Genomic DNA, 70,744 nt, shown 5'->3' on the forward strand with positions numbered 1-70,744 from the left:
TTCCTGCTGGATCTTGATATTTTGTAAAAAAATAAGTCTTTTTCCTGACTTGAGTAAAAAAGCCAGCTCTTGAGGTTGGCCTGGCACTCAGTGTCCTGCTGCCTCTGGTGGGTGACTTCAGCAGTGACTAAACTCCAAGGGTTGTCCCCTGCTTTCCCACAGGTCCTGCAGGATGTCACAGACAAGGAGATGTACCTGAAGATTCCCAGCACTGCTGCCTCCCTGCTTGAGAGGGATGAGGAGTCCCAGGAGAACCAGAACCCCTTGGGGAAGAAGAGGAAAAAGATGCTGAACAGCAACATCAGCTTCTTCTCAGGCTGCACCCCCATCAGGGAGGGGTTTAACTGAGCTGGAGCTTTCCCATCCCTTTAGGCCACATCCCTGGTGGCTTTTGGGGGAGCTGGATTCTCCTGCTAGAGCAGCAGCTCCTGCCCTCACAAGGGAGTCAAACTCTGCCTCTTGTTGGTAGTGTCTCTGTAAATATTTGTGTGTTGGGGATAGGGGGAGGGTGAGAATCTTTCCTCTAGAATTCTTGGAGTGAATGGGGTTATTTTCCAGGTGGGTGTTCCCAGCTCCCTTCTCCCTGCCGAGCTGTGAATGCTGGGTACGGTTACACCTGTAATCTTGAAAGAACTTTGCCTTTGCACTGGGGTTCTGCTCCTGCCTCTTCCCACGGAGCCTTGAAGGAACTTTTCCAGCTGCCCTGGTAGAGCCATGGAGTGAGAAGGCCCTGGCTGAAGTCTTAAAGCAGCAGCTCTGAACTGGTCTGGCTTTCTGGCCCCTTTAGCCGCTGGACTGGTTTTATTCAGTGAACTTAGAAACTTGATCTATGTGAATATGTAGAATTTTACCTCTAATTTGTAGCTTTAAATAAAGGAATTAATAAACCTAGCTTGGAGTTGGAATTATTCTGCACAACACCCCCCAGCCTCCCCTGGGCTCTCTGCAGTTATACTTGGCCTTAAAATCAGCCCAGGATTTGCTGCCACTGGGACCTGTCTGGACACCCCAAACAAGGTCCTGCTGCTTTTCCTTTCCTTCAGCCCTAAGTTATCAGTCTCAGCAGGAAGAAAAGGTAATAATTTTTTTTTTTGTCAAATTTAATTCTTCCTTTATGCTGATGTGGCAACCCAGCCCTTCCCTAGGTTGTGCACAGGAATGTGGGATTTGGGCTGTCGTTTCCCTGGCCTGAGAATCCTCTTTATCTGATGGATGAGGGCTCTAACTTAAGGAATCCCAGGATGGTTTGGGTTGGAGGGGGCCTTAAGGATCACGTACTTCCACTCTCCCAAGGTGCCCCAAGCCCTGTCCAACCTGGCCTTGGACACTTCCAGGAATGGGCCAGGCACAGGTTCTGTGCAAGAGCCTCCCCACCCTCACAAGAAGAACTTCCCAAAATCCCCCCTCACCCTGGACTTCAGTCCTCTCCCTGCTTCCCAAGTCTATAAAAGCCCTGAGAGCTGTAAAATATTTCCAAGTGGTTTGAATGAGCTTGGACGTTTTGAGGGCTTGTGCCCTAATAGAAGATTGTCCCTTTCCCAATGCCATGCCATCCCACAGCCCATCCTTTAGGATCAATCCTGACAGACACAGCACAAAGTGCTCAGGGATAACGCTGGGGGCTGAAGGGAGGAGGGAGCAGCAGGATGGGGACAGAGGAGGCACCAGGGGCAGGACAGAGGGGACAGCAGGGGCAGCCCCGGGGCCCAGCTCTGCTCCTGGGGCCCTGGAGCAGAGTCATGGAATATCCTGGGTGGGATGGGACCCACCAAGACCATGGATGGAGCTCCTGGCCCTGCACAGCACCTTGTAATAAATTCTACAGTAAATAATATATCATTCTAGACAACTTCAAAACAACATATAATTCTAGACAACATTTTATAATTGTCTTATCTCTGTTGCTTTAAATCCCATTATATTATTATATTAATTTTACATTGCACTTACATATTCCAACCAATATATACACATTTGTACCTGCCAGCAGTAGGCAGTAAGGCAATTGTGTGTGGAAATGTACTTCTATATATTATTATTATTTTTAAAAAGTGGATGAGTGAGAAAGCATCCAACAGTTTTCTTTATATATATTTTAATATGTATCCATGTATTCATAAATATAGATATATATACACACATATTTGGATAGTATATATATAACAAAAGTGTTCTTATGTCTATGCATAATCAACTACTCTATATTCTCTACATGTATATAAAAATGTTTATATAGTTATTATATTTATATTTATCTATTTATATATAATATATTTAACGTCAGATTAAAGGAGAAGCTGCTACTGGAAAACTCTGCACAGTTCCAGGCAGCTCATGTAGAAGTTTAGAAAGTATTATGTTAATATTTTACCAATCTACTTAAATATTTCTATATCATATACATATGTATATATATATATACACTCCAATATGTTTCCAAGTTATCTCATATATTAAAATTTAAATATATTATGTATTAGATAGAATTATATATATAAAATATATTTTATATATAGTTTTTATGTATCAAATATATTTTTATATATAATTTATATATATAATTATTTTAGAGTTATGTATATTTATGTATAATATATATTTCTGTATTATATGTTCAATATTATATAGAAAACATATCTTCGTGAAATTTTTATCTCTGTATTTTAGAGAGACATCCATATACTTTTACAAATATTCTAGATATTATGTGTATCATATTGCTCTATATATAAAATAAATAGAAATCACGAGCATTTTGTAGGCCAATGTTACATGTGTAACAGTGTTACATGTTGCTCTATATAGTGTATGTATTTATAAATAATATAATATAATATAATATAATATAATATAGATAATAGATAATAATATATGTTATATATTATATATAGCTCTATATATAAAATAAACATATATTTGGTAATATTTTTATATATGTAATGTAATATAATATATTGATTATATATATTGGATAATACATTTTATATATAGTATAATATATATATTTAAATATATTAATTTAGCTCTATACATAATATGTATAAACTCAATATTATATATAGGAAATACATATAAGATACATATTAATAATATAAATTATATTTATATAAAATATATGTAGACAAGTATAGCTATTGATATGTGTTTATAAAAGGCAGCTACAATACATGTGGGAATTATTGTGTATTATAATTTGTTTTGTATTTTTATTATAGATTATACAATACCCAGTAGAAAATATCCATTATATAATGTAATATATTGTATCTATTATACAAAATAGATTTATTCATGTATTCTATTCTCTAGAGGCTCTGCACAAGGCAGGGTGTGAGCTTGTGGAGAATAGAATACATGAATATTCTATTTGCAGAATAAGTGCAATAATTTTAAGTGCAGAACCCAGACTGGGACGGTTGGTCCTATGTGGAACATGTAATTAGAAATAATGTCCTGATACAGCTGCACTCCCCACACCCACAGCATTTATAGGATGATGCATGAGGCAATAATCAATAAAATACCAGTAACAGACAGGCGCAGCTCCAAACCCTGCTGTGATTGTTCTACAGGAGGTGCTGTTATAAATGGAAATTAGTTTCTGAGGGGTGCATTCTAGAGGTGACTGTTTATATGCATAAATGTAAAATATTTTAAAGATTTAACATTCAGGGTATCACATAGTTCATAGTTTATGCAGAAATATATAAATATATAACAGCATATTTGTGAGAACAGGGTCTGTGAGAGCCTGGGTATGGTCAATTAAAAAAAACTCCACATTTTTTAGTTTATATGGGCAAATGTGCTGCAACTTAAAAAGGTGTGGGAGAGGGGCTGAGACTGTAAACACAGAAACCTACAGGAATGAGGATATCAAGAACAGGTGGGAGTATAATACAAATGTATAGGAATATTATATATAACAAGTGCTAATATAAAGGTATTGTATATTATATGCAGAAGTTATTGACATACATGTATTATTATAGATATATATATAAAATGATAGATATTTCTATGTATTATAAATGTTTATCTATATTCATGTCTTTGTTGATATATATATTGGGATATAAAACACATGAATTGTCTGCTTTACCTTATATAGTATATTATTATATAACTGTATATGATCTATACATAAATATATATACATATATAATGTATATGAAGTGTTTCTGTGCATGCATAATTAACTGTTGTATATTCTCCATATACTTAATCCATCTTCTATATATTTTATATTTTATCTGTTGCATGATACACACAAAATTAATTTACATTTGTCCTAGGGTGAGTATGATGCCTGTATCCCCAATTGTCTGTTCTCTGTGTGTTCTGTACCTTTAAGATTGGTTCTGAGAGTGAAGCAAAGAAAGAAGAAACTTGAAGTTTGTTTTGAAAAACAGCCTTCACTCCTCCTCTTTTATCTCTTCCTGAAGACGGTGTGTTTGTCAGATGCACAGTGACCAGAGGGAGGTTTTCCTTGCTTTTAGTTAGTTAATCTAGTTGAAGCTAAAAAGTTTCCTGTTGTGGTTGTTTGGGTTGGGTTTTTTTTGTTTGTTTGTTTGGGTTTTTTTTGTTTGTTTGTTTGTTTGTTTGTTTTCCTTCTTTTCTTAAGACTGTTTAACTCTGCTCTGGACTAAAAAACCCAGACAAAAACCAGGACCTTGCCTCACCTTACCTGAACTTCAGCATTTTCCAGCACCAAAAGAACTGGAGCTGACAAAAAACCAAGAGAGCTGGGCTAAGTCCTGGCAAAGACTTCTCTCAGTTTTGCCATCTCTCTTCAGAGCAGCAAGAAGTTTTATTGTTCCATATTATTCTTTCCTTATGCTTTTGGGTATTTTGTTTATCAAATAAATAGTTTTTTCCACTTTTCTCCTAAGACCAGCTTTTTCCCAGACCAGCGAGGAGGAAAGGTCTTTAAGGTTTTCTCTCCAGAAGAACCCCATTCAGAAGTTTCCTCCCAAATTTGCCCTAAACCATGACTACATTATAATAAAAATATATTTATATGCTTTCCATATTACTATATATTACAAAATGTGTAAGACATATACCATAAAAATTTATATTATATATAATAAAGTGCTGCTGTGCAGTAGTGTGTATGCTCCAAATACTTACACTATATTCTACATATTTTATGTTTATATATGATATAGACGATACATGCAAAAGGTATTTATATATTATATATTACCATATAAAATATATTGTTTGCATTATATAGCATATGATTATGTCATTGTATATTTTAGAATGTGTGCATAATACATAAAATGTAATTTATATACAAAGTGTTTCAGTGCATGAATAATTAACTACTGTGTATTCTCTCCACGGGTACACTATATTCTATATATTTTATGTATGTGTGCATGCAAATATATGTCCATATATAAATATTTGTGTATAGACAAATGTATATATATTAAAAAAGAGAAGTGCCTGGGTGAGTTTTGAGTGTACAAGGCTATTACGTGTGTGTATATGACAAATATCTAACACATATATACACACACATATATATATGAAACATACATATATATACTAACAATATATGTATATATAGGTGTGTGTATATATAAATTATATTTAAATTTATGTTAAAATACATTAAAAATATAGAGACTATATAGAAAATATGTAGAAACTCCTCTGCCCCCTCCCAAGTGGGTGCACAAGACACCAAGGCCGGGTTACAAACACTCTCCACTTTATTTCCACACTCTGATGCCCAAACAGGACCTTCCCGCCCATTCCCACCCTCTGGAGTCCATGTAAATCCCACAGGAAGGGCTCCACGAATCCCACAGGAAAAGCTCCCATGGATCCCATGGGAAAGGCTCCACGAATCCCATGGAAAAGGCTCCATGAATCCCACGGAAGGGCTGTGGGCCCTCACAAGGTGTCGTAGTCGTCATCGTCCTCGTGCTTCCTCTTGAGCGGGTTGGGGTCGGCGGCACCGGGCGGGACCATGTTGGTGGTGATCAGGATGTTCTTGGGGCCGATCAGGGAAGGGTTGATCAGGACGTTCTGCACCGTGGGAGTGGTGGGAGTGGCTGTGGGAGTCATGGAAAGGGTTCACTGAGAGCTTGGAGCGACCCCAGCGTTATTCCAGGCTCACAGAGCGCCGTGCTGCCAGAGCATTCCAGGGGCGTTTGTGCCAAGGGGGGAAATGCTGGGGGAGGTGAGGACACAAGGGGAAGAGTGAAACAGGAGGCAGGGTGGGAGAGAGATGCCCAGGATGGTGATGTTCTGGCTGCCACTGCTGAGCTGGGAATGGGAATTAACTCCTAGAATGAGGGAGAGGGGAAGAAATTCCCACACCAGCTTGGCCAGAGCAGCTGTGGCCACCTCATCCCTGAAGTGTTCCAGGCCAGCTTGGAGTACCATGGAAGGTGTCTCCTGTCCACGGCAGGGGGTGGGACTGGATGAGCCTCTCCCTCCCACACCAGGCAGCCCGTGGCTGTGTGGCTATCCCTGTCTCCATGCCCAGGGGCCCCAGAATACCTGACTTCCCGGCGGGCTGCGAGGACGGGATCTGGACAGTGAAGCGCTGCCCCGCCAGCGACACCGGCGCTCCCACCTTGGCTGACACCGACACGGTCTGGGCCGAGGGGGTACCTGCATCCAACACAACCACCCCAAAATAAACCCCAACAAATCCATGGACACCCCTGAAACTCCCTCCCACGTGCAACCTGTTATCAGATACAGTGGGAATGCACAGGAACACAAGGACACCTGATGTAAGGAGCCCGATTTCCAGGCAGAGCTGCACATTTGCTCATCTTCCCGCATTTATCCCAGCCCTAAGGAATTCCAGACTATAAACACACACTACTTTTTAGGGCATGGCTCCAAATTTTAAGCTAACTTTAATATGTATCTTTCCCACTATGTTCCCATGCTATTTAGTTCAGCATCACACTAACATTGAGGAAAACAACCCTAAATTTAAGTGAAGTTCTTGACTAATCTTTAAGGAAAGAATTTATCACAAATACAGAACATCTGTAATGCATTTACATTTAAATGTTATTGTAATAATAAATGTTATTGTAATAATAAAGATTAATTTATGAAATTAACTTTCTGATGCTGTCAAACAATATAAAGTCAGGCAGTCCCTGACATTGAAAAGTGTTTTAAATTATTCTTCTTTATTTTTTTCTTCCTAAAATAAAGGTGGGAATTCCCTGTGGAGCTGTTTCCTACCCAAGGTGGGAGTGCTGGGCCTGCTGCTGACGGCACCCACGCTCAGGCGAGGGACTGTGATCCTGCCTGCTGTGGAGGAGACCTGTGGGGAGAGAACCAGGGAATCAGGGAATGCCCTGGAATAAACAGGAAAGTCCTCCCTCACTGAGGCATTCAGGGCTTCCCAACAAAGGAAATTTTTTCCCTCTAAAGCAGAAACAACTGAGGTGGAAGTAAAAAATACTCTTTAATATCTACACCAAAGCCTGGCTTGTGCCTCTGACAGCCTGACATTAAACCTGACATTTCCTCCTGGACATCAGGAGGAATTTCTTCATGGAGAAGGTGCTCAGGCATTGGAAGGGGCTGCCCAGGGAGGTGTTGGAGTCTCCATCCCTGGAGGTGTCCAGGGAATGACTGGACACAGCACTCAGTGCTCTGGTGGGGGTCAGGCACAGGTTGGATTTGATGATCCTGGAGGACTTTTCCAGCCTCAATGATTCTGGAATTCTGCAGTATTTCTTTAACACTACAATATTCCCATACTTGAAATCACACCATATTTTAAGATTTCTGATATTTAACAATCCCCATTGTCCTGGGTTGACAGTGCTCTCTATCCCATAATCCCATATCGTGGACACCCTTGTTATGTCTAAGAGAGGTGTTCCGTCCCCTTTAGGGGGGGGCGGGCACTGGCCTGCTGGCTGGCTCCACTTTGGCTTTTGGCTTCCCTGCTTCTAGTCGCTTCTAGTCGCTCGCTGTATCGCAAATTTTTCTGCTAGTTTCTTGCCCTTTCGTTCTTTTGTTTTTTCTTCCTTTCTTTCTGCCGCCTCTGTGCTCTGTTTGTTTTTTTTCCTTTTCCTCTTCTCCTCCCCCCCCCCCCCCCCCCCCCTTTAAGATTTAGGACCGGCACCCGGAGCTGATCTGGCTGGAGGAGTCCGAGGAAGATCGCCGGGGCTTGTAAAAGACGCTGCGCGCCCCTCCCCTCACAGTAACCTGAGCTTTTTCTGTTCTTTTTTTTTCCCTTGTGTCGGGGGGTGTTTATTCATTTGTTAATAAACCGGTTTTTTCCACTTTGTGTTCAAGAGATTCCTTCCCAAACCCAGGGTTGGGGGGAGGGGTGGTAGAGGTTTTGTTATTAGGGGATTCCTTGGAGGGTTTCCCCTAATTCAACCCAAACCAGAACACCCATTTAAAAACCAGCCAAGAACGATCCTGCAAATCCATCTTGGAAACCTCGGAGCTGACAGCGCACAGGCCAATACCCACCCACACCTTCCAGAGGCGTGGAAAACTGCCATTCAACACCACTCCCCAAGCCCCTCAGGGGTGAATTCCCAACCTCTGAGCAATCCTTACCTTCTTCTGCAGGGATTTGAGGCGGTAGTTGGGGGCAGTCAGGCAGTACCTGTCGGGCGGCAGCCGCGGGCCCGAGTAGGGTTTGATCAGCGGCAGCGGCGTCTGGTTCTTTTGCCGGGCAATGTCCAGCAGGAACTGCAGGGCACGGACACAGCCCTGTGCTCCAGCCTCATCCCTGTGTCCTGGTCAAATCCCCATGTCCTGCCCTCATCCCCCTGTGTCCTGGCCACATCCCCACATCCCAGCCTCATCCCCGTGTCCTGGTCACATCCCCATATCCTGCCCCCACTCCATTGTCCCAGTCACATCCCTGTGTCCTGCCCTCATCCCGCTGTGCCCTGGTCACATCCCCATGTCCCCACGATCTGGCCTCATCCCTGTGTCCCCGTCACATCCCTATATTCTGCCCTCATTCTGCTGTCCCAGTCACATCTCTGTGTCCTGGTCACATCTGCATATCCCAGCCTCATCTCCACGATCTGGCCTCATCCTTACATCCTGGTCACACCCCTATGTCCCAGCCTCATCCCCATGTCCTGGTGACAGCCCTATATCCTGCCCTTACCCCACTATCCTGGTCACATCCCCCTGTATCCTGGGCTCATCTCCGTATCCCAGTGACATGCCCATGTCCTGCCCTCACCCCACTGTCCCTGTCATATCCCTGTGTCCCAGCCTCAGCCCCACGTCCTGGTCACATCCCCGTATCCTGCCCCCACCCCATTGTCCCAGTCACATCCCCATGTCCTGCCCTCATCCACCTGTGTCCCGGCCACATCCCCCAGCCTCATCTCTGGGCCCTGGTCACAGCCCTGTATCAATGGGCCCTCACCCCACTGTCCCTGTCACATCCCTGTGTCCCAGCCTCAGCCCCCTGTCCTGGTCACATCCCCATGTCCAGCCCTCATCCCCATATCCCAGCCACATCCCCACGATCCAGCCCCGTCCCCGTGTCCCGCCCCATCCCCGTGTCCCGGCCCCGTCCCCGTGTCCCACTCCCGTGTCCCGGCCCATGCCCGGGGCTGGCTCACGTCGCGGGGCGGGGGGGAGGTGAAGGACTGGTCGGTGCGGCACTGGATCGCCAGCCGCACGTCGTCCGCGTCCACGCTCGACTTCTTGGCGTGGCTCGAGTAGATCTTGGCGTCCTCCAGGATCGTGGTCACGTATCCTGGGGGAAACGGGCTCCGGGTTAAACGAAATGCTCCCCGTCCCCATCCTGAAAGTTCTGCGGGCTCCGGGCACTGCTCCCACTGCCCGAGGGCAGCGCTGGGCGGGATAACGGGAAGGAATTCCTCCCTGTGAGGTGAGGAGGCCCTGGCACAGGTTGCCCAGAGCAGCTGCGGCTGCCCCTGGATCCCTGGAAGTGTCCAAGGCCAGCTGGGACAGGGCTTGGAGCAACCTGGAATAGTGGGAGGTGTCCCTGCCCAAACCACCCCGTGATTTGTGATTCTGTGATTAAAGTGTTACAGAACTACGGCGGGAAAAGCTCTCCACGGCCGCCGAGTCTGACAGGGGCCCGGTAGGACACACGGATTCCCAGAGCACTTCCCTGCTCCACCCGGGTTTCTCCCCGCGCACTTCCCGCCCGGCCCCGCTTACTGTAGGCGAACTCCAGCATCTGGTTGATGACGCGCGGCTCGTACTCGGTGATGCCCATGTCCTTGAGGATCTGCGCCATCACCTGCGGGGGGCACACGGCACCGCTCAGCGCCCCGAGCCCCCCGGGCCCCTCCGGTCCCCGCCCGGTCCCCCCGGGCCCCGCGGTACCTGCGCGTCTTTAGGAGCGCTCTTGGGGGACGCCATCTTGGCCGCCTCCATCGCTTCCGGTCATGTGGCACGAGGGGCGCGGCTACGGCGGCCGGGAGGGGGCGTTACTATGGAGACGCGGCCTAGCGCGGCTGCCATGGAGACGCGGCCCAGCAGGGCAAAAATTCATTTTAGTATAAATATTCATGAAGGCCAACGGATGCACAGACCAAATCTGCTGGATTCAAGTGACTGTTTTCCTGCTCCCCCTGCTGCAGACAGCACAGTGCCTCCCTTCTGCCCTGTGGTGATACAGGAGGGGTGTTTTGTTTTTGTTTTATTAAAAGCTCTGAAGCCACTATTAAAATTACCAGCATTCTCAGGACTAACTAAAAATGACAGTGCATTCCCACTGTCCTGAAAATAACAGGTTCCACTTCGGAAGCAAATCTGAAAGCTTTTTAAAGCTGGTTTTCATGGCAGCTGGCTGGAGTTGGAAGCCATTTAGAGCCATTTAGTTCCATGTGAGTTTTGCCAAAGTTTCTCACTTTCAGAGGCAAAACGGAAGCAAAAATATTTTTTTTATTTTCTGTTTATTCAGCAGTGCTCCAGCAGCAGTTGCAGTATGCTGTTACAATCCGGGATGTCCCGACTGCAGCCAGGCCTGGAGGATGTGCTGGGAACTCCCATCCAGATCCCCGGGACAGGGAGAACCAGGAGCTGCTCCCCCTGATCCACCCTACGGAACATCCCAGCAGCAGCTCTGGTGCTCCCCATCCTCACCCGGATCAGCCAGCCTGGATGGACACATTCCAGCCCTGCCCTGTGTTTGGGGTGCCAGGATCAGGAGCAGCCCCATGGAGCAGGAACAGGAGAAGCCCCACGGCTCTGGCAGTGCTCGGAGGAGCTGGAAAAACCTTCACTCAGCACAGGATTCCTGTGCCAGGATTCTGGCAGGATTGGCAGCTCTGAGGCCAAGTCACTTGACTTCTATGAGTCAGAACGTGTTACACGAAAACATCCTGGGAGAAGGGAGGGAGAGAGGAGGAATTCCAGACACTGACCTTAGGCAGCAAACAAACCCCACTTTTCTTTCCCCTTGTTTTAGGAAAGAAGGGGAGAGGAGCTCTTCCACAGGCTGGGATCAGGCTGGAACTCAGCACGTGGAGCTGTGGGCTGTCACATCATTTATTCCCAAGGCAGGAAAGAAAATGCTGGTTTGCACTTCCATGGGGCTCGGGATTTATCCCTAAACACAGTGTATGACTCTTCTACCACCTGCCCACAGGTGACCTCCATGTTGGGAAGCACAGCCAGGAGCTACCTGCAGGATTTCTGCAAGGAAAGCAGCAGAAGGGAGGGAGAACCAGTTCCCACAGGGCAGCCACCAGTCCCCAGGGCCACAAATGCCTTCTGGCCATGGATGCTTCTCCTCATGGACAGTCCTGTGGGGCAGAGCCGTGCTGGGAATCACGGGATCAGTGAGCCTGGAAAAGCCCTCCAAGACCATTGAGTCCAAGCTGTGCCTGATGTCCACCTTGTTCTCAGCCCAGAGCCCTGTGCCACATCCACATTCCTTGGACTCCTCCGGGGACAGGGACTCCATCACCTCTCCACATCCCCGGGCAGTTCTGATGTTTAACAACATTTTCCATGAAGGAATTCCTGCTGATGTCCAACCAAACCCTTCCCTAGCACAGCCTGAGGCTGTTCCCTCTCCTCTTGTCCCTGTTCCCTGGAGCAGAGCCCGACCCCCTCGGCTGTCCCCTCCTGTCAGGGAGTTGTGCAGAGCCACAAGGTCCCCCCTGAGCCTCCTTTTCTCCAGGATAAATTCACATTCCATGGGCACCACAGGCTGGCCCGATGGAAGAGCAGCCACCCTTCCCCTCTGCTCAGACACCGGGGCTGTTTTCAGCAGTGGAAAACAGGAAACGGGGTCATGGTGTGTCCTGGCCTGGCGCCGACTCCTCCTGTGTCTGCCAGGGGCCGTTCATCCCGGGCAGCTGGGAATCATCTGTCGGAGAAATCAGGAGCACAGCCTGGGCACGTGGCTTGGCTCAGGGTGCAGGATTTTAACCCTATAAATTTTAAATCCCTGCAAGTGTGCAAGGCCAGGATGGATAAGGCTTGGGGCAACCTGGGATAGGGAAAGGTATCTCTGTCTGGCAGAGAGTGGAACAAGATGAGCTTTCAGGTCCCTCCCAACGCAACCCATTCCACGATTCTATTAAATTTCACTGGGAATTTCCTCCCAGGCAGGACTTGTTGAGGTGTTCAGGGTACAGCCACGCAGAGCCCTGGCACAAGGACAGCTTTTCCTGTTGGGAGGTGTCCAAATCTGCAAGAACAACCCCAGCCAGAGCTTCTGCCTCTTTCTTGGAAAGGGCAGCAGGAATCTCCCTAACGTCAGATCTGGGATTTGCTGGACAATGCAGTGCCTGTGCTCAGCTCTGACCTTTCCAGCACCAATCCCACACTATTTGGCTCCACAACACTCTGGCTTTTGAGCAGTCCTTGGGAGCAGAAGAGCAGCTAAGAGCTGAGCTCAGAGGAGGTTTGTTTTGTAGCTGACACATCCCTCACTTCTACTAGAGCCCCATTCCTGGATTCTGGAGGAATTCTGAGGACTCTGGCATGACACATCCTGCTGGTGGGTGCCCCTGCTCCCTTTGGCCCTGTGATTCCAGCTTCCCAGAGCCTTTCTTTGGGATTCCCTCATGCCGGCCCTCACTTCGCTTGCCTCCTCCAGCCCAGCGTTTTCCAGCTCCTCATCCCTGATCTTTCCTGAATGGAAAGTATATCCAGGCTGAGTGTCCAGCTGTTTCTTTGGGAATGATGGTCAAATAAAGCATTTCCCATCTTATCTTCATCAGATCATTAAGGCACCATCAGGAGAAATTCCACACTCAGCAGCAAATGCTGGGGAAGAGCTCAAGGGGGAAAGGCCTTGAATGAACATAAAATGATGGAAAATAGGCAATCGGCCCCAAATGATTCCACTTCCAGTATCAAATAACTGTTCTATCTCACCTGGAAACTGCAGGTCCTTCCTGCAGTGTGACGAGAAATGGAAGTGATATTCCAAGGGTCCCAAGTCAATTCAGCTCTTAATGACACTGAGCAATGTTTCCCTTCCCTTAAATTACACATCACACAAGTGAGACTAAATCCCACAAAACCACCAGAGCTCAGACTCAGATTTGAATACATTTGTATTATTTATTGGCTGTATTAAATATATTATCTATTTGATAGTTACAATTTAGTAATACAATGCATGGCAGCTTTAAAATACATTTGAGATACCTCAAAATGACAATACAAGAAAACTGAAGATACCTAAAATACATTAATGCCACAAGGGTACATCCTTCTGGAATGAACAACAGCTGATAAAAAATCCATATTGCAGTAAAAATCCCAGATATTTTCTGGAAATACCAGCATTTTGTGGAAATTACAAAAGGATTAGATTTCATTTTTTACCAGTGGTAACTTGTTAGTATTTACTCTGCAATCCTAATTTCAGGACTATTATTGCCAAATAAACCTCTACAAGTTGGTTCTAAGGAGTTAAAAAAGAACCCTTTGGCAACGGAGATTTGCTGCAGGCAGTTTATCTGCTAAAGGGAGACTATGAGGAAAATAAAGACAGATTGTAAACTCTTCTGCAAACTAGAGACTAATATCCGTATAAAACTCTGACACTGGAGGGAGAGATTTCTATGATATAATAAATGATTAACTTAAAGTTCTGCTACAAGTAGAACAATACATTCAAACAATACATTTTTTTTCTTTCCAGGACTTTTAATCAAAATAAATAGAGTACAAAAATGAAGAGTACGTTTTGAAAAGATTAATTTCAGATTGCACCATCAATCTACTGTGAAGAGGATTAAGTGATACTAGGTCATAATTTAGGTTTTCCACATCTGAAATACAACACAATGCCTCAAACTCTAACACAACGTTATTTCTCAACTGCTGTAGGAGAAAGACCCTTAAAAGTGATTAATTAATTACCAGAAACACATTGCCTGTAGCTCTGTCACATCCACCCTCCCACCCACAAGTGCATCGCTCTGATGGCCAAAGTGGACCCACAGACTTTGCAAAATACCCTAAATCTACCGTTCTGTGGCATGTTCCAAATGCTGTTGGCAGGATCCATCCCGAAACACTGGAAATTTGTGAGTTCCAGCTTTCAAAAGGCTTTGATCTAACGGAGCCAGGAGCTGCCAGGCTCCTCCTCAGGGATCCACAAGCAGATGGAACACAACAGTCAAATGTAGTGCACAGTGTCCACAAAAATATCCCCCAGCCGACCAGGACGACTTTCAGACAAGTTCATAGCAGGCTGAACATTCCCAACAGGAAAACCATGGAATGTGAAGCTGCTACCACTGGGATAGCAAGTTTAAAACATTGTATAAACGTTATCTAAAAAGACTCTCACGTACAATTTGCTCATTGGGGTTAAGTTAGAAGGGCACCCAAAGCAGGCTGAACTTTTTATTTTTTTTAGGTTAATAATAGTACAAAAACATTTGCTCAGTTTGAGCCAAATAGTGTAACATTTATCATAAATGCACTCTTTCTCCTTAAAGACAACTCCTGTGCTGTTCTGAGCACGCTGCACAGGGAATTACTTCTCTCTCAGGCACTGAGAGTGAAATGTGGATTGGGCCAAAGCTGCTCAGGACAGCAGGAACATTCCGGGCAGAGCCTTTCCTGGGCATCCCGGCCGAGCGCCACGTCCTGCTGGCATTGGTTTGGATTAAAACCCTAAAAAACCCTGGCACCCTCTACTCCAACACTTGAAATGATTATTACTGAATCCCAAATACTAAAATAACTGTAAAGTAGTAATATCACTAAGTCAATATTCTGCTTTCCTTCTACAGTCTAGTAAATGTGGTATGCTCTAGTAGGCTCTGCAGTTCTGCTCTAAGCTCAAGCACTTGTGCTGCTGGATTTCATGGATATCAAACTACAGTGAGACCTGATGGAACAGCCATTGCCTCCTGCTGCTCTGGTGGTGCTGGGAAAGGACTCTTCTAGCAATGCCTTCCCTCTCCAATTGGCTGGGATGGGGAGAGAGGAGGAGTGTGCACACCCCCCGCAGCGTGCACCCTAAGGCAGCTGATGGCTGTTCTCTAACAGCTCACCCTGATTTGCAGAGGCCCCAGGATCACCCATTCTACAGGAAATCTGCGTCCAGCATTTGGGAAGGATCTGCTGAGCCAGGCCTCGCCAGCAGCGGGAGCGGGAACGCACGGAGCGAGGGGGTTCCCAGCTAGGATTCCCATTGAACTACCCACCAACACCCCAGAGAGCTCTGTACAGACAGCTGAGCAGGGCCCAGCTCCACCCTACTTGATGACGAAGTACTGTATGACCACGGCAAAGAGGATGGCCACCAGGGCGAAGCCGCAGAGCAGCGCCACGGCGATGGCGCGCTCCTCGCGCAGCCGCTTCCCGCTCTGCGCCAGCTCGGTGCCGGCTGGAGCTGCGGCAGCAGGGCCCAGCTCCCGGCGCTGGCAGCAGAACACGGTGCTGGGGCTGTAGGGGCCGCAGAGCTCCGGGCAGCCCGGCAGGTCGTGGCAGCGGCGGCCGGCGCAGACGCGCGCGCGGTACTCGCAGTTGGTCTGCGCAGCCGGCAGCCGGAACCACGGCTCAGGGCCCTTGTACACCTGGAGGGAGACAGGAGCTTCAGTCAGGAGCGCCTTGCTCATTGCCAGCTGCTCCAGGGCTGGGTGCAGTGCTGGGAACAGCCTGGAGTCGCCCCCGTCCTCTCCCCAGCTTTGTAAAATCTCTGGACAATTTGTGATTCATTTAAGTTTCTTGCCACGCCCCACGCTGAGGCCTCACCTGGGCTGGGAGGCTCAGAAAGGAGGAAAAAAAAATCATTCTGCATTTTCTTTGTTAAAGCTCCTCCACCCAAGTGGACTCTCTGATTAACAGAGGCAGTGGTACCACCAGACCATCAGGATTAAGAATCAAGAGCCAAAGAATCGTTGGGCAAACAGGATAAACCAGTGCTCACCCACTTTGCACTTTCTAAAATGAAGAGTCTCCTCAAACAGAATTTCAACCTTCAAATAATGGAATCACAGCATGGTTTGGGTCAGAAGGGACCTTAAAGCCCATCTCATTCCCACCCTCTGCCATGGGCAGGGACACCTTCCCAAAAGAAATATGCCCATCTTTTTTTTGTAATAATTTTTCCCAGGAAAAACATCCCTGATGCTGCATAAAAGGTACCTGATCAAACTCTCTGCCAGCAGCAAGCTGAAGGATGTAAACAATGGAATCTCCTTTCATCGGCTGTAGAGGCTCCCATGTGATTTCAAAAGTGTTTTCTTCCAGCTGAACTGCTTTGGGTGCTGGAAAATAAAGTGGGTGCTGATTTGCCAGTGCTTTAGAAAAAGAATAATGGTCTTTACAAATATACAGCTGTCATGCTTACAGGCAACTCATTCCAGTAACTTAAAGCAATTAAGATTTTTTCATTTCTTTCTTTTTCTTCTATTTGATGAGATGAGCTTAAAAAATTATCATTATTACGTGTAGGTTACACTTTGGTCTTTTTGAGCTGCCAGGATGAGCTCATGTCTGTAAAGAAGGGCAGCACATTTAAGTCCTTACAGATTCCAGCATTTCTGTCCATGTGCAGAGCTGAAATTATGTTCTAACCATGGTTCAGTCAATTAATTCTGCTGCAGGCACTCAGCACTCTGACCTTCACAGTGACTTTAATGATGACCTTTAATGTCCATGTTAAAAAGTGATGATCAGAGGAATTAACTGTGCCCTTATCTGCCAACACACTGATGCAACTTTGATGGATAACCGTGCAAAATGCCTTTCCAGCTGAGCAAAGGTAGGAATGCTCAGCTCAGGGGTGGAAGAGCTGCAGTGCAGGAGGTGATCACAACAAAGGAGCCCTTTTCACACCCAGACAAAGCCCCTCAGAGCGACTTTGTGTTTCTGTCCCTGCAAAGACTGGCTGAGGGTCAGGCTGTAGGATCCAATCCTGCCCACCAGTGCCTTGCAGCAGCTGCCAGGGCAGTGCCAGCTCACCTTTGAGGGGTGGAGGTGGAGACTTGGTGGTGGTGAAAGCACAGACCTCCGAGAAGGCTCCTTCCCCGGCATCGTTGTACGCCTGGATGCGGAAATGGTACGTGGTGGACTCGCTGAGCCTCTGCACCTTGTAGGTGTGACAGGGACCATTGTAGACTGTCACAAACCTGGGGGACACAGAGCACACACAGAGTTACCCAGCAATCACCTATGTGTGGGGCAATATCAGACATGAAACACTCGGATTTGAGTTAAGGACAAAGAAGTGATGCTGCGTTCCCGGTGTCCCAGGTTTCCTCCCACTGAAGCTGCAGGGCCCAACTCCTCTGACTGAAGAGAACAACCCTTGAATATCCAAACTGAAATTTCCAGTTAAAGAACAGCTGGCCAACCCATTTCTTATATGCAGACCAGACTTTGTTTTTGAATATCCAAAAATAACCCTGCCAGCATAGGATAGTGGTAAGGTATTTACTCTTTAAATAGTATTTACTGTTCACAAGCAGCAGAAGTACAAGATAGCAGTTCTGTTTGAAAGATGGGATGCAGACTTGCCAAAGGGCAAACTCTGGGATGCCCAAATGACTCAGTGGTGCAAAGAGAAGGGAGAATAACATAAAACACCTTAAAAACTTGACATGAAGTGGTAAAACCACAAGATCCTTAATGGTCACACCTGCCAAACTTGTCCTCCATCTGCAGGTTGAACTGAGTAGGGTTGGGAATTAAAGCTCTGCTGGGCCCTTCTCCCCATTTCAGTTTAAGGCTCTGGTAGCTGAAGACCACACATTCCAGGTGGGGAGGGTCAGGAGGTAGTGGTTTGGTTTTGGCTTTCATGGAATGACTGAAAGGACCGACTCCAAAGCTGTTGATGGCCTGTACCCTGATCCTGGGAATGGGAGAGAACAGCCACGTGGTCAGGAAAAGTGCTGGGTAACAAAGCAACAGTTAAAAGGTGTACAGAATATAACTCCAAACAAGAAGAGAAATTAAGATGCAGTTAGAAATTAAATCTGAACTCAGCTTTAACCAAGACTAATGTCACAGGAACTCCTGCTCTGCTCTTACCTGTCCATCTTCTTCTGGCCACACACCTGAGCAACCCAATGAAAAATTCTAAACCCAGAAACCTTAAAGTCTTGCCTTTGAGACAGAATGTGAACCTTAACACCAATTACAATCTCACTCCTGCCAGCATCATGGTTGGAGTCTGGATATGACAATTTTAGGAATTTTTTTTGAGTTGCAGGGTGAATTAGGTAAACAGTCTGTAAGCTGCATGAAAAATTGCTCAAAAATTTAAAGCACTACCCTCAAAGGACATCTAAATCTTACAAATGTGATTTCAGATTAATTCTTACCTGTACAGGGTGTCAGGCAGCAGATTTTCAAGGACATGGGTTGTGTTTCTTCCCACAGTGACCATCTGCTTCTCCCCATACTCAATGTTGTACCCTGTGATCTCTGCCCCGTGGCTGCAGGGCTCTTCCCACTGGATTGCAAGGCACGTGGAGAAAGGAGGGGAGATTTCCATCTGATCCTCTTCAAGTAAGTGGAGCACGGCCACGGCTGCAGGCACTGATGGGGGTGTGGTCACCACGCCCGTGTCCCCAAACAGCCCCACCCCGGCCACGTTTACAGCCTGAAAGACACCACACAGGAGTTACCAAATCCCTGTTTTCCAGCCAGGCAGTCACAGCTCTCACAGCCTTCCTTCTGTGTGTGATTAAAAGCAACATGGAGGAGAGTGTAAAATCTCCTGAATAATTTGTCAACAGGGCAAAGCATCTGGTATTTCACAGCACACTGGATCTAAACTCTTCCAGATTCAGAGAATGAGGAGGGACTGGGGTGACGCTGTTTTACACCACAACACAGATTCTGAGATTCAGAAGGCTGAAAATGACTACTTTATTTTTGGGATGTGTCTCTCTTTTATACTATTTTACACAAACCAATTTGATTGGTGAAACAAAGGTTAACCTCTTCAATCACATTGGTCAGACCAGAGGGACATCAAGAAGTCCCTCCTAGGGAAAGGAATGAATAACATAGGTACAGTTACAAAAACGTTTATCCAGTTTACAGAAAATTTCCTGGGAAAAGAATTTCAGAAAACCAAAACACCTCAGGCATGGAACCAGGGCTACAGACTAGGGGATGAGGGAAATGTTTTCCCCAATTACCTTCTCTACTGCATGAGCAGGTGACAGCACACGAATATTCCTCTCTAGCTGGAGTTTGTCCCCAAACAGCAAGTGCCCAGTGGCACCAAAAGGCTTTTCCTACCTGGACTCTGCAGTAATAGGTGGTTGCAGGTGTGAGCCCCTTGACCTCATAGCTCTGGCAGGGGCCAGTGTAGATGATGTGCATGGACCCCTCCACCTGGCCCCACTCCAGCCTGTACTCGGTGATTTCTGCTCCGTTGCTCGCTGGGCTCTGGGTGGTGAGGGAGAAATTCTGCTCAACTCTTGCACTTGCACACCCCAGCACCCAGGGGGAAGCTCTGTTACACTGGGTGAGAGTCACAGAAAAGGCTGGAAAGCACCTCAAGATCATCAAAATCCAGCCTTTGGAAGCACTGGGGTTGAAACCTGAGGTCTGTTCCAAGGGATTTTAACTTAAAAGGTGACGTGTGACACACCACCACAGTTCACACCAGAATTTTGAATGACCCTCAATCTCTTACCACTTAAAAGAATTAATTCACTATGTATTAATTACCACATCATGAGGAGGATTAAATGTCACCCAATTTGTCCAGTTAAGACTGCAATTAGTAAGTCCCAAAGTTTACAAACCCAACATAGATATCTCTAAAGAAATGGGCTTAAAATATTCCACCCGTACACATACTATTTCCTTCATTTCTGTGTATCATAAACGTATGACTACAATTCTAAAAGCCAAGCCAAACACTAATTTGGGTGGTACTGGAAGCCATCAACACCTACCTCCCACGACACCACAGCACAAGCTGCACTTTTGCAGGTTATCACGGGTTTGCAGCACTGCTCAGGGGGTCCGGGAGCAGTGCAAAGCTCTGCCTTCTCGGAGTGGGGGCCGAACTGCAGGAAAACAACACTGCATGAACACAGCAACAGCACCAGGGCAAGAACTGATGTGCAAGTGAGGCAAACAAACTATTCTTAACTTGACAGGGAAGTAAACAGCAGAGTTTAGGGCTCAGTTTCAGATTCTTTGCAGGTACTTGAAGGGGGCCCCCTTCCCACAGGATATCTGAGCTCCTCCCACTGCCAGGGTTTTGTAACTCCTCCCTCTCCCAGCCAGGATATGCCTTCCAGCAGCAGCTGGGGACTGCTCCCAGAGACTTTTATGCCACCAACGTTTATCCCACCCTTCTCCCAACCTGGCACGACTGACATACACCCCTCTCCACATGATGCTGCTCCCGCCACACCTGCAGAGCCTGAGCTCAGGGGTAACACATCCAACATTTCCAAAGGCAGAAACATCAAGAGGTTCACACAACAGAAGGCTACAAAACCCCCTCAGCACCATCACTCCTGTCTCTCGTGTGAGGTCAGTGAGATGTGGTAAGTGCAGTGGTTACCCCGACTCTGTTCCCTGCCCGGAGCCAGAAGCAGTAGGTTCTCCCTGAGAGCAGGTTGGTCACTCCAAACTCAGCTGCTGGGCCCTGATAAACCACCCTGCGCTCGTCCTGCTCCGAGCTGGCCATCTCCAGGAGATACTCTGTGATCTCAGAGCCTCCATCCACAGCTGGGGGGCCTGGCAAACAAAAAGAGATTGGATTTTCCTATTAATTTCTAAATTCCCTAAGTTAGGGTAGGCTCCTGTTATGTATCTGAGCAGAACACTTCATGAAGCTTGCTTTTTCCTCCCCAGGTACTGATAATTAGTTTAAGATGGCCTTCATCAGGTTTTTTTCATGTATTTTCCCTGTTTTCTTCACAAAACAGTGGAACTATTAATTTTTGCTTATCTCCTTTACTGAGATAACAGTAAGAAAACAAGGGCTGACTTTTAAATTGCCAAGCAGGCGTCAGTCACTGGGAGACAGGAAGCCTTCTCACTAGAAAATATTTATGTCTGCTTAAGCCTCACTGTATCACCCCACCAGAGGTGGACAGAAGCTTTGGTCTTCTTTAAAAAAAATCCCACAAAACAAAACAAACACGAAAAACAACTAAGGCCACGGACAGCATCTCTATAATTTTAACTTTTTTTTTTTTCCTCTAAAGATTTTTGATCTGGACAACTGAAATCAGAGCAGTGTTTTACTCCAACTCCGGTGCTTACCCCACTGCAAAGTGATTTCCTTGGGCTTGGCTTTGCCCACCAGGGCTGGGGCAGGACAGGGCCCAGGGGGAACGGCCGCCGTTGTGACAGTGGTGACATCAGAGGCCTGCCAGGGACACAGGTCATTGCAGAGCACAGACATAAAGCATTTGGCTGAACATGAACAGAAATGGTTTCCAGAAGCACCTTTCCCCTCCTGCTGCTCACCTGGCTCTCCCCACCTTTACTGGCACAGGACACCCGGAGCCTGTAGGAGGTGCCAGGCCTGAGGTGGTCACAGACGTGTTCCCGCTGGGCTCCGCTGTAAATGGGCTCCCACCTCCCTCCTGGAGGAAGGAAAAGCACTTTACCCTTTCAAACCTTTCTAAAATCCCACCTGAAAATTCTCCCACACAATTATTAAGGCAGTCAAACCAGAGAATCAATTTGAAATGATTAATTATACAGAGAACATGTACAACACAACACATGTGTGAAATCGGAAGTGACTGCTGGAGTAAAGCATCATTTAAGTTGGAAAACATCTCCAAAATCCAAGTCTAAGCCATGTCCCACATCTAAATGTGAATTAAATACCTCCAGGGATGGAGACTGCATACTGTACTAGTACCAAAGGTGATTCCTTACCAACTGATGCCTCGGAGATTTCTAAAAAGTATTTAGTAATGTCTGATCCTCCATTATCCTTGGGGGGTTCTGAAAGAAATCAACACCTTAAGTTACAGAGGATTTAACATCAAGGCATTATTTTGTTACCAGCTTTTCCAGTGAACACATCCATATTCATTCAAACAGAAAAGTCAACCAGCAAGAGAAACCAGTGTACTTAATCACTGACAATACATTTTTCAGAGCAATTTTCCTCCTATTATTAATCATGATTATGCCAGGAAGAGTAACCAAGAGTACCAATTTCAGGTATCAGCTCTTATTATTTAAGTGAACATAAGAATTATTTAAACATCACATTAAACCCAGAGAGTATTCTCACAGCAGTCTCTGCTTCTCCAAAATGAATGAAGACCACCACTGTGGTACTACAGCCCCAAAATAAACCATTTTTGGGTAATGTTAAGTGTTTCTCCTGCAATAACAGCTGCAGATAAATAATCACCCTGAGTTCCCTCTTAGTCAATCAGAGAGAGGCTGTCCACAGCCCAGCAGCACTGGAACAGCCCAAGACACCTACCCCATGTGATTCTCACACTGTGGGGATGGATCTTGCCCTTTACTACAGGTTTGCTTGGAGCTCCAGGTCTGTCAGGTTTGGTGGTGTGTTCCACCACCTCACTGGGGCTGCTTTTTCCTTCACTGTTGTAGGCAAAGAGCTGTTGAAGGAGGGAACAGAACACAGATTAAATGCTTTATTTAATGATAGTAATATATGTTGATAATACATGAGGATAAATATGCTGATGATTTAAAAAAAGTCTTCTATTAAAAACCTAACAAAAATAAAGATAACCATTTATACAAAAATTAGCTGGTGCAAAGAGTCTGATTTGAAATATTACTTCACCAAAACCTGCTCTAACAACAGGTAATTGTTGGGACAACAGGTGGATTCCTGCTGTCTCCATATAAGTTGAAAAATTTCCTGGGAAATACCAAAGTCCCAGACAGCACATGAAATTAGGAACAAACTATGGTACAAACCCTGAACTTATAAGATGTACTCCTCCTCAGGTTTCTTAAAGTGCATGAGAGCTCATCTCCATTGTACTGGGGCTGGAATCCGTAGCCCTGACAAGGAGGGAAAATAAGAATGAACAAAGTCACTGATTTTTAAGGTAAAACAAAACCCAGAGTGGATATTTCACATTTTTTTAATCCTGAACTTCACTTCTGTGCCATGAATTAATTACATGCAACAGTTTGTGCCATTAACTGCACAAAGTATTTTAACTCTATCATGAATTCCACGCAGTAGTTTATCTCTGCCATGGATTCCTTGCAATAATTGTGAGTTCCATGCAATATTTGATCTCTGTGACAATGAATTCCACTCAATACTTTGTGGCATGAATTCCATGCAATGCTTTCTCTCTCTGCCATGAATTCCATGCAATGCTTTCTCTCTCTGCCATGAATTCCATGCAGTACTTGCCGACCATTTCTCGGAAGGTAAAAAAAAAAAAAAGTTCATTTTTATTTCAGCACTATGAAGGAACTTCCCACACAAAGCCCAGCACTTACAGAACCCTCTTCCTCCATGTCCAGGCTGTAGGTGAGGGAGTCATCCAAGGCCCCTCCTGCAGGAGGGCTCCATTCCAGGGCCATCCAGGTCACTCCTGCTTCCAGCAGCACAGGCGGTGCTGGGGCCAGTGGCACCACTCCGGCCGTGCCGAACGTCACCGTCTCACTGAACCCACTGGGGAGAGATTTTGAACAAGGGTGAGCCAGCAGTTGATGGAATCCACAGGGAAATCCATCATTCGGTATCCCTGGGCTCCTGGTTACCTCATCCCAATGTCGTTTTTAGCAGCCAGTCTCAGAGAGTATCTTGTGGAGGGAGTGAGTTTGGTGAGCTTATACTGCTTCAGGTGCCCGTAGTAACATTCCTTGAAGGGTCCATTCTTCCCCTAGGAAAAAGGGAGATCCAGAGTCACTCCCTGACCCCTGCCAAGGTCACCCTCCTCACTCTGCATCTTCCTAAATCCCAGGATCTCAGACTGGTTTGGGTTGGGAGTTAAAGTTCATCTTGTTCCATAGGCAGGGGCACCATCCATGAAAAATGTCATTTCACTCATTTAACAGTAAATAAAAAAGAAATTACTGAGCCTCAAGAATGCAAAATTTAATGTATCAGGGTCATCCTGAGTCTGCTGATGGTCACTCTGACCAGTCTTGATAAAAAATCGCATTAGGACTGAGATACCTGATTACTTTTGGCAGAATGGTGATAAATCATTGAGCTGAAAAGAAACACCCAAAGATGCCAAATGCTCATGCATTTAAAGAGAACACAGGAATTACTGATGCTCTGGATGACAAATGAGACAGTTTTACACTGTCCCCTCCCACTGATCATTTGTCCCTTTAAAATTGTCAGGAGAGTTGCACCAAAACAGCTGCTGTACCTAAGCAAAGGATATTTTTAAGTGTAATTGCTCTACAGATGTCATTATGATTTGTTTTTTTGTACTAGAAAAGCTCTTACCTCATCCCATTCTAAAAGAAAATTAGTTATTTTGGAACCATTGTCATTTGAGGACTGAAAATAAAGAAACAATGAAAAAACAAGTTAAAATCAAGTGGCTGTAAATGTGTTTTATAAATATTTTTACACATTGAATATTATAAACTCCAACTACCTATTAATACAAGACTGCTGTGCTACTTCTTTTAGTTCTGATAGTTTAGAATATAAATTTATAAATTATTTTATTTTATAGATGGACCAAATTATGCTCTAAAGAGCTCTTTTCCTTGTGCCATGCACTGTGCTCACCACCCGCCTGAGCGATCTAAGGGTTCAGGCAAGCAACATCTGACATGTGAAATAGGAACTTCTTCATTTTTTAAGCACAGATTCTACAAATAATTACACTGAAGTCATTTAGCTGGAACAATTTTTCAGCACAATCACAAGAAAAAACATGAAAAATCAAGCAAACACAGTACTAGTAAGTCTTCAGAGATAGTGGTTAAATTCAGAAGTCAGATTAATAATGAGAATTTATAAAAGCATCCAAAGAAATTTAGTCTGAATGGGTCAGAATAACTAAAAGAACATTAAGTCAAATCTATTTATCATCCAGGCCCTCAAGCAAAGATATAAATAAATAAAAATCAATTTTTTCCTCTCTGCCAGTTCAGAAGAGATGAGCCCTGCTACCAACTCTGTCACACCAAAGCTGCAGGCAAGAAACTCCGCAAACATTGAAAAAAAGAGAAAGGAAATGATTATTTCATTATCAATCTTCACTGAGCAACTTAAAAGGCAACACCTACAGCACACACTGAATTATTGACAAAGCTAATTTAAATACACTGCACAGGAATCCAGCAGGGTGCTCTGCTCCCCTTCACTCAGCCCCAGGTTTGGTTCTCACCTTCCACTGCAAGCTCAGGCTGTTTTTGGTTCTGTTAATCAGTTTTGGGGCAGCTGGACAGTCTGGCTCACAGCTCTCTGTAGTGAAGCTCACCAGCTCTGAAATGGTTTCTTTGATGGAACTGCTGGTTGCTGAAACTCTAAACAAAGGGTAATTAATGATGTGGCTGTTGCAGTGGCATCTGGAAATTTAAGGGAAAAGCTGGCAGCTCCAGGAATTGAATTCCAAGCAGTGGCTGCAGGGTGGGGGTCACACAGGCTCACCTGCGGACCCCAAACCCCAGTTCTCACCCTTCATTTACTCTGCCATTACTCTCTGTCACAGTGGAGATATTTTAGTGCTGAAATACCTGTGGGATAGGGGATGAAAACTATGGCAGGTGTCCCCAGATGGTAACAGGATACCTGACTGAAAATGAGCCTTTTGCTAAGAACACGTCCAAATACAGCCAACAGTTGTGCAGGAGTATGGGCACTAAACAGGCTAAATCATAAAATCACAATTTTCATAGGAACTGTTTCATGTCTTCAGCAGTCCCGCCTCTTTTTGTGGAAAACACAACCCACTGTACGGCTGGAGCTGTGCCCAGGATTTCCCACACTCAGAACTCTTCCACAGCTTCAAAGCAGGAGTTTGCTCCAGGGAATCTTTAATCTCACCTGCTCCTGTGCCCCAGCACTGAGTGTGGCTCTTCCCAGTGCTCCCTTGGTTTGTTTCACCAGCTGCTCTCTCCCTGGCCAGCCCAACACCTCCAGTCAGGATCACTTACTCCTGATCATCCCATCCCCCTTCCCATTCCAGTCCATTCCCACTTCCCTGCTTGCACTGCTGCAGGTCAGACAAGCACCTCTGGAAATCAAGCTGACAAGTCCGACTTTCAGATCCAATTTCAAGGCTAAATTATTTCATTTACCACTGACTTCAGCCCACAACAATCTAGAGAGTGTTGTTCTATAAAAACACCAGCAGAGAATAATTTAAAGTTTGTAACTGAGAAATCTGAGGAGACAAGAGAAGGTAGGGAAGGAAATGAGGTGGTATTTTAATGAAGTTAGAAATATAGATAGCAAACCCAGTGTCTGCAGCATGTTGGTTTTTTTTTAAGAGTATTCCTTAACTGTTTGTATCACCCTTCTTCCATGCAGCCATAATAATCCTGGAATTCCCACATTCCCCAAAGCATTATTTCCTTCCCAGCAGCATACCTGGCATGATAATCAGTGGCTGGTCTGAGATCAGGAAGTGTAATTGTTAACTCTTCCCCACTGTGAAAAGGCAAAAACAAACAGAAAGCAGAGTTACAGCTCTTCCTTAAACCTCAGGGCTCAAAGCTCATTGAAAAGCAAAACCACGTAGTGCACATTTAAGTTTCCCACTGTCCACGTAACTCTTTAGTGACATTACTTAAAATTTATTTCATGTGAAGTAGGAAGGTCTGCAAGTCAACAAACAGCTCCTGATAGAGAGATTGCTGATTGGTTAATGGTTTAAACATTGTGCTTAAAGGAAGAAACTAAACTTACACATAGACAGATTTAAATTTTCCATTTTTACCACTGTTGGATATTGCTACTTCAAATGTAAATGCTGCTGGACTATGACTATGGCTCTCTCCATTCTGTGAACTAACTGGGAGATTCCAGGACAGAACGGCTGATCTTGCTTGTATATCAGAAACCTATTAAAAGCATAAATAATGCAAGTAAGTTTGCTTTCTGCAAGAAAAGGTTAATTAGTCAATAACATGGCGTCGCTAATTGGCCTAGGAAGCTCCTCACTGGAGGAATTCTCTCCCTTTGGAGTGGGAATATAGAGGCATTCTTTGGATTGCAATGATTTCCTCTTTTCATTTCTAAAGGTTTTCCCTTTCAACACCAAATCAACATCACACTGGGGCAGGAAAATTTCTGCACCAACGTTTCCATCACTCCTTTGGAGCAAATGCTCAGCTGGGGGTCTTGGGCAGGACCCCAGATCAGATTTAGGCACAAACACCTCATTTTCTGACAGCTCCCTCACACAATATTCAATCACTGATGCTAAGGACAGCACAGGCTCTGTCTGTAAAACTGAAAACTTCTTGTCTGATATTTTTTTTTTTTTTTTTTTTTTTTGCTGCTTAATTCCCTCAGTCCAAATTCTCTCTGCCCAAGGCAACAGGGCCCTGTGGCAGCTTGAAGTACAGATATTAGAAGCAGCAGGGAAAAAATACTAAAGGACCAAAAAAACCCTCAAAAGCTGGTGCAAAGGAACACAACCCTTGTTTGCTGTGTGGATAATGCAGAGAAGAGCTCATTAAACTTGCTCAAGATCAAACACAGACATTTTTATTACCCTCACCAGACTACACCTTCCTGAATAAGTCTCTAAATACTCAAATATTTGCTCCAGTTTCTCAATGTAACATCAAAAGAGGATTGATTTATGTTAATTTTATCCTCAATGCTCCTAAATCCTCATCCTTTGCTGAGCAAAGGATGGTTCCAAGAGTGGACAAACTTGCAAGAGTTTAGCAGTGCCCTGGTTTGCAAGGTAAAGTCCTCACATACCCTGGAAAACTGCAACAGTGGAATATTCTGGGATTACAGGCTGGCAAACTGAGAAATAGTGAATTTCCAGCACGGTTGCCCTTTCCCAGCTATGAACTCTTGACAACTAAACTTTATCCTCTCTATTAAAAAAAATAAACCATTAAGAACAAAAAAAAGAAGGGGATTGATAAAACACAAGTTATTTTATAGGAAGCACAGGCCCAGAAAATAATGGGATTTTAAGGCTAATACTTACAACTGGCTTGCCAATGCTCAAGTGAGTATCACATTTCCTGGATTCTGTGTCAGATTCTGCAATTTAAACACAAACCAGATTATCCCAAAGCCTGAGAGCAACCCGGGCTGTTACCAAAAGGCCACCACGAGATGGAGTTGGCCTCATTAGGACTTGAACAATGGTACTTATTGTGCAAAGTTCATTTCCCCTGTTTGTTTTGGCTGTGTGAAGGGCAGAAACACCAAGTATCCAAAACCAACAGTGGTACAAAAACCCTTTTAGTACATCCTGCACAAAGGGGATCTTTTCCTAATGGAGCAGAAATAGGTTTTCTTTGACAACACAAAAACATTCCTCCAAAAATGAGAGGTGTTAAAAAAAATGACAGTAAGATCTTATCTCTGCCCCATGTGTTTTCCTGGAATTTATATGGCACAAAACATTCTCAGTTTGGAAGAAGCCTGACACTGTCTCAAAGCAAAGACAATGACATTGCACAAGGTTTTTAGTAGCCACGAGGTATTAAAAAGCTGAAATTACAACTAATTAAACAGCAGCCTCTACAACTGCTCAAATTTTCGTATTTCTTGAAAGTTTAAGTGACTCCTGGTTAACCAAAAAGTACCACAAACAGTGACACCAAATGTTCTGAAGTACCTACAGGTCACCCTCATTGGGAATATTGATCAGTCCTGGGTCAGAAACAGCAGGGAAGTAAAAAGGTTTAAGATTAAGTCTTCTTGATGACCTTATTTCTTAAATATCAAATGAGAAAAACTGATAATCCAATGATTCCTAGAGAAAAAATAAAATCTAACCAAAACAGGTTTCAGGCTTCTTCTAATCCCAAACAGGCAAACAAATTTAAAAATGCAGCTTTCTCAGAACCTGTTCTGCAATGAATTTACAGAAAATAAGAAAATAACTGAGATTTCCCCTGTCCATGCCACCTACCTCCCATCTCTGCCTCTGGACTGCCCTTTGTTTTTCCTATCTGCTTCTGCTTTAGTGCTCCAACTGCCCCTTGCTGGCCCTTTCCATTCCCATTGGGAATTGTGGCATTGGAAGAATTAACAACTTTATGTGGTGAGGAGGGAGGGCTGTTCAGTTTATTATTGGTGTGACCACTGGCTTGTCTGTCCTTTAGCCTCTTCTTGAGGTGTTCCTGCATTTTGAGACTCCTCTCGTCCCTCTGGATGAAGTTTGTCCTTCCATGGGAACGAGGTTCTGCAAAGAAGGCAGAAATAACTCCGTTATTCTGACTTATTCACTTGACATCTGAATCTACAAGCTGTAAAAATCCCTAAAATTGAGCCTCTGGAACTTCCCTGTGTTTTGTCACTCTGGAAGTGCAGGGATTTTGGAGTTTGAGGTCCTTTTAAACTAAATTTTTTGGGCCTTTCTACTGTCAACTGTGCCTGATCCTGCCTTACAGCTGCCTTTCTTCTCTGCTACATACAAATTTGCAAAAAATGAAGCAAATTTAGGATGCAAACTGCATTTTTCCAACACAGCCTGAATGCTGTTTTACCCTATAGTGAGTCAAAATACGTAATTACCAATTCATGCTTGAGAGACAATGAGTGGTCTTACTAAGTCTAATTTCTGTTTTAAGTCCTGATTATAAAATAAGGATTAGAGCTTGGTTTAATTCTATGTTTAATAATTAAACATAGAATTTTAATACTCCTAGTTCTTCACTGATTTATTGCTTCGTTCAGTTTTTAGAGTGGGTCTGCACTTCATCTTCCACTATGGATAACAACATTTTTTGGGTTATTTTTGTTCACTTTTCAGTCATATTTGGTCTAAAAAGAAAAATAAATTCATGTGTCAAATCAAGTTCATCCTCAATAAATTTCACACCAAGGCAGTGACAAAACACAGTGGGCAGAGTTTTAGGGGCAAGGAATTTTAGGAGTCACAGCTGTGGGAATTACAATGGCAGAAGCAGGGATGGAAAATACATGGAAAATGCATGGAAAATATAGCACTTCTCAGGCACAAATTTGCATAACTCCTTGAAAACAGAGGATTCAAACAGAAAATTCAGAGGATACACAACCACACTTTGCACATGGTGACCCACAGGGGTTGCTCTAAGTTACCAGAAGCTCTGGGAATGTGTGGGGAGGAAGGGCCAGCTTGTTGGGAAAGATGGGACAGGAAGGGCTTGCAAATTGCCTGGTTAGAAATACTGGAGATGTAAAATCTGTGAGCAAAACAGAAATGAAAGCCAGCTTTGAGATATAGGCATGGCAGGCAGGAAGACGGGGATGAGCTGGAGATGGGTTGAAGGTCAGAAAACAAAAGGACCCAAGAATGCAGCCCCTCTCCACTCTGCCCAGGTATCAGGGAAAAAGTAGGTAAGTAGTCTTTAGAGTTTAGAATATAAGAATACATAGTAATATAGCAGTTCTCATAGGCTGCATGCAAAGTTTGTAGGTTTTATCTCGTGGTGGTTGGTCACTGTAAATTGGAATATTCAACACAAAAGGAGATAGAATGGATTCTAACAAGGTCCTTGCACTCTTGCTCTTACCTCTCTCTCTCTTACCGCTCTTACTCTTATCTCTCTCTTACCTCTCTAAGCTCCTTTACCTCCCTTACCTCATACCCCCACTCTCTCTCTTTGGGGCATCCCTCCAGCCCAGGCTGGTGGCTGAAGGCAAAGCCCTTTTCACCCACCACCCTTGCAATAAAACCACGTGTTTCTAGAATATCTCAGGTCTGCAGAGTTCCCTCTCCCTGCCGTCCACGGATGATCCTACACCAGTTGTCCCTCCTAGGACTGGAGGCATTCCCAGGCTCTCACCTTGCTCCTGGAACACGTGTGGCGGAGGGTGCTGGTGCATGAACTGCGGCGGGAGCTCTCCTGTGCCAGGCACGGTGGGGAACACGGGGTGAGGAGGGGGTGGGAGCAGGGCGTGGTGGGGGTGGTGCATGTAATGGGGCACGTGGGGGGGAGGAGGAGGAGGAGGGGGATGCATGGAAGGATGGAATTCCCCCGAGTGGGGCACCACCACCACTCTCCGAACTCCATTTTCTTCCACCACCTGCCGGGAAACAGGAGAGATCGAATGTGAGTCCAGAGACAATCCCGTAAAATAGTGTACATTTAACAAGCAATTTCCCTGCCCCAGGTCACACCCAGCACCTGACAGGCAGGGGGTTTGCATGCCAGACTGGATTCCAGTGGAGGTACTGCTGGGATAAAGTGGAGTTTGAGGCACTCAGTCACACCAAATTGCTGAACAATCACAAAATTCCAGGATAGTTCAGGGAGGAAAAGACCTTAAACTTCATCTCATCCCATCCCTGCCATGGGCAGGGACACCTTCCACAGAAAAGGTTGCTCCAAGCCCCATCCAGCCTGTGCTGGAACAGTTCCAGGGATGAGAGTCCACAACCTGTTCACTCCTGAATTATTTCACTCCACTTTGGCAGAATCCAAGAGAATCCAGCCCTGGGCTCCTCCAGACACTGAGAACACAAAGTTATCACCTCATCTGACAAGAACAGTCCAGGTAACTCAAGCTCTGATTTAAAGCTGCTTTCCAGCTTGTCAATCCCTGTCACAACAACTCAGGGAAAACAACCCAACCCTGCTGGTTTCAGGTGACAGCAAACACAGAACAAATAAATGTGTTTTTCAGGCTGAGCAGCTCAGTGCTGCCAGGGCTTTGCCCACTGTTTGCCCTGGGATCAGTTTCACAGGGCTCAGAAATTGTCTGGGGGAATCTTTCCTCAAGGTCTGCAGAACTGAAGAACAGCAGAAGCCCAAAATGCAGCTGTGTGCAAAAAGAAATTGCCTGGAGAACCCAAGAACTCACAGTTACAGCTTTCAAACCTACTCAGAACACTCCTGATTTCCAACATTACTACAACATGAGTTCTGTTTCCACATTTGGTTTTAATTATTTCCTTTTAAAACGCATTAATTCAGAAATAAATCAAACTGGGAACTGGGAGTATCTCTGGTAACAACACACAGGTCTGACCCGAACAACACCCAGGAGTGGAAAATCCATGGGAGTGGAAAAGCAAAGCTGGCAGAGCCCAGAGCCCTCCCTGCTCATTTCCCAAACACGTCACTGGAATCAGTGTTTGCATCACCACCACACTCTGAATACTCTGCTCCAGCAGTGCTGCTTTGCTGGAATTTCAGGAGATCAGGGCTGGTAAAAAAAGGGGCACTTAAATTTCGGATAAATTTTTATATTAGAATAGGAAACCTGCAGCCACTTGGGACTGTTCACATGACCCAGCTTCGCCCTGCAAACAGGACTGATGAAAAATAAACATGTGGATCCTGTTCAGGGAGCTCAGACAGTGAATTCTGAGCTGTCCTTGTTACGAGAAGTATCTTTAACTGCTGGGTGTAGGATTAAAAAAATCCTGGAAATCGGATCAGACATTACTCAGTAACAGAGCAGACAGAGCTCACAGTCAAGTGAAACAGTTGGTAAGTTCAGTGGAAAAAATAGCTTTTTTCACACCTGAAATCACCAATAAATAATAAAAATATAAATAAAATTTCCCCAAAAACCACAGCCCAAGAGAAGGAGAAATAAACGTACCTGAGATACGTAACCGGGAGGCACAAAAATCGGTGGCATGGAACCGTTTGGTGACATCATGGGGACATGTGCTGGACCTGGTCAGAACAAGGGGACACTTTTTAACAACCAAGGCTTTTCCCATTTGGAGACACCTTTTTCCAAAGGTGGGAGCTCACCCTGGAGCCTGGAACATCAGGAATTGCATGCCATTCTCTGTTCGATTATTGGCTTTATCCCAACCACCACTTAGTCAATGGTGTTATTTTAATTGCACAAAAATCTGTATAAATATTTTTAGCTCTTAATTTGTGACAGCTGAAAGTCTGTGGTACTGAAGGCAAATGCAGGTGTCGGGGTTAACCTGATGTAGGAACTTAAAAAAATAAATTAAATACATTATTTTTTATGTTAAGCTCAAGGGAAGTATTCCTGAAGGGGATTTGATGAAAGCAGAATAGACACAATTTTATATAGTATCATGTAAAATGGTGACAAATACTCCAAAAATGGAAATACTGATAAATTCACCTTGATTTACAGGAGATATTTTGCCCTCACTCAGATTTTCTGCACTTACCCAGAAGGTAAAAAGGAATTTTCAGGCATGGAGTGGAGAAGTGATTCCCCCACCTCACAGCACAGGGAGGTCTCAGTGCCCATTAAAGTTCTTTAAATTATTGTGGATTAAATGCCATAGAAATCACGTGTTAAGATCCTGGGAAGACACTTAGTCAAGGATCACTGCAAACCCATCTTTTGGGAATGAAAATCTGCAGGATGCATAGAGTTCTGGCAGCTTCCCAGTGCTGCCTCATTTGTGCTTGGACACAAACTGAAAAATCTAATTTATTCCAGTGCAGAAAACACAATATGACATCCCAGAAAAAACCTGCTGGAATAACCCTAGAACCAAAATATTTGGATTCAGAACTTGAGCTTCCCTTTACCTTGAATGCATTGAATGTGTCCATCTTCAGTTGTAATTGTAAATGTTTCACCTGGGTTTACCTGGACAAGAATCACCTGCAGGAAACAAAACACAAAAGAGGGGTTGGGGTCTTTTTAAATTTTAGAAATTCTCCGGGGAAAACCCCTTCTCTTTAGAGACAAACAACAGAGCTTTGGCAACCTTGGAGTAAAAAAGGAAAATGGGTAGAATGATGGGTAGAATGAAAATATTTTTTCCTACTTTGATACAAAATCCTTGTACTTTTTTCTCTGGTTACTCCCAGAAAGTGCTTCACTTGATACACAGGAAATAAGCTTTTAATTTCAAGTTTCAAACTGCTTTTTCTAAGGCAATAATGACCTGAGATTCACACTACATTCCAGGCTTTTCCCACCACCTCTGCCCTGCAGCTCCTGTGAGCCCAGGTGTGTTTTCCCTGTGGAAGGAGTCCAAGCCCCAGTGACATCCTGCAGATCCCTTTGGATATGGCCATGTTCTCTTGCACACAAATCCACGTGGAGCTGGGCAAGGATCACTCCTCAGGCAGTGCTAGGATCCCAAACCATCCCCTCATCCTGCCCCATCCTCAGGGGAATTTTGGCAGTTGCATTTTATTGTAACATCTATGATATTCCACAGCTAATACTTTAATAAAAGGATGTAAAAGGTTTGGCCAGGTAAGAACTGCAGGTACACAATTAAAATTACACCCTGGTGACAGCTGGTGCTGATGCAAAAATTGAAATAAAATGTATTTGTTAAAGCAGCTGAGAAAATCAGTGTAATTTTCTTCCATTATTTTTTCCTAAAATGTTTTTGCATTATTCATGGGGTGACATTTGTAGCAGGTAGATGAGACCTGAAGAAATCACCTGGCTATTTAATTCCTGGTACAATCAGCTACACATGACATTAATGAATGAATTTTTCTGTGCTGTCACATTTTCAGTGCTGGAGCTCTCTGAACTCCCCAAGCATCAGTTTCACTGTTCTCATCACTACAGACTCCAAGGATAAATGATAAATGCTATTTTAACACTGCTTTTGCAGCTTGTGCATATTGGTGTATTAAACTTCGATTTTATTTTTGATAACCTCCCTTGTAGGGGAGAATTGATGCTCCTTCTACAGGAGAATTTTACTTTGGGTGGATGAGGTGTTTCTGGATATAAGTGGGCCACCAAAATCCCTGAAAAGGCCATTTAGGCACTCAGTAATATTTACTATGATTCCAGGAGAGGGAGAGATGGCAGAGAATGCCTTTAAAAGTGGCGTAATTTGCATTAATAATGAAATTTATGCAGATTTGTCACTTCGGAATGCAAGTAAATGCATGACTTCAATGCTAATAAATTTCCTGGGGTAAAGGGAGAGAAGTGCTGTTAACTGTTTAAAGAAAACTGATGATAATGGGCTGGGGATTTGCCAGTGCACAAGAAAGAAGAAAAAGATTTGCTCTGGATCCAGGATTCCAGAGGCAGGGAGTGACCTCAGGAAAAGGCTCATCTTGGAGGGCAAAATTCAGAGGCATTTGGGAGATCCAGAGCCTCTGAGGGTGGCACATCTTCACAACAGGCTTGCATGAACTGCAGTTTTCAGCGGCAGCTCAGGAACACTGAGGGAAGGATCCCAACGAGCAGCAGTCACAGGGCTGCAGCAGTTGGGAGCCTGGAATTCCAGGAATGCACAGGCCATGTCTTAGAGCAGTGACTCACTGGAGTTAATGAAGCAAATGCAGTCCCAGCCACTTTCCAACAAGGAAAATGTCCAGGAAGCTGGAGCTATGCTGAGGGGTGGATCTGAGCCAAGAGAGGCACGGGGAGGGCTGAGCCAACACCTCCAGGTGTCCTGAGCACCGCCCCAGGGCTGGTGGCAGCGGCACAGCTGAAGCTGCTCAGCCACAGCTCTGGTTTTATCCCTTATTCACACACTTTTGGATCCAGAAACCCTTCCAGAAAACTTCCAACTTTTGCTTTAAGTGAAACAGAACTAATGGATTAACTGGAATTGGCCAAACACACGGGTTTGATTTCTGGAAACAAATCACACTACAATAATTAAGTATTAGCACTGTCCTCTACAGCACTGGCAGAAAAAGAATTAAAAATCCCCTGCACTAATAAAGATTCTAAGCCAAGCCTCTCTTTAAAAGATTCTATTTAAACTTCAAATCTGCTTTTCAAATGCATCTCCACAATACAACTCTATTATTTTACTTTTATTTTCCTTTTTTTAATCTCACCTGATTGCAAAGTCTCCTCTAGGTCCTGAAAATGTCAGTGACTGTCACCTCCATGTCCCACACACACAGAGCTCTGGGGACAGGGGCCAATTAAATGTACTTGATCTCTTTTCCTCACGAAACTTGAACCACCTGAGCCACCTCCCAGCTGGGCAGGGCTGAAATTTCACCTTCTACTGCCAGAACTTCAGAAATATCTTGGAGATTTTGCTTATTTCTAGACACACTCACTGTACTTCCACCTCCAGGGTCTGAGGCAGAAAGGGAAAAGGATTTTTTCTTTAATAAAGCCCATTTTTTTTCCAAGTATACAACTGAAATAACACAGATTTCTCTTTCTTATCTGCAACAATGACAAATTAAAGATCTCATCTAAACTTTCAGCACATATGGCCTTCCACATCTCAAAGGATAAGAAGAGTTCCCAGCATTTGTAGTACAAAGCACTCAACTCTTTCTGCAGAACAGTAAATTCCCATTTACTGACAATTTACACATACACATCCAAAATTGTTCTGCTGCCACTTTTACCTGTATTTCTAATCCTTCCATGGATTCTGAAGGGTTGTGTCCAATAAAGCTCTAAAGTTTCAACTAAACACACTCAGGTTTCACCACTGCACTGTAATTATTAATGAAGACACTTAAAACCAGGAAGCCAAGGTCTTTCCTTTCATTTTCCTGTCATAGATTTCCTCTGCAGCCCCTTGCCGATCTTTATTCATTACTCCACAGCAGTTTCAAAACTTTTTATCAACCCCCTAATTTTTCCTTTGATTTTTCTGGAGTTTGCAGCTCCATTTTAAACCCCATTTTTCACACCTGTCCACTGGCTGGCAGCTGAATGATTTTTTCCCTCTCCCTGTTTGCACTTCTGTTTAACTCCTGACGTCAGTGCTCACAACCACATCCTTTCCCCAGCCCTGCAGATCAGTGGCAGAGCTGCCTGGTTTTCCTGGAGCCACAATCCCAGTCATTCCCAGTCTGTTCCCAGCTCAGGGCTCACTTGCCTGCTGGATGCTGTCCCCGTTGACCATGTGAGGTAGAAGTGGCACTTCATTCAGCAGAGGTGTGGCTTCCAGGGGGGGCGGCTGGTCAGCCATCATTTCTTGGGATCGTTCATGGACACCTGCTCACCTCGGCCGCCTGCTCCAAGAGAAAACAGGGATGAGGTCAGATCCGGCTCTCCCTTCCTTAAATCGTTCTCTGTGTGTTTGACAGACTCAGCCTTGTGGGGCCCTGCCAACTCGGAATATTCCCAGTGCACCCAAACGGTCCAATATTATCCTGCTTTTCACTTTTAATTCCTTTCCTGTGAGCAATAAATGTCCTTTCTCCAAAATTCTCCCCTTTAATTATCAGGAATGTTCAACCACGAGTGCTGGGATTGGTACCTCACTGCAGCAATTACACAGTAGAGAAATTTACATTTATACAGCAATTTATTCCTGAATTTGCACTTCAAATTCCTAAACTGCTTCCATTCCAGATCCCAAGCTTTAGGCTAAATAATGCACAAACCTCATTTACATTTTAGTGATGACCAAAAAAAAAAAAAAAAAAAAAACCCAAATCATGCAATTTCTCCAATATAAAATCTGCCAGGATGAAAACAAAGCTTAAGACAATACAAAATCCCACTTTGTCCCAAAATTTTTGACTCAGAACCATTGGGAAATGTGAATAGAAAAGTGCTGCAGAGTCGTGGGCTTCCAGGGAACAATCTGTAATTAGAGCCAGTCAAAATACACATAATACAAATTAATTATAGTAATTAGAGCGAGTCAAGCTGCAAGCTCCCAGTGGCAGGGAATTTTCAGTGTATAGTTAATCCAGCATCCATAAAAAGCACAAGATAACAGGATACAGGAAATGCTGACACTTCCTTCTCCTCTCCCATTACCTCCCATAAACTAGAAGGCAAAATGTGGTTTGGAGGTTCAAATTCCTTTAAAAAAAAAAAAAAAAAGCAAACCACAAAACACTCCCCTAAATCTGTGCATGAACCAAGCCAGGCTGCTTCAAAGCATCAAATCCTTCTCCAGTTCTCCACAAGCAGCACAGAAAGGGCAGTATTTGGAGAAGAAAAAAAGATGAAAACTGATTAATTCTGTATCTGTGAGACTTCATTTCCAGCAGATTAGGAAACAGTAGGAAAAATACAATATAATTAATGTAATTTCTTCTGGTTTTAACTTACTTTGTACAGAAAAATCTGAGATAACAAAGGTTTCTCCTGTGTTATCACGACAAGGAAAAGGATAAAACTGATAAAACCCCCATTCCTGCTTTGCAGAAGCATCTCAGAATCAGAGATACAATCGTACAGCCACAAAATGCAGCAAAACAAACTCCTCAAGACTTCCCAAACCCCAGCTCCTTTCACAAGGAAATTCTTTTCCAGGGCTGCTCTGGTAACAATTTTAAGAAGCCAAACATCACTGCAAGGTGCAAGGGCTGGACAGGACCTCAAAGATTAAATTTGCATCAGGCTTGGCCTAAATACACTTAATAAATACACTGAATAAATACACTGAACTGCCTTAGCATGGCATTTATTTCCTGAATAAAATAACCTCCTTTTTGTCAGGTTTGGAATTGCCTCTGCCACGGATGCAAATTTTAACTATTCCACTTAAAAACCCCTGCCTGGAACAGTAAAATTCAGGCAAAGGTTTCTTCCTCTACACCTCTCTCATTTTTTGAGGTTGGATCTAAGCCTTAAGAGCCATAACAGGAATTCACTGTACAAATGAAAAGGCAAAATGAAAATTATTTTATATATGCATCAAAGAAAACAGAAAATAGTACTTAAAATAAAGGGGGAACCCCTTTACCAAAAGGCAACTCCATCTGCACTGAAGTTCAACTACCCCAAATAAGCAGCTGCAGAAAAACATGTTCTGAAACAGGGCCCAAAGGCACCTGCAACTTCAAATAAAGGTTCAGACTTTCTGTGCTCACCGTCTGCAACTTTAAATAAAGGTTCAATTTCTCACCTCATCCTCTGCAACTTTAAATAAAAGTTCAGAGTTTCTCTGCTCATCCTCTGCCTTGGCTGAATTTAATTCTCTCTTTAGCACAAATTGTAGAGAGAGCCCCAACATCCCTGTGGTTTTTAGAGCCCTTCATCTCCTGCCTAATTACACAGAGGGTTTAGTTTACATGGACACCTCCACACACTTTCTGTTTGCTTAGTGCTGTAGCTTCATTTCTCTGAGGACGAATTTAATATTTGGAGTATCAGGAAATAATTGATTTAAAACTGTTAATGAAAAACTCCAAAATAGCCAATTTCACGTCTTAGTAGCAATGGCCATATGGTCAGAGAAAACAGAAGTACTGACAGGAACAAAACCATCTAAAGAGGTTTTGGGGCAGTTTCACCTGGCTCAGAACGTTGATATTTCCCTGTGCAGCTGGGCTGGGGTGGCTACAAGTGGCAGAACACTGAGGACAAAGAGAGACATCCTGACAAATTGGAAAAAAACAAGTTATTTTGGGTTTTGAGCACTGCTTCATTCCTTGAAAACACTGATAAGAGCAGCAAAAACACCCTGCCCTCCAAGGGAACATAGTCAATGAATGTGGGACTCAAGCCCTCCCCACTCCAACAGGTAGAACTTTTCCAGGGAAACAAATCCATGGATTCACCTCCCCAAAGTCTCCATTTCACTCAAGGAAGCAGATGGAATTTGGGTAAATAAAAAGAGAATTCCTGAAAAGTTATTACATATTACATACTCAGCACAATTTCCTGCAAAACAAAACAAAGACAGAGCTCTATCTTGAAAAGCCATTTCCCAACACCCTCCCACAGCTGGGCTGGAGCAGGGAATCCAGTCCTGCTTGGCCCTCCCTGCAGGGCAAGGCTGCTCCCAAGGGAAAGGTGGAGGACAATCAGCACAGGGGCAGAGAGGAGATTCCAGGATCCCAAACCCACCTCCATCCACACTCAGGCATCAAGGAATCCTAGCATGGTTTGTGTTGGAAGGGACCTTAGAGCCCATCCAGTGTCAACCCTGCCATGGGCAGGGACACCTTTGGCTATCCCAGGCTGCTCCAAGCCCCATCCAGCCTGGCCTTGGACACTTCCAGGGATCCAGGCACAGCCACATGTGCCAGGGCCTCACCTCCCTCACAGCCAGGAATTCCTTCCCAATATCCCACCTAACCCTGCCCTCTGGAAGTGGGAAGGCATTCCGTGTCCTGTCCCTCCATCCCTTGTTCCCAGTCCCTCTCCAGCTCTCCTGGAGCCCCTTCAGGCACTGGAAGGGGCTCTGGGGTCTCCCTGGAGGCTCCTCTTCTCCAGGTGAGCACCCCCAGCTCTCCCAGCCAGGCTCCAGAGGGGATCCAGCCCTTGGAGCAGCTCTGTGGCCTCCTCTGGACTTACTCCAGCAGCTCCAGGTCCCTCCTGTGCTGGGAGCCCAGGGCTGGAGGCAGCTCTGCAGGTCTCACCTCAGCGGGGCAGAATTCCCCCAGCTCCCCCTGCTCCTGCTGGGAACGAGCCCTGGAATCAATCAGGGAGTTCTGGGGGCCAGGGCATGTCCAGCATCTCCTACACCAACACTCCCAAGTTTCACATCATCCCTAGAACTCTGTCAGTGATTCCAGGCTTCCTCTAAACCCTTGGATGTACCCCAAACCAAGTCAGCTTGGAGAGGCACATCCAGCTTGGGGGGTTATTCATGGACCCACCCACAGGGAGAGCTGCATCAAAGAGCTGCCTGGTCCCCAAAGTCACTTTATTGCAGCAAATCTCAGGAAGAACAGCTCAAACTGCTTTTGCCGTGGTCTGTTCTTGGCAGTGAGGGATTTATCAACCCCAGAAACTATTCAAGTGGTCAGGAGGAAAAAAAAAAAAACCCAAGGAAAAAAGTAGTCCTGGGAATTCACAGGCTGCATTGACATTAAAGATGAGCTAATACACTAAATCTTAAATTCTAGACTAAAAATAAGCAAGAAAAATCCCATCTGGAAGCATTAAAGACCAGGCAAATTTTGTAATTTATAGGAATAAACTAAAGTTTACTGACTCATTAAATAGGAATCAATAGCAGAACACGTAGAGGTGTCTCTACAGCTTTGTCACTCTGTCCTGGAGATTTTTGACTCAGTATGGAATTAAACAGACCAAATTTTAGAAAGGTTACATTTTGCAAGGGCATTTTTTGGCCTGATTCATATTTTTGCAGTGGTTTCTATTACACATCAGCTAAAGGTCATTCCTGAACCTGGGCTGAGCTGAGGGATGAGTTCAGGCCACAGAGACAAAAAACCCCCCAAAATATCCCCAACCCTGCCCAACCACCCCCCCCAAAAAAACCAACTCAAAAACCAACAAAAAAACAACAAAAACAAAACAAACAAACAAACAAAAAATTGGCATTAATCATCTCAGCAATGAACCTGAAGCTGGAAGAAGTGACAGTGCGTAACACATTTCTAAGTTCAACAGCTTGAGCTTTTGTTTCCAAAGATTATTCAACATCTAAAAAGCTGAAATACAGTAATTTTTCACAATAAAACCTATTTTAAACTAAATAAACCCAATCCATACTGTAAAAACGGGCCCTGAGCTGTGTTCTGGACCAACCCAACCACCTCACGGAACACTGTCATGGTTCTCATATCCAAAAGAAGGGAACGTTTTCCAGGGATGCTCCCAGCCTACAAAGGGCTTCTAAGAAAAACAGAAAAGCTCCAGCACTGCCCTTCCAGCAAACAATTCCCGTCCTCAGCGGCTGGGCCTGACCTCACTTCCTGCCACAGTGAAAACGCCGAGCTCCGCAAGGCTCGGGATCGGCCTCCCCGGCGCTCCAGCCCAAATTCCTCCCCGGCAGAGCTGCTGGAGCCCGGCCAGCTCCCGAGGAGCCGCTCAGCGCTCATTGATTCCGGGCTCGGATTTCCATGGAAAACAGCTCCGCGGCTCCCTGACGGATGGAGCGGAGCAAAGGGAGCTCGGGAGGGCTGTCTGATGCGGGATCATCCCGCCTCAAGCCTGGAAAACGTCAGGGATTCACACAAGAAAGGCTAAAATTGTCTCGGATGGTTTGGATCCAAAGGGGAATAATGAGTAATTCCAGGGCGTGGGGGCAGTTACAGACAAGCTGGTTGGAGTTGGGGATCTCAGAGGTCTTCTCCAACCATAGTGACTCCATGAATGTTTTGTAAACTCCTGGGATGAACTCCCAGTGTCCCTGAGCCTCCTTCAGCCACTTCCAATGTGCAGCTCAGGATGAGGCACCACGTCAGCTCTGTCACTTCCACCTGAGTGACACAGGAGAAGCAACTTCAAAATTGTCTCAGCAATATCTGGAAGAAAGGTTCTGGCCAGAAGAATCTTCCTGGATAAACACATCATCCCAGTTTTGTCAAGTTTTTGGAGCAGTCACCATTAATTTACAATCTACAATTTACAGACTTGTTTCTCTTTAGGCACTGACAACGACTCTGCCAGTATTTACTGCAGGACATGTAAGAACAAAAAGGTTGTGTGTTTCCTAATTGTAATATTAAAAAAAGGGAGAAGATTTAATGAACTGAAAAAATTACGTTTTCATTGGAATAGTATCCTTTAGTCACGTTATCTGTTGTGCAAATATGTTGCAGTATTATGGATTTAGCAAGTTTCAAAGTTCCTGTTGTCTCACATTAAAGTATTTTCCTATAATATTAAAAATATTTCTCCAGAAAGATCTCACACAGACTAAATAGGAGGAACACTGCAGACAGGCATGGATCAGCTTCATTCCACTGTCCAGAGGAAAAAACCAAACAAATTTTATGAACAGTGAAAAATAAATTTATTAGCCCAGACAGAAGCTGTCCAAAACGCTGGATTTTCATTACAGTAAGTGCTGGATTTAAGATGAGAAAGTTCCTATTCCAAGGAGCTTAATACTTAAATGGGGACTTTATTTTTTAAAAATACATCATGCCTGACTTAGAAAGAACAATGTGTCCAGGAAGGAGAGCCTGAAATTCAGCAGAGACTTCCTGATTTCCAGGTTCAGTGCCTTATGCAACCTGCCAGCCTGATCCTAAATTTTCATTTATTACAGGAAGTAAACTACTCTAATATTGCTCCTTACTAAAAGCAGTATTGTATAAACACCAAAAGCTTTACTTACACCTTTTTATATTGACAGAACTACTAATTGGTATTATAAATATTATATAATAGATAAAAATATAGCAAACATATTTTCTTTGAGCAGGGGGAAAAACCCATGTTCTCTGATAAAGAACATTATTTGTTACTGCCATGCCTTAAAATCTGGATCTCCTGCAAACTGCAGCTCTGAGTGTTTTACGCTCCACTCTGTCAGTTCAATTTTCCATCACTCATCTCCAAAGGCTGTTAAAGAGAACAACCACAGAGCCATCCCAAAGCCATCCCCCAACCTCAGGCTAAGGAATAACCTTGTCAAAAACATCCAACCTTAATGATGACTCCTAAAAAACCCAGATATTCCCCACGCAATCCTAAAGCAGGAAAAACTGGGGAAACAAGTCCCAAGCTGCCCTCTCCTACCCATATTTTTCCAATAAATAGCATTAACAAGATGTTGAAGGTACCATCCCGATCTTAAAATAGTTTGTGCCCCAGGACCACACGTGAGACCTGCTGGGTGGACTGGGTTTACTCTGAGCAAGATTAAGGCAAAGAGAGATTTAACAGAAGCTCAGTTACAACCTGAGCTCTGGAGGGACCACCCCCGCTCCATAAGTCATCTGTTCCCCACTAAATCCATGTTTTGATTAAAATCCTGGAAATCATTTATAACGGCCCCCAAGGGAATTAGGCCGCAGCATCTTGTGGGAAGTTTGGATTCCAGCCAGGAGGGCAACACAGCCTTGAGCCTGAAAATGTTTCTCGTGATTTACCCAACAAATGGGCCCAAATACTCTCAGTACTGAGAGCCTGCCTGAAAATGTCCCTCCATGATTTACCCAAGAAACGTGCTCAAATATTGTGACTATTCAGAGCCTGATCCAGGGGTGGCTGTGACCCAGGTGAGGTCTGTGATCCCAGGAACACAAAAAAACTCAACAGAATTCCACCTCTGCTCCACAGACACAGGACAAGGCTTCCACACTCTGCTACAAATGTTTGTGCTTAGCACCGACCAAATTACAGAAGGATTTTTAATTTAGTATTAATGCTCATCCCTCAGGCCACCATGACACCTCAATGCTCTTAAAATTCCCCCTGGAGGAGGATTAAGACTGGGACGGAAGCCCTCATTTCCCAGACAGCAAATTCCCTAAAAACACCCAAGAACAGCAGATCCAACACATCAAGGCTACAGGAGCTGTGACCTGAGGGATCCTATTAACTTTCACCCTCCCTCACCCCTCTGGATCGGGTTCCTGAGGGAGTGTGCCAGGAAAGCCATCGAACAATTGTCCCCTGCAGCCTCCCACTGCAACTCCCCAGCACTCCAGGATTGTTTTCCAGCCTGAAACTCCATCCCTCAGGATGCCAGGGGACACACAAGGCCAGTGCCCACCCTCCAGGCTTTACAAACGTTTTTCCAGGGGCCGCACAACTTCCTGCTGCTCTTCCCAAAGGAAACTCCACTGGGAAGAGCTGGGCAGAAAAGCTCTGCCAGTTCCCAGAGTGCATTAATTTGATTTGAGCTGTTATTTAATATTATGCTCACAATAAGGTCATGCCTGGCCTCAGCATTATTAATTTAGGAGGCCTGTAAAGTTGGCAATAACAGTTTCTATAATGCAAACATGACATAACTTTCAGATAAATATTTTCCTTCGTTGTTTTAGTTCTTTTATGGCTTTTCTCCTATTGCCAGAAAAGCAGAGCTGAATCCTGAGCACTTGTGTGCTGCTTCCTAAGTGGCCCATAAACCAAAACCCAGGAGCTCCTGAAAGGTCCTGTTCCCATCCTAATCCCAATCCTGCTTCTGCAAATGTTCAGAGAACTGAGCACCTCAAAGGACTGAGCCATAAAGGTGCTTCATTCTTATTTCAGCTTAAAAAATAAAGGGATTAAGGAGCTTTCTAACTGCAAATAGGTTGTTACATAAAGAGCTGCAAATATGTTGTTACATATGTTGTTACATAAAGAGCGAGAGAGAAAATAATTAAATGTAAAACTACCTTTTAACCACCTGTTAGGAAGATGACACTTTCTGGAATAAGCCAAAGTGCTCATTTTAATGTGTCTTAATGCTACACAGAGCAAAAAATTTCAAGCTTAGATGAAAATGCCATTATTAAATGCAATTTAACAACGGACTTGTTTTAAATATGATTTTCCAAGTGCAAAACTGTGAATTTAAAACCACATTATTCAGGATTTTTTTAGGCCTTGAAGCGTACCAGTTTATTTACACATTAACCATATACTATGGAAATTCTATATCCAAATGGTTCTCTAAATCACTTGGAAGCTATGGAAGTAACAGACACCACAGTCCAGGGAAAAGAAATCCCAAAAAATTTCTGCCCAGAAGCACAAGACAGAGCACAAGCCTTTGCGTATGCCTTTGTGAATTCTCTCCTGAACCTGAACTGGTCAGCAAAAAGGCAGCTGGAATTCCCACCTGGAAGCACCACAGAGCTGGGCAGATGAAACAAAGAGATTCCAAGTGTGCCAAGGTTTGCCAGCTGGGAACTGCAAGTTCCTACAGGGAGCTGCACCCACTCCCAAGGCTCTGAAATTCAGGAGAAGGATCTGCATAACTGAGCACAGCTATTCTCCATGGGACAAGATTGTCTTGAAGTGGAAGGCAAAACTGAAGGCATTTTATGGTATTTTTTTTCCCTGAAAATAAAAAAAGTTCTGCCCATTTACCAGATTCCAGGTGAAAAGCTCTGTTTGAAAGCCTGGAAGCAACCCAAAGGAAAGGCTGTTGTATGTGCAGACACGTTCCCTCCAACAGGAACACATCATTCCACAGCACCTTGTTCATCCCAGTCCCTCCCTCCAGCCAGGACAGCCAGCTCATGGCAAGGAATAAATATTAAAAGTATTTTTAAAAGCTTTTTAAAGAATCTTCCAGCAAAATTCCCAGGAAAAGTGGGGAATTTAAGTGCACCCTGAGCTTGGCTGCTGTGCTTTCTTCTATGTTACGTGTGTCCAAACCTGGATGAAACATCCTGGGATTGAGACAGGAAAGCACCAAAACTGAGTCCTTTTCAGTGCCAGAGCTGGGAGAGATACCTCCATGAATTTGGAGAGCATTATGGGATGCCAGACACACAGAGCTGGTATGAGACAGAGGTGACCCAAAAATCTCTTTCCAATTTATTTACTTTAAACTCGACTCAGGGAGGGCAATCATGCAGATGATGAAAACCAACAGCAACCAGGCCACTTCCAGGAAAGGCTCCCTACCATGAGACAGCTCACAGCAGTCACCTGCTGTCTAATCCAACAGAACAGGAGGAAAAATCAGGATTTCACAGGTGGAACAAACAGGAGTTTGCTCCCAGGTTTTTGCAGGCTCTAAGGAAGCAAAGGCTGATTTTCCACCAGCTCCGATCTGCAGATCACCAAAGTGTTGGATGCAGCACAAACAGGCCTCTCTCACTTAACAACTCTCTTAAACCAGGACTTCAAAACCAAGCAGAAAAGCCCAGCAAAAGCAAAGGATTTCTTCAAATTGAAGCAGATTAAGCAAACCCTGAGCAAGGAGAGGAACTATTTTGATACAGCAGCTGAAGACTCTTTCTTGCACAACACCAGAGGTTGGGGCTGTAACACTTTAGCTGAGCACTGGGTCAAATTAGGCTGGTTAGAACAGGTTATGCTTAAACCCAGGGCTAAAACACACCAATAAATGGCTGCAATTACCACAGCTGAGCAGTCTCGTGGCATCAGACCATGTGCATTTTTTCAGTTCATGGAAAATGCAGAGGGAAAAATGCAAATGTGAGATCATCCCCATGAGGCTGGAGGAGCAGGAACACTTCCCTGAGCCGGGGTGACTGACCAGGAGCAGCACAGAACCACAGCCACAGCTCAGCTGATGGCTGCCAACACTGAAATCATTTGCCTCTACATCTGAGCTTTGAATCTTTATTTGCAAATCGATGAACCTGCTGGAAGTCTGGGGAGTGAATCACATTTTTATGTAACTGTCTAAGTAGAAATTATCAGTTTTGAAGAACCAAAGGATGATAGTTTATATAAGTTTTTATCAAGTTTATATTTTAAGAAACCCAGGCATTCAAAAGCAAAAAATGACAATTTACAATACACCAAAAGGCTGTTTACAAAATATCTTCCAAATCTAAATAGTTCCTCTAGATAATTCTCATCCCTTGCACGGAAATTGACAAAAATACACATCTGGGTGACCAGATTATAGCTTTTTTAAGCAGATTCTGCTTAAAACCAACATGAACATCTTGCAAGTCTTTCAGGAGTATATAACTCCTCCCATGCAATTATTAAACTGCCTTCACTCCTGCAAGTGACTGGAGATGACAAACCCAAGTGACACATCAGTGGTCACTTTAATACCCCATTCAGCAGAACTGAAAGCAACTGACTCCCATGGAAGAGATATTAATGCTTTAATTATTTAATAAAGGCCATGGACAGCAGATGAAAAAACTTCATCTGAATTTATAAACCTGGATTTAACCTGGTAAAATGCTCCTCCTCCCAAAACACCTGTACAGATCCAGGGAATGCAGCATGACTATCACTTCTTTCTTGATGTCTTGTATGAAATCCATCTGCTGATCATGTTTTGTTTTCCAACATTCCTCCCCAAGTTTTTGACAAATTCCTTTCTGCTTTTCCAGCAGATCAGTTCCCTAGCCTGACCAGCTCCACGACCTCCAACTAAAACCAAAGGATCTGATCAAGGCACTACCAGAATGCTGTCACCCACTCCAGCTGTTCCCTACACAGGAAATGCATTTGGCTAAAAACAGAATTGACTTTCTTTATCCAAAGCCAATTATGCAATCCTCTCCAAAAGAAAACTTCCAGCTAAGTGGGTGAAGGGAGAAGAAAGAGTAAGAAATGTGGAAACAGAGATAAGGCTGCCACCTTACAAAATCAATAATGTTCCTGTGGAACCTGAAACTCTTCTTACCTCAAGAACTCAATCAGTTCTTCCTCCCCTAACTCAATTTTTCCATTTGATAAAAAGTTGTCCAGAATTTTCTTCCAGAAAACAAAACAAAACAAAAAAAGAGTCCTAAGTTTAGAGGTCTGTCAAATACATTCACTTCAACTCAAAGTGTTACTTAGAGACTTACTGAGAAAATGAACACTTCATAAAATCTGGGAGAATCCTAAATTCTGGAGAATTACCGTTGTCAATTTCCTGGCTTGGAATTCCTCCTGGTCAGTGTTCCAGTGCCTGCTGCAGAGTGAGCAACGTGTGCTGTCCTCAAGCTTCTTTCTGCAGGCAAAAAACCACCACATTTTCACGTTATTGCCCTGGCAAACAGGAAATCTGAAGAAAAAACAAGCTGCAGGGAACATCAGAGATTCATGGAGAGAGCAGGAGCCAGGAGGGTAACCAAGCAGTGGTAACTCCACTGGAGTTCTTTGGATATAACTGGATTTATTTAGTTACCTACTCTATATCTGTTCTACTCCTCTACATGGCAATAAAGACAGAAAAAGCAGGTTCCAAACATACCCAAATTTAAAGTGTAATGCACACAATTCCCTTCTGATAAGGGACATAAAAAGACACAAATTGTACATAAAGCTGGAAATAAAATCCCAGTTTGCTGTTATGTTTGCACAGCTTTATTCTAGAAACTGCTCCACTAAAGATGTTCCAGCAGAAGGAAATGAACAGCTCCAGAGCCATTAAACCACTCAGATGTTGTATTTAGTTATGTAAAAATCACCACCTTCCTCAAGCTGCATCCAGCATGAAAACACTCCCTAAAATATTTGCACACTGAGCCCTCTTTTGGCCCTCCAAACACAGGAGGTCTTTGCAGGGGTCAATCAACCTCCAATACTGTTTTTCACAGAACTATTAGGGTTGGAAAGGGTCTCCAAGATCATCAATTGCAACCTGCTCCTGCTCCCCATCCTGTCCCCAGCCCAGAGCACTGAGTGCCACCTCCAGCCCTTCCTTGGACACCTCCAGGGTTGGGCACTCCAAACCTTGCTGGGCAGCCCCTGCCAATGCCTGGCAACCCTTTCCAGGAAGAAATTCCTCCTGGATCTCTAAAGATAAGGCCCAGGCAGGTGCAGTGTGTTCTGCAGTTTTACTAGAAGACTCCAAGAAACCTCAGTCCTGTTGGCTCCTTGGGCTGCCTGCAGAAGCTCCCACACAGCAATCCATTGTCATTGTCACCAAAAAGGTGATAATGTCACCTGAAGATGCTTCTGAAGCCGCAACCTAACAAATGCTCCTTCTGAGCTACTTTAAATGTGACACTGGAAAAATATTGAATACAAAGCATAAGGCTTCAGAGTGAATCCTGGGCAAAAGGAGGCATTTTCCACATCAGTCAAGATCTGGGAACAAGGGGAGATTTACATTAGGATTGAAAGGGCCGAAGGGCTGGGAGCCAGTGGTCTGTCTGTGCTGGTCAATACACAGAAAGGATTGTGTTAGCACCACTGAAAGAATAAATTATCGCTGCTTTTACAATAAGCTCTTCAAGAATGCAATAAAGAGTTCAGTGTGTGCTCCTCACTCAGGAATCCAAAACTTTTCAGTGAAGGTCTGGCTTGCAGCAAAGATAACAGCTGAAAACCAACCATCTTGACCTTGAGAAGCTTCACGACAATGTGCTAAAAACAGGTGGAAAATTGCACAGGTTCCTCCTGCTCCCGCATCCCCCAGCCCTGAGGCCAGAGCCTTGAGCAGGTTTAAATACTGAGAGTTCAGACCTGATGCTTTCAGACAGACCAAAATTAGAAGTGAGAAATGTAATTTTTTCCCTCAAGCCCCTTGCCTGTTGTAGGATTACTAATACTGAGGTTTTCCCATCTGCTTTCAGAGACAATTTTAAAATTCTTCTCCGATTCAATGAAATCATGACAGGAAATTAAGAAAATATGGAACTAGGGAAAGAATTCTTACAATATTTCATACCAGCTCCTGACTTTGATGAACAATATTATAAGAATGTCTTCCCAGTCACACATTTCCTTCTAAATCTGACAAGTTTCCCAATTGTGGAAAGATCAAGTCACCAAATAAAAATGCGTCTCTTTCAAGCTTAAAAGATAAATTTTAATTTTCATGAAATTTACCCAAGGCCAGGCAGAACGAGAGCAGAATACTGGAATTTTTCCTGTCTGCACACTCCATATGAAATATTGTTTTTTTGAGGACTTACCAAACTTTTCCTAAAAATAACCATAAAAGATGACAATTGTTGGCAGGGGTGGGAGAAGCCCCACAGTTAACAGGATGCCAATGCCAACCTCCAAAAATACAACCAAAAGGTCATGAAAAGAGTTATACAGAACATTTATATCCAGATTTGGTGTCAGTGCAACATCAAAGAGAGAGGCAGTGATCAAGGCTTATGGCAGGAAATGGATTCATGTAGACAAAGCTATCTTTATTCTCTCTCAAGGTGAATCCACCAGGAGTTATTGTTTTAAACCACTCTAACATCCAATCCCTCAAAGCCACTGAAGAACCTGAACGACCAAATCACCACCAAAAATCAGCTGTCCCAAGAGAAGAGCAGGGAAAGGTGGCATTTGTGCGCATCCCCAGCCCAAGGAGCTGAAATTATTCCAGTGCACTGTCAAAGCGCTGCTTCATTCCAGCTGGAGCCAAGTTTTCCAAAAACTTGCTGCAACAATCCTGAGCTACAGCTGAAGGAATAACTTGTAGGAGCTTGCTCCAGGAGGTGTGTGAGCCATCAGTCCCAGCCCTGTTTATCCACAGGCTGCCCCATGAAGGATCCCAAACCGAGACCTGGGATCCAGTGAATCAGTTCAGCTCTCTAGAAAATGAGATTTATTTGATCCCAGCTGAGAACAAATGATTCCCAGACAACAACAGCGCTCCAAAACTTTCCAAGATTTGGAAACAGGAAGGCAAAAAGCGCAAAAAAAGAGAGGAGAGTGTAATAGCTGGCTGCTTTTCAACACCCATGATCACACACTGAGCCCTGAGAAAGTCAACATCTTTCCATTTTACCACCTTATCCTTTTTCACAAATTACATAAACCAAGGAAAAGAATGCGAGTGTGGGAAGCAACTCGGGCTTTGCTTCTTACTCACACAGATACCGAACCAAACACAAAGCACTTTCTTCTACACTGGATCTCAACTCCAAGGTCAATTTATTGGCTTAAAACACAGAGAGGATGCTTCCCTGGTTCAAATGCTAATCTGAGGCTCAGGAAATCTAGATTCAATTCCCTGCCTCACCACATACTTCCTGTGCAACCTTGGGCCATAAATATTTCGGTGCCTCAGTCTTTCCATCTGTGACTGAGACAGTATTTCCCTATCAAACTGAGTGTTGCAAAGATAAATACATTAGGAAAACATCAGGAATCACAGGGCACAGCCATACGTGGAGCGGGCTCTGTTGAGGAACTTATCTGTGTGTCAATATTCCCAGTCAGGCAGCAGGGAAAACGAGGAAGGGCTGCCAATGTGAAAAAATTTAACCAGCAAGGGACAGAGAGAAGACAAAAAGTATCAGCAGAACGGACAGAAACTGAAATCTCGATTGTTAATTACAGAACATTGCCATCATTCCAACGGAGTTTTAAACAGAAACGAAACCCAGAAACCAGCTGAGCAAGCTGCTGAGGGGAGAGAATACACCTGCCAGCAACGCATCACTGCCCCGTTTTCCGAGATTATCACACAAAACACCTCGGATCTGAGGGGGCAGAGGGGCTGCCCAGAGTCTGGCGGCAAAGAAAGAATCCCTGGAGACTGCCCCCGAAGGGAGACACCCGCTGCTTAAGTCCCCAGCTCTTTGTGAAAGGCATAAACAGGAGTGGGCAGAGAGTGACCCCAGTGGGGTCCCCAGGGCGGAGAGGGGGACACAGCGGGAAAGGGGAGGGCAGAAGATGGTCAGCAGGCAGGCAGGGGCTGACAGCAGTGACCTCCCCCTGCCCCGAGCCCAGGAGGACGCGGGGGAGGTGTCTGGGACCGGAGCTGCGGAGCAGCCAAGGGGAACAACTACAAGGCTACGTGGCATTCGCAGGCAGCGGCTGCCGGGGAGGGAGCACGGGGGGGCGGCCAGGGGGGACCTGGGGGGGACGACTGCACATCGCAGCCCCACCAGACAGGAGAATAAGGGGAGAGAAGGGAAAGAAGGAGTCGGAAATCTGTGCGCTGGGGAGCGGAGCGGGAACGGGCAGAGAAGAGCGACCCGCGCAGGGGCTGGCATTAACCCCATCCGTGCAGGCCCGGCCGGGAGCCCCGGCAGCACCGGGGGCGCCTTTAGAAGCGGCTCCCCAGGACCGCTGTGCCCGCAGCCACGGGGATCTCGGGGGATGCGCTCCTGGGAGCGTCTCTGCGGTCTGTAGGGCAGCGCGCCGGGACAGAGCCCTGGCGTCTGCCCCGGACACCCCGAGCGCTGCCTGTACCAGACACCCCAAAGCCCGCCTGTCCCGGTCACCCTGAGCCCTGCCTGTCCTGGACACCCCGAACCCCGGACACCCCAAACCCCGGTCACCCCGAGCCCTGCCTGTCCCAGACACTCCAAACCCTGCCTGTCCCGCACGCCGGGCACCCCCTGCGCCTCGGGCACTCCAACCCACCCCGGGCATTCCATCCCATGCCACCCCAGTCACCCCATGCCATCCCAACCATCCCATCCCATGCCATCCCGGTCACCCCAACCCATGCCAGTCATCGATCCCACCCCAACTACCCCATCCCACCCCATGCCATCCCAGCCACCCCATCCCATCCCGCTCACCCCATCCCACTCCACGTCCCGGGACATCGGATCCCCTGGGATCCTGCCCCCACCTGCCCCGTCCAGCCCCGAAGCTGCCGCACAGCCCGGGCTGTCCCCCGCCTCAGCACTCCCGTCCCGTCCCCGGGGTCCCGCCTGTCCCTCAGCCGCCCCCGCCCGGCTCCGCGTCACCTCCCGCCCTCCGCTCCGCGGGGCTCCGCTCCCGGCATTGCCCACCGCGCCCCGCGGCTGGCTATCGCCGTTCTCCGCCGCCTCGGGGAGCAGCGGAGCCCGGGGAAGGAGCCCCGGGGAGCGGCCCCCGGCACTGACCGTGTGCCCCGCGGGCTCCGCCGCCTCAGCGCCCGCCGCCCGCCCGCGCCGCCATCATGGAATGCGCGCACCGCGCCTGCGCCGCCCGGCCGCCGCCGGGGGCGGGCGCGACAACCAACCGCAGCCCGCGCGGATCCGCGGATCACGGACACCCGCGGCCGCCGAAAGCTGCGCGGGGGGGCGGCCCCGGCGGGTCAGAGTGGTGGTGGCACCTGGGGGCGGATGGGGAGTCTGGGCACTGTCTGTCCCTCCCGGACACCGCCCGCCATCCCCGGGCATTGCTCGTCACCTTGGGTGCTGTCTGTTGCCCCGGTCTCTGTCGTTGTCCCGGTCACTGTCTGTCCCCTTTGGGCACTGTCACCCCTGGACACTGGTTCCTGGTCACTCTGTCCCCTTTGGGCACTGTCACCCCAGGCACTGTTTCTCACCCCACAGTCACCCCCGTGCTCCACCTGTGTCACCAAACCATGTCCTGGTCCCCTCGGGGGTCTCCATCCCTCCCATGCCACGGCAAGGATGATTAGGGGGGTTTCCCACTTTGTACATTCCACCCCACAGTTTGGGGGGTCACAGCCTGACCCTAAAACATGTCATGACATAAAAAGCTTTAATGGTGACAGCGTGAAAGTGCAGGGATGATCCCACTGAATGGGCAGAGAGAAGGGGAAGGAGAGATTTCATCTCTGGTTGTGCCAGGGGAGGTTTATTTGCATATTAAGGAAAATTTCTTTATGGAAAGCATTGTCCAGCACTGGCACAGGCTGTCCAGGGCAACCATCCTGCACAGAGACCCCATCCTTGAGGAGGAGTCCCCATCCCTGCAGGGATTTAAGATCCCAGTGGATGTGGCACTTGGGGACGTGGGTTAGTAGTGGCCTTGGCAGTGCTGGGGAATGGTTGGACTCAGTGCTCGTGGGGGTCCTTTCCAACCTGAATATTCCTGTTATTCCATGATCCTGTGTGTCCTGACAGGCAACTCCACTCCCATGTTCAGCCTCGGAGCATCCCAAGCCCTGCTGCAAAGAGGATCAAGGGCAGGGGCTAAAAAAAAAAAAACCCTCCTGGGCTGCAGAGTCTCTCTGGCAAATCCATTTTTTTTCCCCTGGCAAATAAATCTTACACTCTTCACCTAATTTCCTCCAGGCAGTTTACACCAATATATTTCTATTAATGTGTTTTAAAAAATGTGCCTCAAACTTGCTTAAAGCAGCAATTTCAGAGATATTCTGTGTGGAATTCAGCTCCATGTGGATGTAAAATAAATGTGACAGCTGTGCTTTTATACAAGCCCCACTAAACTGTGGATCACAGCAGAAAAAGGTCACACTTGACATTTATATGCAATATAATGAATGTGTATATATAATCTATATAATAGACATAGAAAGACTAACCTTTTAAAATGAATGGGCTTGTGTTTACTCCCAGACTGATTTTAGATGTGTTCATAATGAATATAGAAATTTTTATGATGAAATTGTTCCTTAATGTCAGAGAATTTCTCTCTGCAGGCTGTGGAAGGGGTTGATCTGCCAGAACGAACACCCTGTGCCAGACAGGACTAAAATAAATTCCCATCCATCTTTTTAAACAAGGAGGCCCTGGTAAGAAAGGCCAGAAGTGATGGTGGCTGCTGAATTTTTAAACAATTAATAGGTTACCTTGCTAAAGAAAGGCCAAAACAACTCTCAGAGTAACTTTACCATTAATTTTACTCATATAGGCTAATAAAATGATGGATCTATTCTGTGCTAATTGGGAGCAAACAGTGAAAGAACATAAAATCTGTTGCATCTGAAAAGCAAAATTTCATAGGTGAATCCACAGGAAATTTCAGGTGGAAAAGGCAAGAGAAGCCTTTTTTCTCTTAACGAGATGATTGGTAAAAATCTGCACTGAAATTTCCTCTTCTTTTTACCTCTTCCACAAGTTTTCCTGCACATGTGTGACTCCTGGGCTGGTTCTTTTCTCTGGAATCGTGGAATACTGTGGATCAGCATATCCTGTGTTTTATTAAGGTTGACAAGAACCTACAGATTTGCCTGTAAAGTACATTGAGACCTTCTGACAAAAATTTAGGGGAAAAAAAAATCTGCTCCTTTGTTTTGAGTCCCACCATGCTTTTGTCCCTGATATTAAACTCTGAATTTCAGTGACAATCCCAAATGGAATTCTTTAATTCCAGCTCCCATTTAAGTCTGGGAACACCTCAGGAAAGGTGGAAGACCAGAGCAGCACAGGACTCGGTGAGTGCAGACCTGCTTTAGGAACAAAAAGTTAGTCACTAATTTCACCTTTGAGAGAATTCCTGGAATCTTCAGCACTCCATCTCAGGAATCTCAGAACTCCACAGGCTCTACCTAATCTGCTGTGCCCTGGGGATTTCATTCTGAAGTGAAATATTTGGGGTTAATTTTTTGGGAGATCTCCTAAAAGTGACCCACCGGACGGGATTTGGAAATCTGAAACGCCCTGCACCAAATGCACTTTGCTGCTGAAAGCAGAGATTCAAGGACTGTTTTGACTTCCCAGGCTCGGTATTTATCCATTGCCAGCTAAACCTCACAAGTTGTGACTAGTGGTGGTTGTGATCCCCTGTGGTGATGTCCTGTGCCTGATATCCAGAATAAAGGAGGTCCTTGGGAGGGAATGCTGAGCATTCTTTTCTCTGAAGGCTCCTGGACCCCCCAGCTTTGACAAGGACAAGAATTCCTTTGTAGGTAATAAGGCAGTGCAGCAAAAATCCTTTTCCTTTCCCCCCAGTCTTTCCTTAAATAATTTCTTTTTCTCCTTAAATTTCCATTAAAAATGGATCTTATCTCCTAACAAGGTCATTCCAGCAAAGTGGTGGAGAAACTTCTGGATTCACTTTCCAGTGAGTCTTGGGACGAAAATTTTCAAACCTGCCCACACCCCACAGGCTCCAGGGCTCCTTTAAAACTCCAAGTGCAACAGCTATTCCCACACCACGGAAAAGAAATGACCCAATGTTTGCTGCCTACACCCAGGCTGCCGCGGCATGACAGTGAGGGAAAACTGTTTTTTGACAGCTGGAACTGGGAAGGGAGGTGAGGCTGGAGGCAGAGGCGGGATGTTCCAGACGGAAAAGCCGCACGGGAGGAATATTTGGCGTGAGGAGCACAGTGACCAAACTGCCTGGGAGGAAGGCTCTGATTAAATGGGTCAGGAATTACATGGAACAAGGCTAAGGGCAGCTTTAACTCTATTTTGAAATTCCTGGAGAGCCACAAGGACCTTGCAAGGACGGCGAGTTCCACACACAGAGGCAGCAGCTGGAGTGGGAAAAGTTGGATTTTTGGGAATTTTTTGTCCAGACTGTCCTTTCAGTCTGGAGAGGAAGAGGGCACTGGGTTAGGGGTGGATCCAGGCCTGGGAAAGGGGCATTAAAAATAGCTGAATACAACATCAAAGAACACTTGGCAAAAGGAAAGGGAAAGGGAAAAGAAATGGGAAGTGGAAATGAGTCAGGAGGGAGGAAAGAGAGGACAAATGGGAAGAAATCTGGGCTTATAAAGGAAGGGCAGGCTCTGAAATGGAAAAAAAAAATGGAAAAGAGGGGAATTAAGGAGATCCTGTCTTAACAAAACAATGGCAAGAGGCAGTGCCAAAAATATGCTCATTCTTCCACTAGAAAATTTGGAATTGCAATTTCATCTTTTTAATTTGCTGATTCAACTGCCCTAGGTGAGTTAATAAAAATAAAGAGGCAGGGGGAAAGAAAAATATTAAAGAAATGGAATAGAAAAGCCTTTGACAGAGAGGAGAGGAGAGAAAAGAAAGATAAGGGGAATATTGCAATTACAACATATCCCAGTCTGAACGTGGGCTGGGGACCTTGAACAACAAAAACCTGGATGCACAACCCCCCTCCACACCAACACCCCACTTATCAGGGGGATTAGCAGCCGTCCTGGAGTTTTAGTTCCAGCCCATAATAAAAATGTTTGTTTTTCCATCCTTTGACTACAATAATAATGATTTTGGTCATTGGAACTCGTGTCTGGCAAAGCTTCCCCCTCTCCTGCCTTCGCTGTGAGCTGTTGAGCGCAGCCTTGGAACACATTCCCTTGATTTTCCCTGGCTCCACACAAACTCCTGCTGTGTGCACTCCAGGAGGGAGCGGGGCAGGGCGGCCTGGCAAACAAACTTCCCTCCAGCAGCACTTTGCTGGGAGCTGTGCTGGGATCTGCAGGAGTAAACAGCGATGCTGGAGCAGATTTTCCACCCGTGTGCGCTGGCACCGCTCCTTCCACACCCGGAGTGTTTTCTCCAGCTGTGGGATCTGCTCCTTAGGGAGCGAAAACAGCACTCTGGGCTGTACGTTTGGAGAGCAGCACAATGGGGAAAGCCTGGAGGGCATTGGGAAAGGGGGTTTTCCTCAAAGGCCACACACCTGCTCCTCTGCCCAGGATGGTTTGGGTGGGAAGGGACCTTAAAGCCCATCCAGTTCCACTCCCTGACATTGGCAGGGACACCTTCCACTAGCCCAGGTTGTTCCAAGCCCTATCCAGCTGCTGCTTCTTTGATGTTGAACCACAGAAACGAATCAACACCAGCAGAAATGATTTAGGGTTATTAAACACCCACTAAACAAACAGGTGACACCGACACAGGCACAGGGTAGTACCAGCACCAGTGACCAGTCACTAAAATTGATATAATTTTAATTGAAGAAATTACACCAAGTTTGGAGATTTTCTTCTGAGTTCAGTAATACTCTCTGCCTTCTCAGTGGTTTTCAGTCCTGGTTCAGGTTTGATGGAGCCTTATAGCAAAAAAAAAAGAGGTATATTGAGAAGAAAATACAGGTGCTTGGCATCCATATGGACAGGCCAGCATGGACTGGCAGGGAAGCCTGGCAGGGGGTGGAGTGCAGTTGGACACCACATTTTACTGTCTGTGCTTTTTTCTGCATGCAGGACCCAGAACCCCCCAAGAACCCTCACTCCAAACCAGGAATTCCTGGCACAGACTTGCTCCCGTAAAATCCCACTGAGCCCCGAATCCACAAACCTGCTGGCACAAAGTCACCATGAAAACCTAACCAAAAGCCCTCCACAGGCCACAACAAACACTGCTGGTGTTTATGGCTGCTGGAGGTAGAGAGGGATGAAGTTCAGTGCTGGGGAACACCTGGTTTATGATTCCTTCACTCGTTATGTGGCAGAGCCCACAAGCAAATACTGCATGTCCTGACCTCGAGTTGCTTCCACACCTCCCTCTGCCCCATCCTGCAGGTTGCAAGCACAACAAGGGCTGTTTGGAAAAGGGAATTAAACCCTGGCCCACTGAAGATCTTTCCCTGAGCAGGGAGGAGACCTGAGCTCACTCTCATTCCTCTCCCATGCAGGAGGGAGGGCTGGTGCTCCCATCCTGCCACTGGATACCTGTAAATGGTAAAAACTTGGAGTAGGGAAATTGTTCCTCACTTCTCTCAGCCCCTGTCTGGAGCTGCTGTCACCACCATGTGAGGAGAAGGCTGTGGAACACCTGCCTGGTCTCTCCCACCTTCTGCAAGGTCTTTCTGCTCTGTTTCTCATCAACTTATTCAGCAAGGGCCCTGATAGGGATCAAACATCTCATTTCAGTCCAGTTCCAGCCATTGGCTCTGTTTAGCCATAAATCTATAACTCTTGCCCCAAGCCAAGAAGCAATCAAGAAAAAAAACCCCAACAAATCCAAATCCAAACAGGCTGAAGGACTCTGTGCCACAAGAAATTGTTGGGAACAGACAGGTCCAAGCAGAGGCCCTTGGGAAGCAACGTGGCACCTGCTGGGGCTCCAGAGCAGAACGTTCAGATGGGGAAAACAGGATCTCCTTGTGGAATGGAGCCCATCCTGCCTCGCTCCCTGGTGTTGTAGCATCCCCAGAGCCCAGGGAAGCTGCAGCAGCCGTGCCAGCAGTGGGGAGGCTCAGGAGCAGGAGCAGAGCTGCTCCCAGGTGGGTACAGGGACAGTTCTCCAGCTGACCCGGTCACAGAGACACCACGGCTGGGCCGGGTCTGCTCACCTGGCAATGTGCTTACAGTTCCAAGGAACTGGAGCCTCAGGAATCAGAACAACCATCATTTAAATATGTTAGAGCTGGAGACGCTTGTCCTCGCTCTGGTGAGGAAAGGAGGAAGCCAAAATAAGTTCATTTATAAGGCTCTTAGAGTGAAGGTGTTTGACAGACCATCTCTGATGTGCTTTCCTCCTGCTCTGCATGAAGAGAACATTTCCAGGATGCTGCAGAAGCACCTGAATCCTGTGGTTTTATCCCAAAGAGGGCATTTCACTCCCTGGGCTGGGCAGGGGCTCATTTCTCTGCATGGAATTCATCTGAGAAAGGTCTTTTGAGAGCAGAACAGGCACCAGAGCCAATGTCTGAACAGAGGAGGGGAAGGACAAAAAAAAAAAAAAAAAAAAAAAAAAAAAAAAAAAAAAAAAAAAAAAAAAAAAAAGGCAGAATAAATCTGAATTGTAACAAAATTACAGCCTGTATTGAAATATCCACATTTGGAGTTGATTTTTTTCCATCAGAAAAAAGGCTGAGAATTCAGTTGTTGAAATGCTAGTCTTTTTTTAAACATGTTCTGAAGGGCACAGCCAGGGGAGCTGCAGGTGAACCCTCAGCAGTGAAGGACTGATAAAACCTGAAATATTCCTGTGTCAGGTGTAATGTGATGCTCGTTCCTTTGTTTTGTTTCTTTCCTGCTGGGCACTTGGAGCAGGTTTCCTACCTTTCCACAGGTTCACTTGTTTTTCTGGCTGCTGCCCTTGTAACTCCCCCCACCTCACTTTTAGAGAGTGAAAGCTCTTTCCCCTTCACATTGGCACCAAAATTTCCCTCAGCTCTGTGCACAGAAGGTTTGATGTCCATCCCTGGGCTGAGAGTGCTGGAAGCTGAGGCACCTTTGGGACAAGCCTGTGCCCCATGATCTCCCTGCTCCCTGTCCACATGGGACTTCAATTGTTTCACTCCAGTTCTCCATTGTCTCATTTCAGAGCTCTATTTCTTTCCTATCTGGCATTTTCCTCCCTGTCCCCAAACAACCTCTTTTACTTGCTCTCTCCTACAATAAGCCCATTCCTCGTGATTGTTTCCATTCCCTTTTTTTGTTTTATTTTTTATTTTTTATTTTTCACTTGATGGAGGCCTGGGGGCCCCTGCTCTGCTCTGGGGGCTCCTCTTACAGCCACAAAGATGTTGGAGCTGGAGCAGCATCCCCTTCCCGTGGGATTGGTATCCCCAGCACTGCAAAAGGGACTCTCCCCACCCCAAAGAGCATTTTATATCTGATATATTCTATATCAGTGCATAGCTATGAATCAGGTTTGGGATGCAAATAAGAAGCAGCCACATGGCGTGAGGCAGTGGGGAACCCTTCAGGCTAAATAGAAAAAAAACCCAACCCACCCAGCAAAAGGCAGAGATGCAGCTGTGAAGAATTCAAATACTGGCTCCTCCAGGAAACCTCCACGTTGTATCCATTACTGAAATCTACTTATTTGTTTGGGGCTAATGATCTCCAGTTTGAGATTGGCACGATCTGGTTTCCCACCCTCAGAGGGAAGATCCAAGCACTGATATTCCATGTGAGGTGGTGGCACAAGAGGTGTTTCTCAGCTGACAGAGCAGATCTCAGGCAGAGAACCTGCAAGCAGAATTATTGAGGATACTTTAGGAGACAAAGCAGAAAAAAAACCCCAAACTGGCTTCTTCCCACCTTCCTCGTCTTCTCTTGCTATGAAAAATCCTCCCTGCTGCTTTCTCTGCTGCTGTGCCTGCTGCTGGAGGCTGCTGGGAGTGGGGAATTTCACAGCTTCCAAAGGCTCTGCTCCAGGAGCACTGGCTTTGCCATTTCCTTGCTCTGGAAAAGCGGCTGGTGGCTCCAGAGGCTGCAAATGGGGCCTGCAGCAGCTGCCAGCTGAGGTCATCCATGGGGATTGATGTGGGGATTGATTGTGGTGCTCCAGCAGTGTCTTTTCCAATCACTGTGAAAAAAGCAGAAGGAATAAAGGGTGGTGGAGGCGGAGTATGGAGCTGTGACATTTCCTGGAATGTGCCTTGAAGCTGCCTCTGCAGGGCAGTGCTCCTGGTCCCCACCCCTGGTGGTGAGCTCAGGATGAACTTTGCTGCTGGAAAAGGTGTTGGAGAATGGTCTGGTGCTCCAGCATCCACCCCTGCCTCTCTGCTCCACTGCCACGCCAGGATTAAGTCGCTTCCCACCTCCCAGGGCAGTCAGGAATCCCAACCTGTTAGGGGTGAGATAAGGGGTGAGATAAGCATGGTGGGATGAAGATAAATTTGTGTTAGAGCGGTGAGACGGGGGGTGAGGAGCTCCTGTGTGCTGGGAAGGGATTTGGGACTCCTGATCCCAGAATTCCTCTGCCTTGGTGAGGTGGCTTGATGGTGGTTTAGGGATGGGGTGGCTGAACCCCAGCAATGGCACTGCCCCATTCCCACCTCCTGAGACAAAGTGTTTGAACCACCTCCTTCAATAAAAAGCTTGGAATTACCCTCTTTGGTCTAAATCATGCTCAGCATTTCTACTGGAGCCAAGGGAAAGCCTCCAGACATGGCATATTTGTACCTGTGAATGGCCACTGTGACTGGTCACCCAGGAGAGCCACCAAGTCTTTCCTCCAGTGACACACGTGGCCTCGGTGTCTGTAGCAGCTCCAAAAACAAACACATGTTTTGAGAGAACTGCAGGACCCTTGTTTCATAAAGAAATGAGGCAATCTCCTTTTCACTTCTCCTCTTTGCTGTTACTTCACCTTTTCTCCCCAAATGTCCTCGGGCAGCACGTGTGGGACGTAGGCAGGGCTGGCCTTTTGTCACCGTGTCACTCAACCAGGTTTGTTAATCCCTGCCCTTAGCAGAGGTTACAGGGCTTCCAAAATCCTCCTTCTGATGGATAAAATGCTGTCAGTGCCTCCTTAAGGGCCCCTGACCCCTGTAACTTTGGGAGAGGGGGCAGAAAATGCCTCACCAACATCAGGGTCTTGCTCAGCGTTGCCTTTTCACCACTGCCCCTCGTCTTCCTATTTGTGTATTTCTATGCAAAATATAGCAAAATTAATCAATAAAAGTCATGAAATATAGTTCCCTCCACCCAAAAGGAGTCCAAACTGTGTTTGTGTGACCTAGGATGGCAAAAGTGATGCTCACCTGTGGTGTTGCTGCAGTGAACTTAATGAAAAGCCCCTGAAGTTTAACATAAAATAGAAAGAAACAAAAATAGTCCCCAATTTACTATTTTCTCAAACAGCCTCAAAACTCCTCCCTCTCCCTACAACCCCTGCAGTTTGTATTGACATGATCCTTGTAGTTTGGATAGAGAGCTGGTATTTTGTAGAAATTTCAATTTTCCAGGGAAAACAGGGGCTGAAGAATTTATGTATTTTTTCTTGTAATTAAGTGACATTTGAGGTTGAGGTTGAGGTTGAAACTTCAGCCTTAACTTTTCATTATCACTCTCCTTGGTTCACAGGTGGGCAGTGTTTTCCTGGCTCTGTTGTTTTTCTAGATTTGGTGACTAATAAACCATATTTCTACTTTTCCCAACTTCCTTTTGAGAGTCAGTTTAGCCATGAATTGTGCCCACTCTGAGTATGAAGTGTAAGAGCTGCCTCCTCCTCCTCCTCCAGCAGTCCTTGTTGGAGCACAGTTGTTTCAGAAGGGCATCCAGTAGAAATAAACAGGGGGAAAAATCAAAATACACAGCTCTGCTGAGGGGTCAGTGCTGGTGGAGGAGGCCATGAGCTCAGGCACCTCGCTGGAAGCTGTGGAGGCTGTGCCTGAATTTACATAAACTCAGTGAAAATTGGATGTTTGCTGGAGTTGTTTCACCAGCAGAATTCCCACTATGGGACAGAGTTACCGTAGTTAGATGTTTAATTTAAGTTGAATCATTAGTGCCACCATTTATGGCTCTGGAGACTCCTGCTCAGCACTGCCCAGTGCCTCCTGTGTCCTCTGCCATGTGCAGATGCACCAGAGGGATCTTTGCTGACCCTCAGAACAACCTCAGATTCTATTGATTAGTTTTAGTTTTAATTGCAGTGAGAGCAAACTCTGCCATCAGCTGGTGTTAGTGGCACAATTTGGGTGCCAACAGATAGATCCCAGGAGGATCCTCCAGATAGATCCCAGGAGGATCTCCCCCAGGAGCTGAGGATGTGCAGGACTGTCCCCCTGGGCTTTGACATCCTTTCCTCAGCACCTCAGTTTCATCAGCTCACATCCTTGAGGGCTCTTTTTCCTCCCACAGGATATGATTAACCCTGACTGGAGCCAAGGCGCTGCATCCCAAGAGGAAAATCCACCTGAGCTCAGGCTCTTTCCTTTCCTCAAGTTCTGCCCAGGCTGGGATTCCTCATGCATGGCTTGGGAACCTTCTCTGGGACACATCCAGGCCACCTCAGCCCTGGGGTTGCCCTCGCCGAGGGGTCTCAGCCTTGCTCCAGTCTCTTGTCTGGAGCTGGGGACCACAAGCCTTTCACCACAGGTGAGGATGCTGTTCCAGGTTTGTAGGGAAGCGGCTGCTTCCCTTCCCACCTGAGTACTGGGAAATGACAAGGAGGAACCCAGAGCAGCTCTGGAGTCCTGTGAACCTCTGGCACAGTGATTCGGGGTGATGGAGGACATGAGGAGTGTGGGAGGAGATGCTGTGGACAGGAGGCAGCGGCTCAAGGCCAGTTTGGGGGAACTTTTCGTTCCATTTTCCTTGAAAATCCGTGGCGAAAGGGCAATGCGGCATTTTCCAGTCCTCACTCACGTAAGCAGCTTCCTGCCATGAGTAACGTGGGGAGGACAGGGCAGAGAGAAGGGGCTGTCTCAGGGTTTCTCAGAAAGGAAATAAAGCCTCTCTGATCCTGGGACAGATGCAATTCTAACAGTCCAGCCACAGGCTGCCTTTTGCAATAACTGCTCCTAAACCCAGCAGCTTTGTGCCAGCCCTCTGCAGCCTCTGGGGCTGGTTGGACAAAACACCTGCAGGGACCTCCTGTTCCGTGTGTCCCCACAGCAGGGACATGGGGACACTCTGCTTCTTGTCCTTCAACCTTCCATGTGTTACTGGGGGGCTCAGGAGGTGGGGGGAGCCTAGGAATCATAAAATATCCTAAGTGGGAAGGGATCCACAAGGATCAGAGTCCAGCTCCTCGTCCTTCACAGACACCCCAAAAATCCCACCCCGTGTATCCCTGGGAGTAGTGTCCAAACACTTGTGGAATTCTGGCAGCCTCGGGACTGTGTCCATTCCCTGGGGACCCTAGGCAGTGCCCCAGAACTGTCTGGGGGAGATTTTTTCCTGAAATCCAGCCTGACCCTCCCCTAACACAGCTCCATCTGTTCCCTGGGTCCTGTCCCTCTCACAAGGAGCAGAGATTGGAACTGCCCCTCAGGAGGAGCTCCAGCTCCTGAGGAGTCTCCCCTGTGTCCTCTCTTCCGCAGGCTGAACAACCCAAGTGATCTCAGCCTTGCTGAAATGAAACTCAAGCAGATCACCATAAAGGGATTTTAACAGCCCAGGCCCAAACCAAACTCTGTTTAGTCTTTGCCTCCCCTGGCAGAGACCTGCAGCAGTGGTCCTGCACTTGAAGTTTTTATTAATGATCATAAATGTGGGGTTTTGCTGCCTCATTCCTTCTATCCCTCCCAACCTGGTGAAGATCCATCAGGAATGTATTTACTGACCTAACAAAGGGCCCTTGCTTTGCTCCCAGGGCAGCCTGGTTTCCTCTGAAGCGTAAGAAACCACACTGACAAGAACAAAACAGGCACATTTCCCCCTCCAGTCAAGTCTGCAAATATTCCAGAGAGTTGTTTGTACATGTGGCCGCTCGCTGGGCTGGAATTAAGAGTTTGGGAGAAGCAGGGTTGAGTTCCCAACCTTGCTGATCCCAAGAGGGATTTGTAACCCTGAGTGTCAAGGCTGGGCTTTTCATCCCTTAGGCTTGCTTTCAGGAATGTTTCTAAGACATTTAAGTTCTGATGGTAATTCAAAATCTAATGGGCTTTCCTTCATTTTTGTTCCTTAGTTTTTTTCCCTGGTAATCAGGTTGTACCATGTGTAGGAGAAAGATGAAGGGCCTGGTGTTCTCTGTCCTGCCATGTGGGAGAAGTCCCTCTCCTAATGCCAGACCACAGTGGAGATTGGGAAAAAATGCTGATTTAAGATTCAGCTTGAGAATTAACTCCTGCTTAAGGGACCCAGAGCTTCTCAGTGCCCAGATCCCTGGAGAAATCCAGAGAGTGGGAATGGCTTGAGCCCCTCCAGCCCCAAAATACATGCTCAGGGATGAGGGGGGGAGCAGGAGGCACCATGCTCAGAGCAGGAATTAGAGGGAATCTCTCTTTATTGCCAGTGCTTGGACTTTATTGCTCGTTAAACTGAAGGGCTGCTGGCTTCTCATATCCTGCAGGAGTTTTATGGGAAAGCAGTTTATGGAATTAGGGTGAGCATGTCCCATGTGCAGTTTCTGAACTTCCCAGCTGTGCCTGTGTGGCAACTCCTTTTCCTTTGGTAGGGAGACAGGCAGGACCATTCCATTCCCACATGGATTACCGGTTTCTTGCAGAGCTTTTCACCCACAGCTGTACTGGTTTGGCCAGAAATAACCCTCCCAGACACACCCAGGCCAAGCTGACATGAGAAGGTGATGCCCAAGGCCTGTACCCACCACCAGCTCCCACTGGAAGCTCTGCAGGCCCATACTGGGACAGTCATCCTATGGAAAATCAGTGGGTTTTAGGCAAAGTCGAGGGTGCAGTTGGAGCCCAAGGCAGGAGGAGGGTACTGGGTCCTTCTATGGCTGGGTCCTTCCCAGCTGGAGCGGAAAAATAAATCCATCCTGAAAAGTAGGAAAAACCAAAAGGCAGACCAGAGAGGGAAGCCAAAAAAAAGTGAAATGAAATACAGGCAAGGGTGGTAGAGGAGGAACGAAGGGGTCAACACCAGAGGAAGCAGGCGAATGTGACCGGAGAGGAACTGAGGCTGGGCTAAACGAGAAGAGGAAACCTCGGCAGCCACAGGCGGCGGCTCCGGGAATGGCTCAGCACTAGGGGACACCCTCGGACCAAAAACTGCAGCAGAAAATAACCCAGTTTCAAGCAAAACCCCAACCCACTCACTTTCGTTTTCTATGCGTCTCCGTCACCGCCCCAGGGTGACACTCGGTCCCCCCTTCCCAGCTCTTGTCACGTTGTACAGCCCCTAAAAACACCACAACTCCTAACTTGCCCCATCCCACTGACAATCCCTGTGTCTCTGCACACCTTTCCTCAGCAAAACCTGCCCGGGATTTGCTGCCAGGGTGGCACTTTTCTGTGTCCACAGGGCAAAGGCACACGCAGGGACATTGTCACCTGGAGCTGATGGCAAAGTCCCTGCTCACCCCTCTGGGCTGGAGCTTTATAACCAAACATCCCTCTGCAGATCCTGCACCTGCTTTGGGGAAATCCAAAGAGAAAATCCTCCCAGCAGACTTTTCTGTGCATTTGTGATGTGCGATCACACAGAACAGACAAAAAAAAAAAAAAAAAAAAAAAAAAAAAAAAAAAAAAAAAAAAAAAAAAAAAAAAAACACCACCAAAAAACCCCCACGAACCCAAAACACCCTCATCAAGAGCATCCCTGCCCTGCAAGTGTTTCCCAAGCATTTTCTGTCTGTCAATCCCAATTTGTTCAGGGTCCACCTGCTTTTTGTTAGGCTGCTCCACTGCTGCAAGGTCTACCAAGACCATCAGAAGTGTTCTGGCTCCAACAGCTCCCCAGGCAGCAGCTCCAGGTGATGGCTAAATCCTGGGAAATCAAGCTATGAAAAAGTCCAGTTTGGCTGGAGCAAAAAAGCTCCCCAAACACCTCAGCAACATCTGTGCTGCTTTAAGTGTTTATTACACCATTATAAATTATTATTATTAAACAAATATTACACTCTGGTGCAGTGTGCAAGTAAAGTTTTATTGTAGGGAAGAAGAATCTGTAACAGAGACTTTCAAACGAGCCACAGAAAACAGCAATTAACATTTGACTTGCAATATTTTCACTTGATTTTCAGTAAAGTTTTTTAAAACAGGCTTTCCTATTGCACAAAAAAGAAATAATAAAAAAAAAGCTGCCATTTCCTTTGCCATTAACATTGTCTCGTTCAAATAAAAAAAGGCAAAAGGTTAAAAAATACCTCTGGTACAATAAAAATGCTTTGCAATATATACATATATATATATACACATACTTAGCTTTACTGTACAGTATTTTAAATTTGGGAATGGGCATGCTATTCCTGCACATTCTGAATAAAAATACACGAGGACTTTTATTTGTACAATGCCTTTAAAGTCTGGAATACTGGAATACAAGTGGAATACTCAGTGTTGACCCTTGAAAATGAGTTTTAGCCAATTCATCCATATATTTTCCCCAAACAATTTGCAGTTCTGGCATTGAACTCTGAGTCTGCCCTGCTGGGGGTTTATGGGGTCTCTAACAGCAGCAGCTTTCAGCCCTCTACTACTTTATCTTTCAAATTTAACAAAGGAATTTCAGATCCCCTTGGAAATTCACATCCATCATTTATCTTGAGGTGAATTTGGTTTTTTAAGTGCCTTTTGCTGAGCCGGGGCTGTGGTGTAGAGAGAATTCACATCCTAATTATCTGTACAGATAATTTCTCCAGCAGATGCCTGTCCAAGCCAAACTCCTTTTCGTCACTGTTATTCTTCACTACTAAAACTGTTTTCTTTATTCAAGATAACATGGAGTAATTTCATAAATACCATATCCAAACACACTTGCTGTTCATTTATCAACTCCTTCTCCAGCTGAGAGGTTTAATCCTACGGGAATTTTTATTTCTGTCGGAATGCATCGCACATCTCTGGCCAGGCTCTGCTCCAACAGAGCTGGAGCTATCTTCCTGCAGATCCCCTGGAAAAGTACAGGAATGTTTCCCTCAATCCAAGAGTTTGAACTTCTTCTCGAGAGAAGAAGCACAGCCCAATGTTTTTGCAGCACCACATCTCATCCAGACTCAGATTTTAGATCTCCAGCCCTTTCTAAAGATGTTTCCAAGGGCCTCATGTTGCCTCTTTGCTGCCAGGTGTGGATGAGGTGAACACTCTGGAAGAGGATCAAACATCCTAGAGAGCTTTACTTTTATTTCTTATTAATTTAACACCCTTGGTCAATAGTTGAAAAAGGCAAATGTGACTCTGAGCACACAGAGCTCCACTTTTACCTAAAATATCCCCAAAAACTGGAGTGATATTCTGAATCCTGCAGCCATCACTCCAGAACCAGCCCCACTGAAAAAAGTTGCCCTCTTATCCTTATTCCTAAACTATCCTGCACTGTGAAATTTCAGTATCACACTGTGCAGGATAGCTTAGGAACAAGGATAATCCTATGGATTTTCCTAGAAATTGGGAAAATACTGGCCAATCTGCTGCCCACCAAGGCACCTCAAGCTACTTGGTGAGGCTGGGGGAGGGGCCCACCCCGACTTACAGCCCAGGCACAGCCCTGGGAGCCTGAAACACACATAACAATCATAGAAACCGAAATCCAGAGGCAGCTGGGAGCAGGGCAGGAATTGTCATGGCCTTGCTGTGTGAATAACTTGGCGGCTGTTGAAGATCCAGAGAAAACTCTGCCCTCGCTCTTTGACAGGAGCTCCCCACGTGCCGCAAGCTTTGTTTACATTTCCTGCTGGCTCGGGGAATTAACGCTCTTGGAAAGTCATGGAACAAAGCAAATGCCCAAATACAGCCTTGGAAGGGGGTTGGGAGTTCAGCAGCAGCTCCACGGTCTGCTGGTGGTGGCTGCTCTGTCCCATGTGCCTCTGGGAGTCCCAGGGTCTGCCCATCCCCAGCAGTGGCTCTGCCACCAAGTAACACAAACCAGGGACCGTCCACAGTTTTTTTTTAACTGCAACAAAGAAAGCCTCCATCCCATCTCCAGGAAGAGTTTGGAAATCCCCATCCCCACCAGAGCCCCGAGGGGAAAAGTTCAACCTCCTTACAAAGGAGCCACAGCTGCCCTTCCATTCTCCTTCTGGTTTTCTCCGAAGGGCTCCTCATCCTTGTCCTTCACGGAGATCTTTTTCCTGAGGGCTTGTGACAAGCTGGAGGAGGACGCCTTCCTCAGCGTGGTCAGTCTCTGCCGGAAGTTCCCCCCGGAGAAGAAGTAGAGGAGGGGGTCGAAGCAGCAGTTGGCGGCGGCCAGGGGCAGGGTGACAATGACAGCTTTCTGCAGGAACACCGTGTCCCCGCAGCCGGGGCCGCGCAGGCGCAGGGCATGCAGGTGCACCGTGCGCAGCACGTGGTAGGGCGTGAAGCTCACCAGGAAGGTGGCGGTGACGATGATGATCATCCACACGGCCTTGCGCCGGTTGGCCTCGTTCTTCCGCAGTGAATTCCGCAGCAGCGTGCGGATGATCATGGCGTAGCAGATGGTGATGACGACGAAGGGGAAGACGAAGCCCACCAGGAGGGCGATGAGATCCAGGACCACCACCACATTCGTCTTCTGGGAGTTCTCCGGCGGCTCGAAGCACTTGGTCTTGTTGCCGTGCTGGTAGGTGCCGTTCCGCAGGAAGGGCGCGCTGGTCAGCGTGACGAACACCCAGATGCCGACGCACACAAACTTGGCCTTCCTCTCTGACACCAGGCTGATGTTGCGCACCGGGAAGACAATGGCGATGCAGCGGAAGAAGCTCATGGCCGTCATGAAGAAGATGCTGCAGTAGAGGTTGACGTAGAGCGCGTAGGACGAGAGGCGGCACAGGAAGTCGCTGAAGAACCAGTTGCCCTTGTGCACGTAGTAGATGACGCGCAGGGGCAGCGTGAGCACGCAGAGGAAGTCGGACAGGGCCAGGTTGAGCATGTAGATCTGGAAGGCCGTTTTCTGGTGGTAGGTGCGGATCAGCACGTACAGCACCACGCCGTTCCCCACGAAGCCCATGATGCTGATCATGGAGTAGAGCGTGGAGTAGACGCTGTTGCGGAAGTCGTCGATGGAGTGGTGGTGGCAGGACAGGTTGGGGGACGGCGCGGTCATGGTGCCTGGCTGAGGGACCAGCTCTTTGGGGATGGTGTCAGGCTCTGGAGGGGAAAATGCAGGTGAGGTAAAGCAGTACAGGAAAATAAATGTCCGTGATGGAATAAGAGGAAAAACCTGTCGTCTCTCTCAGGAGAGAGCTGAGAAGGGGTATGGATCTGACCCATCCCCACTTCACCCACCTTTCTTCACCAGGTACCCACAGCTGGTTACGAGTGACAAAATGTGGCAGAGTC

General features: G+C 45.9%; 4 protein-coding genes across 5 annotated transcripts in view; 1 reads left to right on the forward strand and 3 right to left on the reverse strand.

Annotated features, from left to right (window-relative positions):
• Nucleotides 1–734, forward strand: part of LOC310923041 (chromosome-associated kinesin KIF4-like) — a gene marked incomplete at its 5' end in the record, with an annotated part of 22,834 nt that extends 22,100 nt beyond the window's left edge. Inside the window, one exon of the mRNA XM_083884100.1 lies at nt 163–734. Within this exon, the coding sequence (XP_083740226.1) occupies nt 163–348 (186 nt within the window). The 3' untranslated portion in view covers nt 349–734. The remainder of the gene's footprint in view (nt 1–162) is intronic.
• Nucleotides 735–5,686: 4,952 nt separating this feature from the next.
• On the reverse strand, nt 5,687–10,397 carry LOC310922697 (transcription initiation factor TFIID subunit 9-like). The gene is made up of 7 exons (XM_083883429.1): nt 10,339–10,397; nt 10,171–10,252; nt 9,603–9,739; nt 8,572–8,706; nt 7,231–7,312; nt 6,523–6,636; nt 5,687–6,071 (listed from the first exon to the last, which is right to left on the reverse strand). The coding sequence occupies exons 1-7, from the start codon at nt 10,387–10,389 to the stop codon at nt 5,911–5,913; spliced, it is 762 nt and encodes a 253-aa protein (XP_083739555.1). The 5' UTR covers nt 10,390–10,397; the 3' UTR covers nt 5,687–5,910.
• Nucleotides 10,398–13,516: 3,119 nt separating this feature from the next.
• Nucleotides 13,517–53,497, reverse strand: LOC310922513 (fibronectin type-III domain-containing protein 3a-like). Its single transcript, XM_083883139.1, has 27 exons — nt 53,440–53,497; nt 48,563–48,653; nt 37,272–37,407; nt 34,018–34,093; nt 33,089–33,165; nt 31,324–31,564; nt 29,463–29,735; nt 28,527–28,582; nt 27,263–27,417; nt 26,945–27,004; nt 25,740–25,878; nt 24,845–24,898; nt 24,145–24,266; nt 23,881–24,055; nt 23,341–23,427; nt 22,874–23,012; nt 22,312–22,380; nt 21,892–22,010; nt 21,685–21,790; nt 20,978–21,153; nt 20,358–20,471; nt 19,693–19,842; nt 18,765–19,045; nt 18,080–18,292; nt 17,404–17,570; nt 16,585–16,706; nt 13,517–16,013 (listed from the first exon to the last, which is right to left on the reverse strand). Exons 3-27 carry the CDS (start codon nt 37,365–37,367, stop codon nt 15,693–15,695), a joined length of 3,588 nt encoding a protein of 1,195 aa, XP_083739265.1. The 5' UTR covers nt 37,368–37,407; nt 48,563–48,653; nt 53,440–53,497; the 3' UTR covers nt 13,517–15,692.
• A 13,963-nt stretch (nt 53,498–67,460) lies between these two features.
• The window catches only part of CYSLTR1 (cysteinyl leukotriene receptor 1), a 6,913-nt gene continuing 3,629 nt past the window's right edge, over nt 67,461–70,744 (reverse strand). For both annotated transcript variants that reach the window (XM_083884442.1, XM_083884441.1), the window contains exon 2: nt 67,461–70,552. In XM_083884442.1, the coding sequence (XP_083740568.1) occupies nt 69,468–70,508 (1,041 nt within the window). In that variant the 5' untranslated portion in view covers nt 70,509–70,552 and the 3' untranslated portion in view covers nt 67,461–69,467. The remainder of the gene's footprint in view (nt 70,553–70,744) is intronic.

The sequence above is a fragment of the Zosterops lateralis genome, assembly GCF_965231275.1.
Source record: "Zosterops lateralis genome assembly, chromosome: Z".
Classification (NCBI taxonomy): Eukaryota; Metazoa; Chordata; class Aves; order Passeriformes; family Zosteropidae; genus Zosterops; species Zosterops lateralis.

Bases quoted from the DNA above. Each gene is read 5' to 3' on its own strand.
- LOC310922513 (XM_083883139.1), bottom strand. From the start codon at position 37,367: ATGATGGCTGACCAGCCGCCCCCCCTGGAAGCCACACCTCTGCTGAAT. The intron at 21,154-21,684 runs GTAAGCACCGGA...TTTGTTTGCCAG, and splicing joins GGAAATCACTTTGCAGTGGG to GCCCCCCAGCTGTGGATGGA. The intron at 19,843-20,357 runs GTAGGTGTTGAT...CTCACCACCCAG, and splicing joins GTGCTGTGGTGTCGTGGGAG to AGCCCAGCGAGCAACGGAGC.
- LOC310922697 (XM_083883429.1), bottom strand. From the start codon at position 10,389: ATGGAGGCGGCCAAGATGGCGTCCCCCAAGAGCGCTCCTAAAGACGCG. The intron at 7,313-8,571 runs GTAAGGATTGCT...CTCTCCCCACAG, and splicing joins TCAAATCCCTGCAGAAGAAG to GTCTCCTCCACAGCAGGCAG. The intron at 6,637-7,230 runs GTAGGAAACAGC...TGTTGGATGCAG, and splicing joins GCCCAGCACTCCCACCTTGG to GTACCCCCTCGGCCCAGACC.